A 72,089-nucleotide genomic window follows, 5' to 3' on the forward strand; every position below is an offset into this window, starting at 1 on the left:
AGGTGGAAGGAGTAAATTCCAGCAGTAGCAGCAGTAACAAACTCAGCAAAATACCAGTATTCCCACAGATTTGAGCAATAATAAGACCCGAAGAAAACAGATGCACAGTACAGTTATTTTTAAAAAAACACTTCAGATGTTAACTGAATCAGTGGAACCAAATAAAGTTGAACAGATTCAACAAAAGAACAATATTTCAGATTTCAGTTTCTTTTCGGTTTCAAATTCCCATTTTTTCTGATTTCTGTTTCTGCTGTTGTATTTGTGTGTGTGTGTGACTGTTCTCTTTTGTTTCTTTTCTGTTTCTTTTTCCTCTCTAAAAAAAACTCTCACTGAAAACTGATATTCAGTCCTAACATCTCTATCTGAAAATTGATTTCTCTTTCTCTCCAAATTCTTTCTTCAAAATCTGATCTTAAAATCTGTTTTTCTTTAGATTTTTTTTTAAAATCTCTTCCAGTCCCCTTAAGCTCTATCTCTCTGTCTGAAAACTGTATCCTTTCAGATTTTTTCTTCCTCTCTAAATCTCTTAAAGTCTGTCTAAAATTCTCTTCTTTGTCTCTCCCATTAAGCTGTTCAGCTCCTGTATTTATACAGGGCTGGTCCTATGCTTTTTAAGTGCTTCTTGGACCCCTTTCTTCTTTTAAAACAGAAAGTTCCATTACAAACTACTTTTTAATACATTAAATGATCCTATCCTGATTTTAAGCAGCCCATTACCCTTTGTTCCCCATTATTACTCATTAACTAATAGCCATTATCACTCCACTATCAGCTCACTTTTATATCATATTACCCTCACTATTCTGTCCAAAAATGTCCCAGATTTTCTACTGTAATTAATGTTATTACTGTCTTAAATTCAGCATCTTAACAATACAGATTTTAAAATCTGTATAAGCCTGATTATTAATCTGATTTACAACAGCTACAAACCAATCCTAAAGTTTGGACTGAATCCTGACTAAGAATGTAACCCCCTAACACAATTATATCCAATCAACATTTGTAAACTTGAATTCAAACTTGACATTACAACACTGAGTTTAGCATAATAATTCAAACTGAACTTCAAATTGAACTAAGATCAAACATACACAGGAGCATTGTCAATATACTGACAATGCCCTGTTCAGAAAACAGCATATACAGCATACATTTGAATTCACCGATTCACAAACAAACATGATTTAATTGACGAGTATTAATCAGTTGACTATTTACAACATTTGTCAATAATTATTCTAAAACAATAGAAGCAGACTGTTTTAGTCAGCACTTTCAGAAATGAAAATTCGTAATATAACTAATCGACGAACTTAATCGAGTCGATTACAGACATTGTAAACAATCACAATTAACAGAAACAATTCACATTTGGAATCAAGTATACGGGTAGGGGACAAAAATGACAGAATTAATCAAAACAAAATATGAAAAATTAACAAGTTATTAAACAAACGAAAATACATACAGAATACACAAACAGAAATAGAAAAGTACCTCTGAATTTTAATCAGACTCAAACTCAACTAGGCTTCGGATTTGTTTGAAATCAAACAGACCTTAGTCGAAGTATTTTCCACTGAAAATACTTCAACTAAGGTCGATTAAACCTCAATCTTTATTCAATCTGGACAGAATCCAAAAGTCTGGTATTTTTAGGGTTCTTGAAAGTTCGATTTGGGATTTACTCATTTCTGGTTAGATTCGAGGGAAACCAAAGATGTTCTAGGCACGAGGGAGGTCAGGGGGTAACTGGTGTGAGTTTGAAGTAGGTTGGGATAAGGTCAGGTTGTACTCGAATCTTCAAATGAAGATTCGAGTAGTTCCAGTATGATTCGAACCATGCAACTAACAGATCCGTGATGAGGGTATCTAGGGGAAGTTGTGGTGTTATTTTGGAAGCCATCGGAGAAGATCAGGTTTTCAGGCCAACCTTCGATTTAAGATTCGAAGAGTTGGGGCCTGATTCGAAGGAAACTAAGGTCAGATTCGTGTAGAGGATGTTCAGGGGGTTCTAGGGTGTTATTTTGGTGACCGGCGGCGTTGATGCCGCCGGGTTTCAGGCGGTGGGATCCTAGGGCGGCTAGGGTTAGGAGTGGGGGTTTGGGGGACGATGATGAACAGTGTAGGAGGGGGGTGCTTAGTTTGGGGCCGGGGTAGGGCTTGGGACTTATATAGGGGTGGGGTGGATTGATATTGTCCGTCCGATCAAGTAAGATGAAGGGCCAGGATCAATCCACTTATCAAAACGACATCGTTTGATTTAAGTTGGGGAAAGGGTCAACCCGGGGTTGAAATGGATCGGGTTTGAGTGAGTTTTTTAAGACCGTGGGATCAAAATGGATGAACGGTTCAGATCTAGTTGCCCTAAACGTCGTCGTTTTATTTATGCAAGGGCTGAACTGGACCGTTTGATTGCAATGAATCAACGGCTCAGATTTGAGGTACCTCATGCGACGTCGTTTAGGCTTGTTCGAATTGGACCGGACAGGGGGATGTTGGATTGGGCTGTGGGATTCATTTCGTTTGGGCCTGGATTTTAATCCAGGTCCGATTTTCATATTCTAACTTATATTTTTATTTTATTATTAATTAATAAAATCCTAATCAAAAATTATAAAAACAAAATTATCATTACAATAATACTAATTATCTTTTAATAACCATTAACACGTAGATAAAACATTGACACATTTAAAAATAGAACGAATGCATATTTTTTGTGATTTTATTTAAATTATCTTTCAAATGCATAATTAAATCCTATATGCATGCAACATGTATTTTATTTTAATTTTTTCATTTTATTATGACAATGTAAATACTTACGGACATAACACAAGTATTTAACACCACGCAAATTCAAAAATTACAAAGTAAAAGAAATTTATTTTATTTTTTGATTTATTTTGGAGTAGTTTTTTTTGTAAGGCAAAAATCACGTGCTCACAGCTGCCCTCTTTGTGCGGAAACTCGAAGAGTTTTCGTGCAAAGATAAAGTGAGCGGATACGAGCGATTTTTGCTCGTTCGAATACTCCGTGGGAAGCATTTTTAGAAAGATTTGACCGAACCTCTGCTTCAAAGGTTTCCTACATATCCTTGGCTATAAAGGAATCAGGTCAATGTAGTTCGGGAATTTTTGGGTAGCTGGGACTACCATGGGACTGTGATGTTACTGCTGCTTTGTGCTATTTTTACTGCTTGCTGACCTCCTTATTACACCTTACTTCAAAGGTAATACAAAAAACTAAACTAGATTATGGTACAGGAATTATAAAAATCTTATCTAGATCATGCCCTTGCGTTTTTTGTTGTCTTGATATCTTGGTAACTCTTGGGCATTTGGCTTATTCCGTATTCCTTTTCATTGCGTCCCGTATTTTCTTTTGGAACTCTTGTTGTTTCTTGCTGGGGATTCTGTTGGACTCCTCTGCTTTATTGATTCTAAGTGTGCTCCTTTTTCATATGAGCGGGCTTTTGATTTCAACACTTCAATTTCATTCCCTCGTTCTTCAGGTGGGTGCCTTGACTGCTTCTTTTCTTTCTTCATCCTCATTCTCCAGGTGGACGCATGAATTCCTTTTTTCTTCATCCTCATTCTCCAGGTGGACGCCTGACTTCTTTTTAACTTCTTCATCCTCATTCTCCAGGTGGACGCCTGGCTTCTTTTTAACTTCTTCATCCTCATTCTCCAGGTGGACGCCTGACTTCTTCAATTTCTTCATCCTCATTCTCCAGGTGGACGCCTGACTTCTTCAATTTTTCTTATCCTCATTCTCCAGGTGGACGCCTGACTTCTTCTTTTCTCATCCTCATTCTCCAGGTGGACGCCTGACTTCTTCTTTTCTCATCCTTATTCTCCAGGTGGACGCCTGACTTCTTTAATTCTCATCCTCATTCTCCAGGTGGACGCCTGACTTCTTCAATTCTCATCCTCATTCTCCAGGTGGACGCCTGACTTCTTTAATTCTCATCCTCATTCTCCAGGTGGACGCCTGACTTCTTCAATTTTCATCCTCATTCTCCAGGTGGACGCCTGACTTCTTCAATTCTCATCCTCATTCTTCAGGTGGACGCCTGACTTCTTCAATTCTTCATCCTCATTCTCCAGGTGGACGCCTGACTTCTTTAATTCTCATCCTCATTCTCCAGGTGGACGCCTGACTTCTTTAATTCTCATCCTCATTCTCCAGGTGGACGCCTGACTTCTTTAATTCTCATCCTCATTCTCCAGGTGGACGCCTGACTTCTTTAATTCTCATCCTCATTCTCCAGGTGGACGCCTGACTTCTTTAATTCTCATCCTCATTCTCCAGGTGGACGCCTGACTTCTTCAATTCTCATCCTCATTCTCCAGGTGGACGCCTGACTTCTTTAATTCTCATCCTCATTCTCCAGGTGGACGCCTGACTTCTTCAATTTTCATCCTCATTCTCCAGGTGGACGCCTGACTTCTTCAATTCTCATCCTCATTCTCCAGGTGGACGCCTGACTTCTTCAATTCTTCATACTCATTCTCTAGGTGGACGCCTGACTTCTTTAATTCTCATCCTCATTCTCCAGGTGGACGCCTGACTTCTTTAATTCTTCATCCTCATTCTCCAGGTGGACGCCTGATTTCTTCTTTTCTCATCCTCATTCTCCAGGTGGACGCCTGACTTCTTCAATTTTCATCCTCATTCTCCAGGTGGACGCCTGACTTCTTCAATTCTCTACCAGGTATTTCCTGACACAAATATTGTATTTGTCCCTGTTTTAAATCAAAGAAAACTTCGTCAGTTTAAAGCAGGGTGGTTAACTGGGGCATTCTTGCCGATGGTGAGGCTTCTCCTCATTTCTCTTTGTTGCCTTGGAATGGTTGAAAAGACTGTTTTGTCCTTGTAATTGATCCTTGACTATAGGATTCCCCTCTGTATGTTTTCCTTCAAACCCTTTTAACTGTAATCATATGTTCCTTCTGACTTTGCTGATCCACTTTTGATTTCACCTTTTTTTTACACCCATATCCTTTATCTCCCACCTTTCGTGGCTGTATTTTGTAACCTTGAATCTTGGTAGTATACCTTGACATTCCTTCTTATTTGTTTGGAAATAAACTTATCTCAAAGCTTTTAGAAAAGTAAGATTATTAATGACGAAATACACTGATTTCGACAATTATAGAATGAAAAGAAAAATCCAAGTTTGGATGATTGTTGGAGAAAGAATAAAAACTTATCTGATTGGAGTTACTGACACCAATGATCAGGGTATGCATTTCGGATTAATCAACCCAATCTTTTAATCAATCTCCTTTCAATTGTCTCATTTTTGTTTTTTGCCAAAATTTCCATAATTCAACTTCATTTTTCATTTCACAGACCTGTTGGACTTGCAACGTCTCAAAGAGTTTTCACCGATAAACTTTCCTCATTTGTTCATTTCTCACTTCCTTTTTGCCTTACGGTGCCTATGAAGGTTTTCACCAATAAGACTCTCTCATTTTACTTTTCTCTCAACTTCCGTCGCCTCATGGTGCCCGTGTGGGTTTTCACCTATAAGACTCTCTCATTTTTACTTTCTTTTCTTGTTTGTACCTGAGTGTTATGAACCATCTTCATTTGCTTGACTCAGCATTTTTCTAAGATTGGTCGAAAGGTCTTTCTGGTATGGGGTTAAAAATGGAAACGGTATAAAAAGCTAAACAGTTCTGGTATGGGTTTAAAATTACAACTCTTGGAATCTTTTTCTTACTTCCAATACAATTTCTGCCCCAGTTTCTGATTGGGGTCGCTTGACATAACTTTTTGTGCACATTATGTATATCGTGCACCCTATGACCGAGCCGTGAGGCGCCTACGTATCCTTCTTTGAGGAATCAAGTCAAACATAGTTCACTACATAATAGTGATGATATTTTTTTTTATTTGATTTTCATTGATTCCAAGAGAGGGTAAGAAAGAAACAAGTATGGCTCAAAGGGGAAGCAAATGGTATAGTGTTTGGATAGCAGAATAAATTGCTTTTGTCATTTCAATCTTCGAAATAATGCTAAATACAAACATTCAAAAATTTTATGCATAATATCTCTTTACCGCGTCAGAATTGATCGCCATATCTATGCATTTGCCTTCAATATCTTTTAAACATAATGCACCATTTGATAATACTCTGGTCACAATGAATGGTCCTTGCCAATTCGGGGCAAATTTGCCTTTTGCTTCAACCTGATGTGGAAAATACGTTTCAGCACATGCTGACCTACTTCAAACTTCCGGGGACGCACCTTTTTGTTGTATGCTCTTTCTATTCTTCTTTGATATAATTGACCATGGCATACTGCGGTCAATCGTTTTTCATCAATCAAGTTTAACTGTTCCAGACGGGTTTTGACCCATTCATCATCATCAATCTTTGCTTCGGCGATGATCCGAAGGGAAGGAATCTCAACTTCTACAGGAATTACTGCTTCAGTGCCATATACCAACAAATAAGGAGTTGCTCCTACTGAAGTGCAGACAGTAGTGCGGTATCCCAATAATGCAAATGGTAATTTTTCATGCCATTGTTTTGAACCTTCTATCATTTTCCGAAGTATTTTCTTTATGTTTTTGTTGGCTGCTTCTACTGCTCCATTCGCCTTGGGCCGATATGGGGTAGAGTTACGATGTGTAATCTTAAACTGTTGACATACTTCCTTCATTAAGTTGCTGTTAAGATTAGCACCGTTATCTGTGATGATCACCTTCGGGATTCCGAATCGACATATGATATTTGAGTGGACAAAATCGACCACAGCTTTCTTGGTCACTGATTTGAATGTCTTGGCCTCAACCCATTTGGTAAAATAATCGATAGCTACCAGAATGAACCTGTGCCCATTGGATGCTGCCGGCTCAATTGGTCCAATCACATCCATGCCCCAGGCAACGAAGGGCCATGGTGCCGACATTGTGTGCAACTCGGATGGTGGAGAATGAATCAAATCTCCGTGTATTTGGCATAGATGACACTTGCGCACAAAACTGATACAATCTCGCTCCATGGTAAGCCAATAGTAACCGGCTCGGAGGATTTTCTTTGCCAACACATATCTACTCATGTGGGGTCCGCAAACTCCTGAATGTACTTTAGACATGGCAGCTGCAGCTTGTCTGGCATCTATGCATCTCAATAATCCAAGATCTGGTGTTCTTTTATACAAAACTCCTCCGCCTAAGAAGAATCCATTTGCCAATCGCCTAATGGTCCTCTTTTGATCTCCTGTGGCTTGTGCGGGATATATCCCCATCCTGATATATTCCTTGATATCGTGGAACCATGGTTCACCATCAAATTCTTCTTCAACCATATTGCAATAAGCGTGCTGATCGTGGATTTGAATATGTATTGGATCTACATAAGCTTTGTCCGGATGGTGCAACATTGATGCTAGGGTAGCCAATGCATCGGCAACCTCATTATGGATTCTTGGAATATGTTGGAATTCCACTGATTGAAACCGCTGACAAAGATCATGTAGACATTGCCGGTATGGGATGAGCTTCAAGTCTCGGGTTTCCCATTCTCCTTGAATTTGATGTACCAAAAGATCCGAATCTCCCATGACTAAGATTTCTCGGATACCCATGTCTGCAGATAGCCTTAACCCCAAAATGCAAGCTTCATATTCAGCCATATTATTGGTGCAATAAAATCGCAATTGAGCCGTAACAGGATAGTGATGCGCTGTTTCAGAAATGATTACAGCGCCTATCCCGACTCCTTTCATGTTAGCGGCTCCATCAAAGAAAAGTTTCCAGCCAGGCTTTTCAATTCGCTCCGCCTCATCGATATGCATTGTTTCTTCATTAGGAAAATAAGTCTTCAATGTCTCATATTCCTCATCGACCGGGTTTTCGGCTAAATGATCGGCCAGTGCTTGGGCCTTCATTGCAGTTCGAGTCACATAGATGATGTCAAATTCTGTGAGCAATATCTGCCATTTTGCAAGTCTTCCCGTTGGCATAGGCTTTTGAAAAATGTATTTCAATGGATCCAACCGAGAAATGAGGTAAGTAGCGTAGGATGACAAATAGTGTTTCAATTTTTGAGCTACCCATGTTAGGGCGCAACATGTCTTTTCCAGATGAGTATACTTAACCTCATAAGCTGTGAACTTTTTGCTAAGGTAGTAGATGGCCTGTTCTTTTATGCCAGTGAGGTCATGTTGCCCCAATACGCAACCAAATGAATTTTCCAAAACCGTTAAGTAAAGAATCAAAGGTCTTCCTGGCTCTGGCGGGACCAACACGGGTGGGTTCGACAAGTACCCTTTTATTTTATCGAACGCTTCTTGACACTCATCGGTCCATTTGATCGCAGCATCCTTTTTTAACAATTTGAAAATTGGCTCACAGGTTGTTGTGAGCTGAGCAATAAACCTGCTGATGTAATTTAACCTTCCCAACAAACTCATTACTTCGGTTTTGTTCCTGGGAGGTGGTAATTCTTGGATGGCTTTAATTTTTGATGGGTCTAGCTCGATGCCTCGTCGACTGACTATGAATCCCAGCAACTTTTCGGATGGAACTCCAAAGGCGCATTTGGCAGGGTTAAGCTTGAGGTTGTACCTGCGAAGTCTTAAGAAGAACTTCCTCAAATCCCCAACGTGGTCGGCCTGATGCTTTGATTTTATGATCACATCGTCCACGTATACCTCAATTTCCTTGTGTATCATATCATGAAACACTGTGGTCATTGCTCTCATATAGGTTGCTCCGGCGTTCTTTAAACCGAATGGCATTACCCGGTAGCAATAAGTTCCCTATGGTGTGATGAATGCCGTCTTTTCTGCATCTTCTTCATCCATTAGAATTTGATGATACCCGGCATAACAATCCACGAAAGACCCTATATCATGCTTGGCACAATTGTCGATCAAAATATGGATATTGGGTAATGGGAAATTATCCTTTGGACTTGCTTTGTTGAGATTGCGATAGTCGACGCATACTCTAATTTTGCCGTCTTTCTTTGGTACAGGAATGATATTAGCCAACCAAACAGGATATCGAGTGACTCGAATGACCTTTGCTTCCAATTGTTTGGTGATTTCTTCCTTAATTCTCACACTCATGTCAGGCTTGAATTTTCTCAGCCTCTGCTTGACAGGAGGCACCGTTGGATCGGTGGGCAATTTGTGAACCACTAAATCAGTGCTCAGGACCGGCATGTCGTCATACGACCATGCAAACACATCTTTGAATTCTATGAGTGCTTTAATTAACTCCTCTCGGATCTTTGGTTCCAGATGGACACTTATTTTAGTTTCTCGGATATTACTCGTGTCCCCTATATTGATGTCCTCGGTATCACTCAAGTTAGGTTTGATTTTTTCCTCAAAGTGAATTAACTCTTTACTAATCTCTTCAAAAACCTCATCTTCATCATATTCTGATTCATAATCACAATATATTTCTTGAATTAATATTTCGGAACCAGATTGATTTTTAAGACTGGGCTGAGGATTCCTCATGCATGCCATATCACTAGAGCCAGCGTAAAATGAAATGTATAAGAAAGAAGAAAAAGAAAAGAAAACTATCAGGAATGATAATAAAAAGGAAACTGCTTTTTATTGGATGATGAAAGATAACAAGGTTTTGCACACTTCAAACCAACTGTAAGATAAACTTTGGGATTACAACCTTGAAATAACCCAAACAAACTGAAAGAAAATCAAAATAAACTACCAAGACTCCTTTCGAATTGGGAGAGGAGTGGCTTTCCAATTATTGAGCTTTGTTTCTGGCCCAACGAATTGAACTTCTGCGTTGCTACACCCTTCTCCGCTTTCCAACATATTCACATCACTAAACAATTTCTCGATCCTTTCAATTAATTCCTTCTCAGGATTGACCCGGGATTTAGGAATTGTTGTTATCGGGCGATTTTTAGCACCGGTCTTGACAAAAGACTTTGACAGATGTGGGACTAGTTTTGGAAGAACCCATGCTTGGTGTTTCAGCTTCCTAGCCCTTATCACATCATTGGCAGTGGGTGTGAACCCCAAACCGAATGTTCCCCAGTTCTCGGGGAGAGATACTGGTTGTATAATTCCTTGCAAAGATAAACCCAGACCTTTGCCGGGTATAAAGCCATTTTTTAACATTTCATAAGCTACCATGACTGATGCAGAGGATATCTTTGGATTTGAAAGGTATTTCCCCTCTGGAATTTTCTCTATCGACGCTGTGTCGGTCACTTGGTATACCCATGGTCCCTGGTCATTTTCTGTTCCCTCGACCGGTACAATGGTACTGCTGTGAGCATTTAAACTTTCTTCTCCATACACGACTACTTCTTGATGATCCTATTCAAACTTGACAGCCTGATGTAGTGTTGACGGGACTGCTTTAGCAGCATGGATCCATGGTCGACCCAACAACAAGTTGTAAGAAACAGTTATGTCCAACACTTGGAATTCCATTGTGAATTCAACTGGCCCTATTGTTAGTTCCAACACTATGTCGCCAAATGAATCTCTGCTTCCACCGTCAAACCCCCGTACGCAGATACTATTCTTCTGGATCCTCTCCTCTTTAATTTTTAATTTGTTTAAAGTGGAGAGAGGTCATATGTTTGCACTTGACCCATTGTCAACCAATACCCGGGTTACTACGGAGTTTTCACATTTCACGGTGAGGTAAAGAGCTCTGTTGTGCTCGGTACCTTCCACAGGCAATTCATCATCAGCAAATGTAATTCTGTTTGTCTCAAAGATTCTGTTGGCTATTTTTCCCAAATGATTTACAGAGATCTTTTCAGGAACATAAGCTTCATTCAGGATTTTCATCAACGCCAGACGGTGTTCCTCTGAATGGATCAGTAATGACAACAATGAAATTTGAGCGGGGGTCTTCTTTAATTGATCCACAACAGAATAATCATGGAGTTTCATTTTTCTTAAAAACTCCTCCGCCTCTTCTTCCGTCACAACTCTCTTTGTTGGCATTGGATTGTTTTTAGTTTTTCTCAGCTCTTCGGGAGTAAAACATCTTCCCGAACGAGTCAAGCCTTGCACCTCACACACTTCTTCCTTGATTTCTTTTCCCTTGTACATTACAATCACTCGTTCGTAGTTCCATGGGATGGCTTTGTTGTTGATGACCGGCAGCTGGATTACAGGTGCAATAATAACCCGATCTGTACGGGCTCCTTCCACGAATACAATGGGTTTGTTAGCAACCCCTGGTACTATCACTTTTGGCCTTTCTTGTTTTGCGGCAACTTTGCTTGACGATCCCTCATCGACTATCATAGATGGTTCATCACCATTTTTGTTCTGCTTAGACACTGGCTTCTCCTCCATTAACTGCTTATCTGGCTTGGTTTCATGAGACTTGATCATCATGACAGTTTGTGACGACTTCTTTGTCTCCCCATCAGCTTGTATGATTTCTATCATATTAGCCTCTTGATGGGCTGGCATTGGATTTCTATTGATATTTGGGGCTTCGGGGGTTTGAACCTCGATTTTATTAGTATCAATCAGCTCTTGTATTGCATTTTTCAAATGCCAGCACTTCTCCGTATCATGGCCTGGTGCACCGGAGCAATATTCACAGCTAATGGTGTAATCCAAATTCTTTGGAGGAGGATTGGGTAGCTTGGATTGTATTGGTCTCAGCATGTCTAGCTGTCTCAGCCTGTGGAACAGACTAGTGTAAGACTCTCCCAATGGAGTGTAAGTTTTCTTTTTCTGTTCCCTTTCTCCCCTGAATGCTGGCCTAGGCCTGAAACCTGGTCCGGGATAGGCTCGTGGGTAAGTATTTGGTGTGACAGGAGCACGCCAATTGGTGTGAACAGGTGGCTGATTGTATGCTTGAGCATGGTTAATGGAAAAATGAGGCTCTGAAGGGTGATAGTAGTGTTGGGATGAATCATGGTGGTAAGCTGATTGGCGAGGTCGTTGTTGATTATAGTAAAGCGGTGAACCTCTGGGTCTCGGCCAAATTCCTGAATCAACTACGGCTGCTTCCTCCCTCTTCTTTCTTCCGATTCCTCCTACCCCGCCTTGAATAGCTTGAGTAGTTGCCTTAATTGCTGAATAGCTCATGATTTTATTTGTCTTGAGGCCTTCTTCCACCATACCTCCCATCTTCACTACTTCGTTGAATGATTTCCCAACCGCTGAAACCAAGTGGGCATAGTAAGTCGGTTCCAAGGCTTGGAGGAAGTAGTCTACCATTTCGCTCTCCTTCATAGGAGGATCCACTCTTGCTGCCTGTTCTCTCCACCGAAAACCATACTCTCTGAAACTTTCATTGTGTTTCTTCTCAAATTTGGTCAAAGATAATCGATCTGGGATGATTTCCAGATTGTATTGGAAATGGTATGCGAATGCCTGTGCCAGGTCATCCCAGGTGTACCATCTTCCATGGTCCTGGCGTGTATACCACTCCAAAGCTGATCCGCTTAGACTTTGGCTGAAGTAAGCCATCAATAATTCATCCTTTCCCCCAGCTCCTCGCATCTTGCTACAGAAACCCCTTAAGTGGGCTACTGGGTCGCCGTGCCCGCTGTATAGGTCAAATTTGGGCATCTTGAAACCGCTTGGCAATTGTACATTGGGGAATAAGCATAAGTCTTTGTATGCTACACTGACTTGCCCGCCTAATCCCCGCATGTCTCGGAACGATTGTTCTAGACTTTTGACCTTCCTGAACATCTCTTCTTGTTCAGCATTTTTGGCTGGCTTGTCAATTTCGGTTGGGAGATCAAACCGAGGAGCAGTTGAATTGATTTCGGAGGCTTTGAAGGTGGGCTCCGGGGGGTAATATTGGTTGTCCTGGGCCTGGAATGTAGGCTCACTAGGAGATTTGTGAAATGTAGCAGGGGGAGGTGCTACGAAAACATGAGTCATAGGTGGAGGAAAGTACGGAACTTGTTTTGGAGGTAGAGACTGTGGTGTCTGAGAGGTGGTGCCTCGGTAGTGCTGGTAAATGGGGAAATTTGGGGATAATTCAGTGGTGATATTATCCTGAGTTTGGGTCATTGATGGAGCAGGGTTATTTGGGTGAGATGGGGGTAACTGTCCTGTAGACCAGGCTTGGTACATCTCAGCCATTGGTTGCTTGAGCTTAAACATCTCTTCTTTCATTTTCCCGACATCCATCTCCTCTATCTCCATACCTGTGTCAACATCTGGGATAGACATACTTTCGGGTATTGGTCCTTTTGATCTTGTGTGATAGTGATAATATGCCAGTATACTCTTTAGAGAAACTAACTGCTTGAATTCTGAAAATGAACAAACTTGTTAGTTTTGAGAGTTTAACACATATATAATCACACGTTGAGATGCAATGCTCCTAGACAAATAATCCCTTTCTATTATGCATTTGCTCGGCTGCTTGTGTCGTCCCAGCTTTCTTGAAATTTTTATTGTTATTCATTTTTTTTACTATATATATCTTTTATCGTGGTGGTCTAATCTTAGAGATTGCCTACGTATCATGCCTCACATGAATCAGACCTTGCGTAGTTCGGACCAAAGGCAATCACTTTTATTCATTACACAAAGATGGAATTACATTTGAAAACTTTAAGAAAATGGCTTGAAAATACACACACTTAAATCAAAATAAAAGATACAATTCTTAACATCTCACAACGTGCCCCACTTTCCACTTTTGTTGTCAAATATTGGATTATCTGCTCAATGTGGGGCTTGACCCGGATGGCCTCCCAGCGTTTGATACATCCTTTCCAACTCCATTGCTAGATGACGAGCAAAAGTGGGCGCATGCTCTGTAAACCTTTCATAATCCATTCCTTGGCAGTTTACATAACTTTGAGATGTGAAGACTGCCAGGTCGTGGATTTGTGCCCTGAAACCTTGGAGACGTTGGTCTTGGTCTTGCAATTGCTATTGACGAGTGGTGGCTATATCTCTAACACGGTTCTCACGATCTAGAGCTGATTCTAACAGAACTCGGAGTCTGGCCTGCTCTAATCTTGCTTGCGCTCTTTCCTTGTCGAGGTCTGCTTGTTGGTGTTTTCTGTTGCATCTTCTTGCCTCTTCTAGTTGTGCACGAAGCTGGTCTTCTGATTGCATCCAATAGTCCTTTTCCTTCTTGAATTGTGCCTTGTCTTTTTCGGATTGACTATCCCGGCGTTCCTTGTTAGATCTGGCTTCTTCGTTTAATTGTTGGATCCTTTCTTTTGCCTTGCTCAATTCCCTTTCGTTTTCCGCAAGAATGGAATCATAATCTTGCATTCTTTCAAAGAGATTGGCGATGGCTTTTTGATCTTTCCAGCTCCTCTTTGGCGTTTCAGAAACTCTTTTCATTTTTTGGAATCGAGCATGAAGATTTTCATTCTCACAAGCTAGACTCTTCTTTTCGCCTTCGGCTTCTTGTGCTTGTAAATCTTTTTCCAAACTGAGGCTTCTCAGATTTTCTTTTAGGGCATGGATAGTTGCTTTGTACCCTTTTTCTTTTTCTCCCCAGATCAACCGCTCTTGGATTTTATCATTGAAGTTTTGAACATGGGGTCTTTTTGTTGGCCTTTTTAGCTCAGGTTCTGGTACATCATCCACGCGAGACCGTTTTTCGAACCACCTTGCATATCCAGGATTTATCTCACCCTTTGTAGCGTCTGGGACTTGAGTATCACTTTTCAAGTATCGACACCCATTCCACATCTGCTGAAGTAGAGCCTCGGGAATAATGGCTTCTGGGTGTAATTCGATTACTTGCACACTCAAATCTTCATCATCAGGAACTATTTGATATCTCCCTAATTGCCTTAGGACTCTCAGTGGTGCATACGGCTGAATGCTTCTCAATCCCAATAGTAGTAGATAACTATTTGAGGCTGACATGTGTATTACTTCCCTCATCGGGAGCCATCCCAGAGTCCATTCAATTTGATTTGCCGTTAAAGCCTTTAGATGAGATACCCATGCTTCTATCCCTTCTGGAGCCTGATAATTTTTTGTTCTTTCCTCATAGCTTTCGATGCAATTATCATTGTTTTACCCATACTGTATGATCTTAGGCTGTTGTTGGAGATGTTCAATCACCCATATTTGCAACAAAATTTTGCATCCTTCGAAGACTTTTGCTCCTGATTTGCATAAAGTCAGAGCCCGATAAATATCTGATAGAATGATGGGGACAAGGGTGTGATTTTCTTTAGTGGTGAGGATTTGCACAACTTTTGCGGTGCGAATATCAATTGTTCGCTCTTTATTTGGGAAGACCATGACTCCTAGAAAAGCCACCATGAAAGCAAATCGACGGTGCATCTGCCAAGTGTCTTTGTTTTGCTTATTAGTAAGGCCTTTCTCATGAATTTCGAACCCATCTGACTTTCCGAACCTTGAATACAAAAAGTTGAAGGAACAACATCCATTGATGACATTGCTTTTCCTGATTTGACTGCTGATGTTCAGAAGACCGAAGAATCGATGTACTGAAGGAGCCTTTGTGAATATCAAGCTTTGATTTCTTAAACTTCCGTCAAAACCAGCATATCCAGCTATCTCCTCTAATGTAGGAGTAAGCTCGAAGTCAGAGAAACGAAAAACATTGTGAGCAGGGTCCCAAAAAGTTACTAACGCCGCAATCAGATCATCACGGGGTTTAACTTTCATAATGTCCGTGAGATTTCCCAAATGCTTGACGACCCATTTTTGACCGTCTTCGCCTAAATCATACCACCACATTTGAAGCTGACATAGAAATTCTTCCGTACTTGTGGATGAGGGGCTTTGTGTGGTGCTCATTTTGTATCTGAAATTTAATTTTGATAAAGTCAAAATTCATTTTTGAAAATTTATACTAAAAAAAAAAAATCATTTTCGAAATTTTTTTTATTTATTAAATACCTTTATTTCAAAATTTAAAACTATTTTTTTTTCGATTTTTTTTTTTTAAAACAACCCATTTTATTCCCTTCTTCTCACCATGATTTTATTTAAACTGGTCAACAAGCATGTTCGAGGCAAATGAATGCACAAGTAACAAGTAGGATGCATTATGATGGTCTTTTTATCTTGGGTTCACCTGTCCTAGACAGACCCAACCCCTGTGTTGAGTCTCCAAGGCCAAATGCATATGATGCAAATATTCGTTCCTACTAGGGATCCGGTACATGGTTGAGTTATTCTAAGTGTAAAACCTTAGGTTGATTGTTCTAAACCTGGCTTACCTAAACGGACAGTTTGAGCCGAAGTGGGGGCAATGTACCGGGAGCACGAAAGTCTGCCCGGCCTAGTTACTTGTCCCAACTCCGTCTTATTTGGTATGACTTTAACAGAAAGGTGGGTCTCGCACACGTGTACACCATAAATTCAGAAGACTCAGAAAGAAGGGGGTTTCGTAGCAGTTGTATATATTCATAATTCAAATAATATCAAAGCGGTAAAAAGCAACATTTAGCATATTAGCATATATAAACAGTTGAAAATCATATAATAAATAAAGCCAATTATTGCAGTTATCTTAAGCTCGAATTCTTTAAACCCTGAACTAGTGGTTCTGGGTTGCAACACTTATGTCCCCAGCAGAGTCGCCAGAGCTGTCGCACCTCCTTTTTACCGCACCCGCGGGGCGCGTGGGGAGTTTTCTCCAATTAAAGGACAGTCGAAACGGGATTTGTTTATTTGTTTCAGAGTCGCCACCTGGGAATTTTAAGGCGTCCCAAGTCACCAATTTTAATCCCTGAATCGAGGAGAATATGACTCTGTTTATTATTCTGCGAACCAGAAATCCTGAGTAAGGAATTCTGTTAATCCGGAAGAAGGTGTTAGGCATTTCCGAATTCCGTGGTTCTAGCCCGGCCGCTTAACTGTTTTTATTATTGGCTTAATTATCTTGATTTTTACTAAATACGTTTTTATTGCATGATTTTACTACCACTTTTTACTTATTGTTTACAATTATATGGACGAATTACGCGTACGTATATTCGTATTATATATTTTTTATAAGCATCAGGGATTGGGCCACGCGTACGTGTACACAATAAAATTGTCCATGTTATATATATAAAAAAAATATATATTCGAAAATTAAAAATAAAATCCGGAACATCATCATCCTTTTATTTGGACAATGAACTACACATCTCGGGTTATATGAAATTATTTTGACATCCGCGGAGAAATACTTTAAAACATTCGCTCGAAATTGCGCGTACGCATAATCCGAATTTGCTTTTAAATATAATCAGGGTACGCGAACGCATCCCTAATTACGCAAAATACTGTAATGGTATTATGGAATTTCCACAAAATGTTTATTATATCACGAGAAATCTCCATTTAAGATACCTTTTAATTCTTGAAAAAGAATCCACAATTTATTAAATGTTGCCCGTCAATTAGAATTTCCGCGTATAATTTATGTTCATCCAAGACTATTCAAATTCAAAACAAAGAATAAGAACATGATTAATATTATTCTTCACAAATACAACATATATACATATACCAAAGAATGAGGGACATATGAAACTCACAAGATGATTTATGAAGGGAAGAAGTATTTTTGAACAATTTTTATTTATTTCTTATTTAGTGCAAATTCTATTTCTACTTACCATTGATATAAGTATTGTAATTTATGCTTGTACACCTCATTTTATTCTCATATACTTGCTTTTGATCTAATTGGCCTAATTGTTTGGTTAATTTATTTATGAGGGTGAATAGGCGTCAAGTTGATAAGAAAAGAATTATTATTCAAATTGATTGACAACATTGCCTTACAGGCGACGTATTTGTATGTCTTGAAACATTCATAGCATTTTAACATCATAATGAGCCATAACAACTCAACTCACCATCCACTAATGGTTCTATAGATACCTGTTATCATACCACATAAGAACGTACAACTTATATCATTCCATCCATAAATAAATCAAGTATCAAAATAAACTAGCAATATGGTTTTGACATTTTCACTCTATTCTAACAACGCCACAAGGCCTAGTTAATGGCCAATCTTTATGCCATGTTTCCTACCTTGACAGTTCAAATATGACTAAACTAATGAGATGAATGACTAATATTATTACAAAGCTTTATACGATCTTTCAAAGTAAGACAATTAACTCATAGCTATCAAATTGAATTCACTACTAATTAACTATCATGAAACAAAAATGAAATTTAAATTGATGAACTTGGACAAATGGAAAACAGAATTGCAATGCAAGCTTCATTGATTAGTCATGTTGAATCTCTTTCCAACATGAAATTTAAAAGACATGTACCTGAAAATGAAGGTGGAAGGAGTAAATCCCAGCAGTAGCAGCAGTAACAAACTCAGCAAAATACCAGTATTCCCACAGATTTGAGCAATAATAAGACCCGAAGAAAACAGATGCACAGTACAGTTATTTTTTTAAAAAAAACACTTCAGATGTTAACTGAATCAGTGGAACCAAATAAAGTTGAACAGATTCAACAAAAGAACAATATTTCAGATTTCAGTTTCTTTTCGGTTTCAAATTCCCATTTTTTCTGATTTCTGTTTCTGCTGTTGTATCTGTGTGTGCGTGTGACTGTTCTCTTTTGTTTCTTTTCTGTTTCTTTTTCCTCTCTAAAAAAAACTCTCACTGAAAACTGATATTCAGTCCTAACATCTCTATCTGAAAATTGATTTCTCTTTCTCTCCAAATTCTTTCTTCAAAATCTGATCTTAAAATCTGTTTTTCTTTAGATTTTTTTTTTTAAAATCTCTTCCAGTCCCCTTAAGCTCTATCTCTCTGTCTGAAAACTGTATCCTTTCAGATTTTTTCTTCCTCTCTAAATCTCTTAAAGTCTGTCTAAAATTCTCTTCTCTGTCTCTCCCATTAAGCTGTCCAGCTCCTGTATTTATACAGGGCTGGTCCTATGCTTTTAAGTGCTTCTTGGACCCCTTTCTTCTTTTAAAACAGAAAGTTCCATTACAAACTACTTTTTAATACATTAAATGATCCTATCCTGATTTTAAGCAGCCCATTACCCTTTGTTCCCCATTATTACTCATTAACTAATAGCCATTATCACTCCACTATCAGCTCACTTTTATATCATATTACCCTCACTATTCTGTCCAAAAATGTCCCAGATTTTCTACTGTAATTAATGTTATTACTGTCTTAAATTCAGCATCTCAACAATACAGATTTTAAAATCTGTATAAGCCTGATTATTAATCTGATTTACAACAACTACAAACCAATCCTAAAGTTTGGACTGAATCCTGACTAAGAATGTAACCCCCTAACACAATTATATCCAATCAACATTTGTAAACTTGAATTCAAACTTGACATTACAACACTGAGTTTAGCATAATAATTCAAACTGAACTTCAAATTGAACTAAGATCAAACATACACAGGAGCATTGTCAATATACTGACAATGCCCTGTTCAGAAAACAGCATATACAGCATACATTTGAATTCACCGATTCACAAACAAACATGATTTAATTGACGAGTATTAATCAGTTGACTATTTACAACATTTGTCAATAATTATTCTAAAACAATAGAAGCAGACTGTTTCAGTCAGCACTTTCAGAAATGAAAATTCGTAATATAACTAATCGACGAACTTAATCGAGTCGATTACAGACATTGTAAACAATCACAATTAACAGAAACAATTCACATTTGGAATCAAGTATACGGGTAGGGGACAAAAATGACAGAATTAATCAAAACAAAATATGAAAAATTAACAAGTTATTAAACAAACGAAAATACATACAGAATACACAAACAGAAATAGAAAAGTACCTCTGAATTTTAATCAGACTCAAACTCAACTAGGCTTCGGATTTGTTTGAAATCAAACAGACCTTAGTCGAAGTATTTTCCACTGAAAATACTTCGACTAAGGTCGATTAAACCTCAATCTTTATTCAATCTGGACAGAATCCAAAAGTCTGGTATTTTTAGGGTTCTTGAAAGTTCGATTTGGGATTTACTCATTTCTGGTTAGATTCGAGGGAAACCAAAGATGTTCTAGGCACGAGGGAGGTCAGGGGGTAACTGGTGTGAGTTTGAAGTAGGTTGGGATAAGGTCAGGTTGTACTCGAATCTTCAAATGAAGATTCGAGTAGTTCCAGTATGATTCGAACCATGCAACTAACAGATCCGTGATGAGGGTATCTAGGGGAAGTTGTGGTGTTATTTTGGAAGCCATCGGAGAAGATCAGGTTTTCAGGCCAACCTTCGATTTAAGATTCGAAGAGTTGGGGCCTGATTCGAAGGAAACTAAGGTCAGATTCGTGTAGAGGATGTTCAGGGGGTTCTAGGGTGTTATTTTGGTGACCGGCGGCGTTGATGCCGCCGGGTTTCAGGCGGTGGGATCCTAGGGCGGCTAGGGTTAGGAGTGGGGGTTTGGGGGACGATGATGAACAGTGTAGGAGGGGGGGGGTGCTTAGTTTGGGGCCGGGGTAGGGCTTGGGACTTATATAGGGGTGGGGTGGATTGATATTGTCCGTCCGATCAAGTAAGATGAAGGGCCAGGATCAATCCACTTATCAAAACGACATCGTTTGATTTAAGTTGGGGAAAGGGTCAACCCGGGGTTGAAATGGATCGGGTTTGAGTGAGTTTTTTAAGACCGTGGGATCAAAATGGATGAACGGTTCAGATCTAGTTGCCCTAAACGTCGTCGTTTTATTTATGCAAGGGCTGAACTGGACCGTTTGATTGCAATGAATCAACGGCTCAGATTTGAGGTACCTCATGCGACGTCGTTTAGGCTTGTTCGAATTGGACCGGACAGGGGGATGTTGGATTGGGCTGTGGGATTCATTTCGTTTGGGCCTGGATTTTAATCCAGGTCCGATTTTCATATTCTAACTTATATTTTTATTTTATTATTAATTAATAAAATCCTAATCAAAAATTATAAAAACAAAATTATCATTACAATAATACTAATTATCTTTTAATAACCATTAACACGTAGATAAAACATTGACACATTTAAAAATAGAACGAATGCATATTTTTTGTGATTTTATTTAAATTATCTTTCAAATGCATAATTAAATCCTATATGCATGCAACATGTATTTTATTTTAATTTTTTCATTTTATTATGACAATGTAAATACTTACGGACATAACACAAGTATTTAACACCACGCAAATTCAAAAATTACAAAGTAAAAGAAATTTATTTTATTTTTTGATTTATTTTGGAGTAGTTTTTTTTGTAAGGCAAAAATCACGTGCTCACACTAATAATAAAAGGGAATCTGGATTACAACCCTGGAATAATCCAGAAAATAAAAAGGAAAATCAGAGCCAACTACCAGGACTCCCTCCAAGTAGGAAGAGGAGTAGCAGTCCAATTGTTGACATTGGCCCTAGGCCCAACAAACTGTATGTCTGCCTTACTGGAACCTTCTCCAGCCTCTATCATGTTGACATCTCCGAACATTCTCTCAAAGCCCTCATTCAAATCTCCATCCGGCCCGATCAAGGGTCCAAGAACTTCCGGGACTGGTAACTTTCTACACCCTACTTTGACAAATGATCTGGACAGTCGTGGGATTGGCTTAGGAAGGACCCAAACTCTTTTCTTCATCTTGCGGGCCCGCTTTACATCCACTGCGATAGGCTTGAATCCCAACCCAAAAGTATCCAGGTTCTTGGGCAAAGAAACTGGCTGGACCATTCCCTGCAGATCAATCCCCAAACCTTTTCCTGGTACAAACCCGCTGTTCAACATCTCTGAGGCTATCATGAAGGCTGCAACTGTGATCCTGGGAAGTGGAAGGCCAATACCCTCAGGAATCTTGTCTACTGAGACTGCGTCAAAAACCTGATAAACCCATGGGCCCTTGTCATCGTCGGTTTCTATGAAGGGCACAATAGCATCACTGTCGGCATGTGTACCGTCATCCCTGTGTACCACAATCTCTCGTCTATCCCATTAAAATTTGACCATTTGATGCAGTGTAGAAGGCACTGCTTTAGCTGCGTGGATCCAGGGTCGTCCCAACAAAATATTGTACGACACCGCCACATCTATCACTTGAAATTACATGGTGAACTTGACTGGACCAATGATTAGTTCCAGTATGTTATCACCCACTGTGTTGGTACCGCTCCCATCAAAACCTCGGACGCAGACACTGTTCTTATGGATCCTATCATCAGCAACCTTTAGTTTGTTCAGAGTGCCAAAGGACAGATATTTGCACTTGATCCATTATCAATTAGTACTCGAGTGACCACCGAGTCTTCGCATATTACCGTCAAGTAAAGTGCCCTGTTGTGTTCCGTACCCTCTATCGGTAACTCATCATCAGAGAATATTACTCAGTTTACTTCGAAGATCTTGTTCACTATTTTCTCCAAATGGTTCACTGAGAGCTTTTCCGAGACATAGGCTTCGTTCAGAATCTTCATTAAGGCCTGACAATGATCGCTTGAATGGATCAACAAGGATAACAATGAAATCTGGGCTGGGGTTTTTCTCAACTGCTCTATAATTGAGTAGTCCTAGGCCTTCATCTTTTTCAAAAACTCTTCTGCTTCTTCCTCCGTTACTGGCTTCTTTACTGTTACAGGATTGGTCCTTCTCAATTCTGCGGGAACAAAACACCTTCCCAAATGAGTTAACCCTTGAGCCTTGCATACCTCTTCCTCAACCTCCTTTCCTTTATGCATTACTGTCACTTGACTGTAGCTCCATGGCACAGCTTTCTCATTTGTTATCGGCAACTGCATTACTGGCCTGATAACAACTGGTTCTACGCGGACTCCCTTCACCACCAACACTGGTGTGCTTGATGCTCCCTGCAGCACTGCCTTGACTGACTCTGGTTTCTTCGCAGCAACAGACGAACCTTTCCCCACTACCACAAATGGCTTGTAATCTATCTTTCCCAACTTTACCACCGCCTTTCCACGGGTCGAGTTTTCGTTTGGACTGGCACAAATCATTATTTCCATTTCTGAGGGTGTTTTAAGTTTCCCTCTTTCGTGCACTAGTTCGATCATGTGGGCCTCATGGTGCATTGGTAGCGGGTTTTCATTGATGTTAGGTGCTTCTGGTGCTTGAACCTCGATCCTATTTGTGTCAATAAGATCTTGTACAACAGTCTTCAACTTCCAACACTTCTCAGTATCGTGCCCAGGAGCCCCCGAACAATATTCACAGCTTACTGAATGGTCCAGATTTTTGGGAAGGGGATTTGGAAATTTGGGTTCAACAGGGATTAATAGTCCTATATGCCTCAACTTATGGAACAGAGTAGTATAGGTTTCTCCCAACAGAGTGAATGTTCTTGGCTTCTGCATCCTTTCATTCCTGAAAGCCTGATTTCTGTGGAAGCTTGGCCCTGAAGGATTCCTGTAGGCCCTTGGTGGTGGATATGTGTTTTGTGGAGGGGGATATGTGTGTTGGGGAGCCGGCGCACACCATTGCGGGCGAGCCGGAGGCTGGGTGTGATGGACGGAAAAATGTGGCTCTTGTGGTGGATAATAGGGTTGTGGAGGATTATATGGAGTGTGCGGATAGCTTGGGTAATGGGGTCTGGGTTGGTAGCGAGGGTAGGGACCCCTCGATCTGGACCAAGCACCTGCTTCGACTGTTGCGACCTCTTCTCTCTTCTTTTTCCCAAGCGCACCCCCCGTGACGCTTTGGATAGCCTGAGTTGGGGCCTTGATTGCTGAATAACTCATTATCTTGTTGGACCTAAGTCCTTCTTCAACCATGCCACCCATTTTTACTAGTTCATTAAAAGATTTACCAACTGACGTCACCAGGTGACCAAAGTAGGTTGTCTCCAAAGTTTGTAAGAAGTAGTTCACCATTTCACCTTCCCTCATTGGCGGATCGACTCTTGCTGCTTGTTCCCTCCAACGGAATCCGAATTCCCTGAAGCTCTCCCCAGTATTTTTCTCAAGTTTTAACAGTGTGAGACGGTCCGGGATGATTTCAAGGTTATACTGTAAATGACCTGCAAATGCTTGTGCTAGATCGTCCCAGGTATACCACCTGCTAGGATCCTGCCTCGTGTACCATTCGAGTGCGGACCCGCTTAAACTTTGACCGAAATAAGCTATCAAGAGCTCATCCTTTCCACCTGCTCCTCTCATCTTACTACAGAAACCTCGTAGATGTGCCATGGGATCACCATGTCCCTCGTATAGATCAAATTTGGGCATCTTAAAACCTGCCGGCAGCTGAACATCAGGGAAAGGACACAGATCTTTGTAGGCCACACTAACTTGGCTGCCCAATCCATGCATACTCCTGAAGGATTGCTCCATGCTTTTCATTTTACGAAGCACTTCATCCTGCTCCGGATTCTTAGTCGGCCTCTCAGTTTCTGCCGGGAGTTGGAGGTGAGGGGTATAAGTGTATGGATCAGGTGATTTAAAGGTTGGTTCAGGGGGATAATACTGGTTATCGTGAGCCTGAAACAACGGCTCGCTGGAGGACCTTTGCAGTGTGGCGGGTGGAGGTGCCCCAAAAACAGGGACAGTTGGCGGAGAAGGGTTTTGTTTGGGTGGTGGAGCTTGGGAATTATAGGAAGTCTCCCCTTGATAGTATTGGGCAATGGGGAAGCCCGTTGATGGACCAGTGGGAGGGTGTTCCGGAGTCCGAGCCGGTAAGAGGGTAGGAGTAGGGTGAAGGGTTGGTGACGTTTGTCCCCTAGCCCAGGCTAAGTGCATCCCCGCTATCTCTTGTCTCAACCTGTCTACCTCCTCTTTCATCATTTGCATCTCTGTTTTTCCTCCTCAACACTTTTGTCCGAACCAGACATACTTCTCAGAACGGGCCCTTTAGATCTTGTGTGGTAATAGTACCCTGCCAGAACGTTCTAACGAGCTAACTGTTTCGAAACTTCTTTCTCTGATATAAACATCAAACTTGTTAGCGTTAGAGTTTAACACATAGTGCAATTTCACATTGGAGAATGCAATGTTCCTAGGCAGTTTCACCATTTCTAACATGTTTTTGCTTTGACTGCATGCGTCATTCTGGCTTATGTCCTTTCTTTATTCACTTTGCCTCTCTTTTTCTTTTTAGTGGTGGTCGAATCTTACGTGGATTGCCTACGTATCATGTCCCCGCATGAATCAAACCGGGCGTAGTTCTGGCACAAGTAAAATAAAGACAAAAAATTTTCTTCGTTTTTTTTTCTTTCTTTCATTTCATTACCAAAATATGCTTATTACAAGCTACTCATTTGAAAAAAAGATAAATAGAATACAGACTCCACACTATTAACATTGTTTGATATGAAAATAGAATAGAGGGGTAGACAACAGACTCTTAAAAACAACAAGTGCAGACTTGAATTAGGGATACATTAAAGCCTTGAATTTTGGCGCCTGCGAGGCATCGTTCGGCCTTTCCGCGGGCTTTGGGGCCAGACCTCTTTGCAAACTTTTTAATTCTTCCATAATCCGGTGGACATAACCCATGACTGAGGTGAAAAGGATGTTGCGGGGCATTTCCTCACATGCTAAGCACTTCGTGATGATGTAGGCCCAATCTCATCGATCCTACCCCTCATTCTGTCCCTTTCCATACACAGCTGTTCTATTCGTTAATTCTTCAGTCCCAATACTTGAGTGTTGTTAACGAGCTGATCTTGGAACCTCTCCATTTGTTCTTCCATTCGGGCTATTGAATCATAGCAGCGCTCCCTGTCTGTTCTAGCATCTCGGGCTTGTTTAAAGACCCGATCTCTGAGAGTGGAATTTGTTTCTCTCAATATTGAAATGCTCCCTTCATAATCCCTTCTCACCTGCCATAGGTGCTTTTTCCGCGCTGCTGCACCTTTTGCCCATCTGGCCCGCATTCTTGCTATGCTAGCCTCGAATCTTTCCAAGTCTTTTCGACTTTCAATGACCTGATTCCTTAACCCTGCTATCAACCTTTTATCGGACCGGCTTCTCCGTTGGTTGTTGGCATCCATTTTCATCTTCCGGATATGAACTTTGAGGATCTCGCTTTCTCTGGCTAATTTGTTCTTTTCTCCTTCATCGGTAGCAACCTGCACCTTGTTCTCAAATTTTAGCTCCTTAATCTGTTGTTTCAGCTTGCCTATTTCTGCCCTGTAGAACTCTTCTTTACCCAACCAATCCCACTGTTCTTGTGACGCCTGGACGAACTCTTGGAGATGGGGTCTTTTGGCCGGTCTCCCGAACTCGATTTCTTTCCTAATCCAAGCAAGGTATCCCGATGAAACTTCACCCTTGGACCGATCATGTACACATGTACTGGTCGTTAGGTATTGACATTCGCTCCAAATTTGTCGGACGGCTGCTTCAGGAAACTGTCCGCCGGGCCCGATCTTGACTATTTGGCCACTAAGATCTTCATCTTTCGGAACTATTTGGCATCTTCCCAGCTGTCTCAAAACTCGATACGGGGCGTAAGGTTGAATACTACGAAGTCCCATCAAAAGGAAATGGGGTCCCGTGGCGGGCATATATATGATTTCATTCGTTGGCAACCATCCGAATGTCCATTCTATTCGGCCCGCAGTAATAGAACGGAGGCAGGTTATCCATTCTGTGACCCCTTCTGGTAAGTTGATTCCATCAATCCTTGTGGAAAATTCCTCTATGCATGTTTTCTTTGTCGATCCATAACTCATAAATTGGGGACGACGACATAGGTGTTCGATCATCCACATCTGCAACAACACATTGCACCCCTCAAAGAAATTTCCCCCGGCTTTGCAAGTTGTGAGAGCACGGAAGATTTCAGCTACTACCATGGGTACGAGGGTGCTATTGGCCTGAGTGAGTAAAGTGCTGACAACCCCGGACACTCGTATGTCAATGTTCCCGTCTTTTTTAGGAAACACCAGGAGTCCCAGAAAGGCTATCATGAACGCGACACACCTATGTTCTTCCCACTTAAGGCGGTTTCCTTTGCTACAGATTTTGCTTTCCAGCTTGTTGAACCCCCCTATGTGGCCATACCTGTTGTATATAAACCGCAAAGTACAAAACCCAGCTACCAAGTCTGGATTGTGTACCCCCTTGCTTATTTTCAGAGAGTCTAGGAACCTGTATTATTGGTGTCTCAAAGGAATCTTGGGGCTCCCGATGTACCCGGCTATTTCTTCCAATGTTGGGGTAAGTTCAAAATGCGAGAAGCGAAATACGTTGTGAGCCGGATCCTAGAATGCGACCAAGGCCTTTATGATGTCCCCTCTAGGATTAATCTTCAGCAACCCAGGGAGGCCTCCCAGGTATAGATTGATTGTGTCGCGTCCTGACTCGCCCAAGTCATCCCACCACATGTGCAACTCCAAAGGGATCTTGTTCACAATTGTTACGCGCGAAGTCTGACTTGTGCTCATTTTGTACATTTATTAGGGTGATTAAGCAAAAATAAAATTTATCTGACTCAACCAGTTGGCTATATATATATATTATTAATTTGTATTTTTCTTCGAGATTTAAAGGAAGATCCGGTTCCGAACACGGCCTTTCAGCCCTTCGGAAATGAAGATTTTAAGGCTGTGAGTGTCAACCGACCACAACGCTTAAGGATGGTCAAAAGTGGCCGTTTATGCAAAGTTAGCCTTTCGGCGTCCCTTTCGAGAACATTCAGCTATTTTTGACAAAACGGAGTGACCCAACTTATTTATGACTCTTTTTTTTAAAATTAGAATAAAAGAACCGGTATTGCAAACACGGCCTTTCAGCGCCTCTGGGGACGAAGATTTTTAAGGCTGTGTGGGTCAACTGGACCAAATCTAAAAAATGACCCAAAGGTGGTTGTTTATGCAAAGTCAGCCTTCCGGCGTCCCTTTTAGGAATATTCGGCTATGTTTTGACAAAACAACGCCAATTTTTCAAATCAACTAAACTTGTAGACAAGACTCATTTCTTTTGTTTTTCAAATCAACTAAAAAAGACAATTTTTTCATTTTTTCAAAATTTCGGCAGAGTTTTGACACTACTTGGGCATTTGTTTTATTTTTCTAAAAATAAGTAGTTATCTCCCTACACTGCTATTTTTCTTTTTCTTTTTTTTTTCACAATTTTTCAAAAATTTCGGATTTCAGAAGCCGGTCAGCATGCAGATCTGAAGCAAATAAATGTGCAAAACAAACAGGATGCAGCAGGATGGTCTTTTTTCATTTCAGGTTGTTTGTCCTAGACGGACCCAACCCCTGTGTTGAGTCCCCTAAGCCAAATGCAACATGATGCAAATAAACGTTCCTACTAGGGATTCAGCATGAAGTCAAGTTATTCTAGGTTCAACCTGGGTATATGTTCTAGACTGTGTACCCGAGCGGGCAACTCGAGTCGAGGAGGGGGCTACGTACCGGGAACCATAAGGCCATCCGGCTTAGTAACTTGTCCGGCCTCTTTCTTATTTCGGGTATTGACACTAACAGAATAGGGAGTCTCGACCAGCAAGAACATCCCCAAAGGTAAGAAGAGAAAGGTTTCGGCACAGTTTTATATACAGTTCAGATAATATCAAAGCGGTAAAAGCAGCATTTAGCATATTGGGCCCAAACATGTAACAAAATCAGATAAAAACCAAATATAACAATTCATCTAAGCTCGAATTTCTAACCTTGAACCAGTGGTTCTGGGAGTTGTCCCCAGCAGAGTCGCCAGAGCTATCACACCTCTTTTTTCACCCGCGCCGCCGCAAAGGGGCGCGGAAGGGAGTTTTTCCAATTAAAGGACAATCGAAATGGGATTTATTTATTTATTTCAGAGTCGCCACTTGGGAGATTTATGGTGTCCCAAGTCACCGGATGAATCTCTAATCGAGGAAAAGAATGACTCTATTTAACAGTCTGCGCACCAGAAATCCGAATAAGGAATTCTGTTAACCCGGGAGAAGGTGTTAGGCATTCCCGAGTTCCGTGGTTCTAGCACGGTCACTCAACTGCCATATTCGGCTTGATTATCTGATTTTATACAATTATGAACCTACGTGAAAATTTTAACTGTTTACCGCTTTTTTATTATTTATTCAAAGAATTGCAATGTCGTGAGAATGCATCTCGAATTGTGCCACATAAAGGTACCCGCGATTTTTGATACGTTCCAACTTCGTTGAGATTTGGATTTGGGTCACATAAATGTGCACCCGAGTTTAGGAAAATAACATTATTAAATACGCGCCTAAAGACTAATGCGTTGTTATTTTTAGAAAAGCCGTAAAGTTCGCTATGCGACCTGTCTCGAAATCTCAGCATTCGAAATAACTATCCGTTGAGGGCCTCGTAATTTGTGTATTCTTGTTTGTCGAGTCTCGTCTCATTCATTATTTTTTAAAGGAATTTGCAACGTCATGGACATGCATCTCGAACCACGTCAAAGTCAATGCACCCGTGATTAGCGACACATTTCGACTCCGTTAAGATTTGGATTTGGGTCACATAAATATGCACCCGAATTTAAGAAGATAACATTATTAAATGCGCGCCTAAAGCGACTAGCGTATCATTATTTTGGGTAGGGTCGTGAAATTTGCTAAACGGCCCGTCCCGAAATCTATGTATTTAATACATACATTTAACGAGGGCCCCGCCATTTATGTGTTTATCCAGCGAGGCTCATCTCGTCCTTATTATTAAAAGGGCAATCCTAAAAGTGACTATGGTTTTCTATTAAATTTGTCTTTAAACATGACAGAAGACAAATTCCTAATTAGTTTACATGCTTGAAAAGTACGGGCCTTTTAATAATTTTTGCATACTTGATTAGTTCCGAAATGACGGACAGGAATCCTGGCATGATTCGAGCCACAAGAAATCGTTAACTCACCCAATCACGCCTGCCTATCCTTACTTGTTATTTTAACTAACAACCTTAGACTTACCACTGCGCTTCTTTTTCCTTAAAATGTTGCAGTACTTTTTAAGTAACAATTGATGGTAAGCTTAATGCTAAGATCTAGTTGATCAAGAACTCAAACAATCATGCTATGATCCAAGATTAGTTAACAATCTACTAGCTATTTTAGGGATCAAACCACAAGTGCTACTTTACAAATTATCGGAAGTTATATCCAACATCCATTAAATGGTCGAGTTCTGATTGAATACAAGCTAAACTACGTTATTCCAATAACACGATTTAATGCAAAGCAGTTTTCTGCATCCCATTACAAATAACTAGAATGACGAAACTATATTTTTTACAAATTACAGATTCAGTAATGCTTTAAGGAACTAAATAAAACAGTAACAACAAATTTTAAACAAACAGATTGCTTTTCTGGTTTTCATTTCAACTTCAACTTTTCACATGAATTCATGCTTCACATTTTTCAGCTTACAACAGCCATGATAAAGTCGTGTACATGGTAGAGGAACAGAAACAGAGTAGAAAAGAAATCAACAGTAGTAGCAGTAGCACAACAACAGATTCAGCAACACAGCAACAACCAGTGAAGCCAATAATAACCAGTAAAAGACACCCCGTGACAGATTTAAGGAAAACCAAGCAGCAAACCAAGCAGTAAACCAATAGAACAGTGCTCAACCAATAGAAAACTAGGAAATACCAAGCTGAAATCCAGCAGTACCAAAAGAACACAGGCAGATGCAAAAAACAACAGTTTCTGATTTGTTAAACACCCAAAAGAAAAGGACAAGATGAAGCTCTCTTTGTAAAGCTTAGCCTATATTCCCTTTATTTCTCTAGAGTTTTAGGTTAACTCTTCAGCTTCAACACTCTTGTTTTTCTCTGGCTTCTTAGGATCAGAAAAAACTAGCCCCTATTTTGTTCTAAATGAGCCTATTTATAGGCAGAGTAAGCAAGCACCAGACTGCCTTGATACCTTCAGCCTTTAATTCTGCCCATACCCCTTAAACATACTAAAACTAATCAGGAAATGCCCATGACATTCCTGACAGCCCCCATACCGCATGCTTTTCTCCTTTTTTAATCAAAGTTATGGGTATTTTAACTTATTTTAATCAACCTCCCCATGCCATTAAGTCTTGTTCCCCACTATTCTTAAACAATGTATCAATTTAATGGTATTTTAATACCCTATTGACAACCCCCTTAAGTTAATTCTGATAAAACCCTATCAAATGCCAAAATCACCCTTAACCCTCTGAAGATTACTGTTATGCCCTAACTCTTAATAATCAGTATATAAACTCTTCTAAATTCAAACTAATCACTGATTACTAACTATCAGATTATACAGCTATGACCAATTCAATCCTATCCAAACACACAAAATGATTCCAGGCAGAAGGGATGAGGGAATGAGGTTCATTGTTACAACCCATATCCACATGTGTTAGTTCATGCCATATATTAGTTAACATAAATCCAAGAAGGAATTATCTTTGAGATGATAATAAGTCAATCCTATTGGTCTTAAGTGATACAAGAGTGTATAAGGGTGATTAACCAGTATTAGAAGTTAAACGAATCAAAGATGTTGTAACTCGTATTTTCAGGTAATCTAGCGGTGCTTAATACACTCAAGAGGTCATTTATTAAGTTATTTTAATCATATAATATCCGTATCATAAGTCTTGAAGTCAAACGAGTGATGAAACAAAAGTCGACAAAAGTTGTCGCAACTTAGGTTCATAATTTTACTTAAACATTAGGTCAAATGTTTCTAATCTTTTCTCATAATTTACAAGGAATTACGGGGTGATCTACCCACCAAATTAAAGATCTATTAGTCTAGTTTCCAATGCATTAAACCTTTAATCTATACGATCTCGTAGTAGAGAGATATTTGCGTTTTCGCGAGACTGCGCCAAGCACCTCTCTATGGGGCCCACTAAGTCGGTTTAAGATATTTGGACCTATATAGGATGACTACAACCCGTTTTAAGTCATTTATTTTCACTATTTTCAGACCTTAGAACCCTAGGAACATCCTCTCAAGGTTCTCTCAAGATTCAAGACCCAAAAAAAGGGCAAACAACACAAATCAAGTGTCGGGAATTCCGTGGCGCTAGTAAGTCTCTTGTTCTTCTTGTTGTTGCTCATTTTTGTGTCATTCCAGCCCGTGTGGGAGGTTGTTTTAAAGGGTTTATGTTCTGTAAATACTCCCTCATGTTCTTAATATCAATCCTAGGTGATTTCAAGCCTTCTAAAGTGATTCTAGTGCCGAAAAACACTAATTGATCGCTAGTTTCGTTTTTTTTGTTGTGTGGCAGCATTGGAGGGATATTTCATGGAAATTTAAGGTCAAATTGGAGTTGTTATTTCTGTATAAAGGTAAGTAACCTCTTACTCTATATGTATTTAAGATTATCCAAGTTGCGGCTAAGCCATTGAAGCTAGAACTTGTGAGATATATATCGAAAGGTTTGGTAGTAATGTTATTGTTTTGTGGACTGTTTTGCGTTGTTGTTGGGCTGCGTATTTTACTACTATCTTGTGGAGTTTTGGAGGAGGAAGGGTGTGGGGAAACACCATATATATGTAGGGTTATGGGCTGATAGTTATTCGTAACATTTCCAGATTGTTTGACACGACTACGGTGGTCGTCGTATGTATGGAGTGATTAGGCTGTGTGTGGACTATATTGGGAGGCTCAATATGTTTATTATTGATGTTGTTTGGGCTGTTTGGTGACTATTTTGAATGGTGTGAGGTCATATATATAGGGGAGGTGCTGTCCGTTTCATCGTAAAATAGGTTGTGGTCGATACATAATAGTTATGACGCTTAAATGATAACGATAGTATCGTTTCTCTTATTGTAGACTAAGGAGTTTTGACAATTGCATAGCTTGAGATTGGGGAAGTATATACAAGGTATGTGAGGCTATCCCTTTCCTTCTTTTGCACGACTCCGATTGCACATAATGTAATGAACGATTTTCCAAGATACTCTACTCTTAGAAGCTAGCAGTACTTATATTGTTTTCCCTCTTATGGAACGATTGGTGTTAATGTTGCTTCTCTTATTCTTATGTTATCAATGTTGTTCGTACTTCCTAAATCTTATAAGGTTCATAGTGAAGAGTTATTCCTAATAACGCGTACAGAGGATACCGACCTTACGTCACTCCGAAAGGTTTAGAATGTGATTCCATGAGTCGAGCATGCATTATATATATGTATCTATTTTACTCTACCGAGCCACGCTATAGTTGGCCGGGTGCGGCACCTATTGTGCAACCACTGATCAGTTGGGTTTTACCGAGCTCCACGTGGCCGGGTACGATTCTACCGAGCCTATTATGGCCGGGTACGATATGATGATGATGATGCCCACAGAGGCGAATGCTTTAAAGGTTTATGTATTTATACATATGTATCATGCATTTCATGTAAGTAGCCCTCAGAGGTACTAAGATGTTACAGGTGGTATATTCTTTATCCTTGCTTACATTACTGATCGTATTTATGGTTCCTTGCCTTACATACTCAGTACTTTATTCGTACTGACGTCCTTTTATTTGTGGACGCTGCATGTCGTGCTGCAGGTCCTGATAGATAGACAGGTGCAGCTCCCCCACCACAGTAGACTGTCCAGTTCAGCGGTGATTGGCGAGATCCCTTCTCCGGACTTGCCTTGGTCTTGGTATGCAATTTTTGTTATAGACATTATGGGTATGTCGGGGCCCTGTTTCGGCTATGTTGCAACACTTATGTTCTTTTAGAGGCTCATAGACAGGTGTCGGCTCATGTATAGTTTGGTATGCCTTGTCGGCTAGTTTTTGTTTTATAGTCTTTCATAGTAGCGTGGTAGCTCATACCTTACATGTAGTTTCTTGATTGTCTGGTCATCCCCTGCTATGTATATTCATGCCACCATATTTTATTGCTGGTTGTCCATGATCTAGGTCTACCATTTATATTGATCTCGTCATCCTTAAAAGATAATAATGAAGGTTAGATGAAATGTACGTTGGTGCTCGGCAAGTGTGGTCGGGTGCTAGTCATGGCCCTTCAGTTTGGGTCGTGACAAACATGGTATCAGAGCAAGTCTGTCCTAGGGGTTGTCTATGAGCCGTGTCTAGTAGAGTCTTGATTATGGATGTGTAGCGCGCCACATTTATAATCAGGAGGCTACATGACATCTAGGGTTGTTACCTTCTTCCTGAATCTAGATCGTGCGTAGAGTTGAGTCGTAAGTGTTCGTCTCTAATATTCACCTTTTTTTTCCAGTGATGCCTTCGACTAGGAAGCAAACGATTAGTAGACGGCTTGATACAGCAGCGGGAGAGGGTACCAGTCAGGTGCCCCAAGTCAGAGCAGGACAAAGTGAGGCTCAAAGTGAGATGCCCTCTCATACCTCATCTACTCCATCTCCTCCAGAGGATATTAGAAGGCACCCAGCGCCTCCAGTTCCTCCGTCTGACACTCCAGACCAGGATATGCGGAGTGCTTTGCAGTTATTGACTAGCTTGGTAGCTGCTCAGGCTCAGAGGCAGAATACAGGTGCTGCTGAGAAACCAGTTAGTACAAGAGTTCGTGATTTTATTAATTTAGACCCTCCAGTGTTTACCGGATCAGACCCCAAGGAGGACCCACAGACTTTTATTGACCAAGTTCATCGTACACTTCGGGTTATGCATGTTAGTGATACAGAGGCAGTAGAGTTGGTTTCTTATCGGTTATGGGATTTAGCGGTTCTCTGGTATGATAGTTGGGAGAGATCCAGGGGTCCGAACCCTCCTCCAGCTGTGTGGAAGGAATTTTCTGAGGCCTTTCTTCGTCACTACTTGCCAGTTGAGATACGACGAGCTAGAGCTGATAAGTTCTTGAACCTTAGACAAGGTAATATGAGTGTACGAGAGTACAGTATGCAGTTTGATTCTTTGGCAAGGTATGCTCCCCATATGGTGGCCGAGATGAGTGATAGGGTGCATATGTTCGTGAATGGATTGGGACCACATCTGATAAACGAGTGTACGACAGCCTCCTTGGTGGAGGGCATGGATATTTCCCGTATTCAAGCTTATGCCCAGACCCTAGAGGATCGTAAGCGCCAGCAGAGGGCAGTTAGGGAGCAGGATAGAGGCCAGCATAAGAGGGCGAGATTTGTAGGGTATTCTGATGACTTCAGAGGCCGCATCAGGCCACAGTTTTTGAGGAGTTCGGCGCCACCTGTAGCTAGTGCTCCTCCACAGTTTCAGAGGCCTCGATATGATCGATCCTATTCTGGTCCAGGTCAGAGTTCGCGGGCATCTGGCTCGCAACATCCCAGGGATACTAGTCAGATGAGACCCCCAACACCACATTGTGATCAGTGCGGCAAGGCCCATTTTGGACTGTGTCATCGAGGTTCTGATGCATGCTATTCGTGCGGGCAGCCTGGCCATATGATGCGGGATTGTCCTAATAGAGGAGGTGATGGTATGGCTCAGCCGACTGGATCTGTGTCTGGTTCTTCCTCATCAGTTCGACCTCCAGCACGGGGTTTTCAGCAGTCGACAGGTCGTGGTAGGGGTAGAGGTGCAGTGCCGAGTTCGAGTGGTGCTCAAAATCGAACCTATGCTCTAGTAGGTCGACAGGATCTCAAGTCATCTCCAGATGTTGTTACAGGTATTATATCTGTGTTTTCTTATGATGTATATGCGTTGATTGATCCGGGATCTACATTATCATATGTTACACCCTTTGTGGCTAATAAGTTTGGCATTGAACCTGAATTGATAAGTAAACCCCTCGCGGTATCTACTCCGATAGGAGATTCTGTGATTGCTAGAAGGGTATATAGAGGTTGCACTGTGATGATTTGTAGTCGTCAAACCTCGGCAAATTTATTTGAGTTAGAAATGGTTGATTTTGATGTGATAATGGGAATGGACTGGTTGGCCTCATGCTATGCAAATGTTGACTGTCGTACGAAGATGGTTAGGTTCCAATTTCCAGGTGAACCCGTCATTGAATGGAAAGGAAACATTGCTACACCGAAAGGTAGGTTTATTTCCTATCTTAAGGCAAGGAAAATGATCTCAAAAGGTTACATTTATCATCTCGTTCGCGTTAGGGATGTGGAGGCGAAACCGCCTACTTTACAATCAATCCCTGTGGTCAACGAATTCCCAGATGTTTTCCCAGATGAACTCCCAGGCCTTCCTCCTAAAAGGGAGATTGAGTTTAGCATTGATGTGTTACCTGACACTCAACCGATCTCTATTCCTCCATACAGAATGGCCCCGGAAGAGTTGCGAGAGTTGAAGGTGCAGTTGAAGGACTGGCTGGATAAGGGCTTTATTAGGCCTAGCACTTCACCTTGGGGTGCACCAGTCCTATTCGTGCGGAAGAAAGACGGGTCGTTACGGATGTGTATCGACTATCGACAGTTGAATAAGTCTACTATAAAGAACAAGTATCCACTTCTAAGAATTGATGACCTATTTGACCAACTCCAGGGTGCCAAGTATTTCTCTAAGATTGATTTACGTTCAGGGTATCATCAGGTGAGGGTTAGGGAGAAGGATATTCCAAAGACGGCCTTCCAGACAAGATATGGGCACTTTGAGTTCTTGGTGATGTCGTTCGGGCTAACAAATGCCCCAGCAGCTTTTATGGATCTCATGAATACTATATTCAGGCCCTATGTTGATGTGTTCGTGATTGTATTCATTGATGACATTCTAGTGTATTCTCGTTCGGAGGTGGAACATGCGGGCCACTTGCGGATAGTATTACAGACGCTTCAGGATCGTAAGTTATATGCTAAGCTCTCCAAATGTGAATTCTGGCTGAACTCAGTAGCATTCCTTGGCCATGTGATATCTGATGAGGGTATTAGTGTCGACACTCAGAAGATCGATGCAGTAAAGAATTGGCCGAGACCTACAACACCATCAGAAGTCCGCAGCTTCCTAGGGCTAGCAGGATATTATAGGCGGTTTGTAGAAGGATTTTCCTCTATATCATCACCATTGACTAAGTTAACACAAAAAGCTACCAAATTCCAGTGGTCTGACACTTGTGAACGTAGTTTTCAGGAGTTGAAGAATCGATTGACATCTGCACCAGTGCTCACTCTTCCTGAAGGAACAGAAGGTTATGTGGTATATTGTGATGCCTCAGGTATAGGTTTGGGGTGCGTATTGATGCAGCATGAGAATGTGATTGCTTATGCATCAAGACAATTGAAGAAGCATGAAAAGAATTATCCAACCCATGATTTGGAATTGGCTACAGTAATATATGCTTTGAAGATATGGCGGCACTACTTATACGGCGTCCATGTTGACATCTACACAGATCACAAGAGTTTACAATACATCTTCAAGCAGAAAGAGTTGAATTTGAGGCAGCGTAGGTGGCTTGAATTATTGAAAGACTACGACGTCGAGATATTGTATCATCCCGGTAAAGCCAATGTTGTGGCAGACACTCTCAGCCGTAAATCAATGGGAAGCTTAGTACATATTGAGGCAGGTAGATGGGGGTTGATTAAAGAGATTCATCAGCTAGCCAATATAAGAATCAGATTGTTAGACTCTGATGACGGAGGTGTTACTGTACAGAATACATCAGAATCATCTTTGGTAGCCGAGGTAAAAGCACGACAATATGAAGATCCTATCTTAGTACGATTAAGAGAAAGCATTCAACAGTGTAAAAGTATGGCTTTTAGGATCGGAAAAGATGGGGCACTGAGATACCAGAGCCGATTGTGTGTGCCTAATGTGGCAGGGTTGCGAGAGAAGATTATGAATGAGATTTATCAATCCCGATATTCCATCCATCCCGGCTCGACAAAGATGTATCATGATGTCAAGGAGCAGTATTGGTGGGATAATATGAAGAAGTCTATTGCAAAATTTGTAGCCCAGTGTCCCAATTGTCAACAAGTAAAGATAGAACATCAGAAACCCGGTGGATTGCTTCAAAATATAGAGATTCCGACCTGGAAGTGGGAGGTGATTAATATGGACTTCATTATTGGATTACCTCGCTCTTATCATAAGTTTGACTCCATCTGGGTGATAATTGATCGACTTACAAAATGTGCCCATTTTCTGCCAGTGAAGACAACTTACGCGGCTGAAGATTATGCAAAGTTGTATATCAAGGAGATTGTTAGGCTTCATGGTGTGCCCATATCTATTATATCAGACCGAGGAGCTCAATTTACGGCTAACTTTTGGAGGTCTTTCCAGAAGGGTTTAGGCACACAGGTAAATCTCAGCACTGTATTTCATCCGCAGACTGACGGACAGGCTGAACGTACCATTCAGACACTGGAAGATATGCTACGAGCATGTGTTCTAGATTTTAAGGGGAATTGGGATGATCATCTTCCACTCATAGAATTTGCCTATAACAATAGCTACCATTCCAGTATTAAAATGGCCCCATACGAGGCACTATACGGGAGGAGATGTAGATCACCAGTTGGATGGTTCGAAGTCGGTGAAACAGAATTATATGGGCCAGATTTGATTCACCAAGCTATTGAGAAGGTGAAAGTGATACAGGAGCGATTGAGGATGGCACAAAGCAGGCAAAAATCTTATTCTGATGTCCGACGTCGTGATCTAGAGTTTGAGGTTGGTGATTGGGTTTTCCTGAGGATCTCACCAATAAAGGGTATTATGCGTTTTGGGAAGAAAGGTAAGTTGAGTCCAAGGTATATCGGGCCGTATAAAATTCTTCGACGGATTGGACAAGTTGCTTATGAGTTAGAATTGCCATCCGAATTGGAATTTGTCCACCTGGTATTCCATGTATATATGTTGAGAAAATGTATTGGAGACCCTTCTCGAGTCGTCCCTATCAAAGATGTACAAGTTACAGAGGACCTATCATATGAAGAAGTGCCAGTGGCGATATTAGATCGGCAAGTCTGCAAGCTGAGAACAAAAGATGTAGCTTCCGTCAAAGTATTGTGGAGGAACAAAAATATGGAAGAAATGACATGGGAAGCAGAAGAGGAGATGAAGTCTAAATACCCTTACTTATTCCAGAATAAAGATAACAAGGATGCTGGTGGAAGACAGAATACATTGGAAGGTGAAACGGCTCTATGAGGTAAGCAATAATTTGAGAATACTCCTCCTTAATACAAAATGGTGATATGTAGATAATGTAAATACGCATAATGCTTTGTGTATCCTTGTGAAGCCATATGTTGGGATTAATTACTTGCAAGTTTTGCTAGTGACCATTTTATAGGGGAAAATTGATCGGAAATTTCCATTGGAATCCACGATGATTTAAACTCCCCATAAACCCTTACATTCGAGGACGAATGTTCCTAAGGGGGGGAGGGTGTTACAACCCATATCCACATGTGTTAGTTCATGCCATATATTAGTTAACATAAATCCAAGAAGGAATTATCTTTGAGATGATAATAAGTCAATCCTATTGGTCTTAAGTGATACAAGAGTGTATAAGGGTGATTAACCAGTATTAGAAGTTAAACGAATCAAGGATGTTGTAACTCGTATTTTCAGGTAATCTAGCGGTGCTTAATACACTCAAGAGGTCATTTATTAAGTTATTTTAATCATATAATATCCGTATCATAAGTCTTGAAGTCAAACGAGTGATGAAACAAAAGTCGACAAAAGTTGTCGCAACTTAGGTTCATAATTTTACTTAAACATTAGGTCAAATGTTTCTAATCTTTTCTCATAATTTACAAGGAATTACGGGGTGATCTACCCACCAAATTAAAGATCTATTAGTCTAGTTTCCAATGCATTAAACCTTTAATCTATACGATCTCGTAGTAGAGAGATATTTGCGTTTTCGCGAGACTGCGCCAAGCACCTCTCTATGGGGCCCACTAAGTCGGTTTAAGATATTTGGACCTATATAGGATGACTACAACCCGTTTTAAGTCATTTATTTTCACTATTTTCAGACCTTAGAACCCTAGGAACATCCTCTCAAGGTTCTCTCAAGATTCAAGACCCAAAAAAAGGGCAAACAACACAAATCAAGTGTCGGGAATTCCGTGGCGCTAGTAAGTCTCTTGTTCTTCTTGTTGTTGCTCATTTTTGTGTCATTCCAGCCCGTGTGGGAGGTTGTTTTAAAGGGTTTATGTTCTGTAAATACTCCCTCATGTTCTTAATATCAATCCTAGGTGATTTCAAGCCTTCTAAAGTGATTCTAGTGCCGAAAAACACTAATTGATCGCTAGTTTCGTTTTTTTTGTTGTGTGGCAGCATTGGAGGGATATTTCATGGAAATTTAAGGTCAAATTGGAGTTGTTCTTTCTGTATAAAGGTAAGTAACCTCTTACTCTATATGTATTTAAGATTATCCAAGTTGCGGCTAAGCCATTGAAGCTAGAACTTGTGAGATATATATCGAAAGGTTTGGTAGTAATGTTATTGTTTTGTGGACTGTTTTGCGTTGTTGTTGGGCTGCGTATTTTACTACTATCTTGTGGAGTTTTGGAGGAGGAAGGGTGTGGGGAAACACCATATATATGTAGGGTTATGGGCTGATAGTTATTCGTAACATTTCCAGATTGTTTGACACGACTACGGTGGTCGTCGTATGTATGGAGTGATTAGGCTGTGTGTGGACTATATTGGGAGGCTCAATATGTTTATTATTGATGTTGTTTGGGCTGTTTGGTGACTATTTTGAATGGTGTGAGGTCATATATATAGGGGAGGTGCTGTCCGTTTCATCGTAAAATAGGTTGTGGTCGATACATAATAGTTATGACGCTTAAATGATAACGATAGTATCGTTTCTCTTATTGTAGACTAAGGAGTTTTGACAATTGCATAGCTTGAGATTGGGGAAGTATATACAAGGTATGTGAGGCTATCCCTTTCCTTCTTTTGCACGACTCCGATTGCACATAATGTAATGAACGATCTTCCAAGATACTCTACTCTTAGAAGCTAGCAGTACTTATATTGGTTTCCCTCTTATGGAACGATTGATGTTAATGTTGCTTCTCTTATTCTTATGTTATCAATGTTGTTCGTACTTCCTAAATCTTATAAGGTTCATAGTGAAGAGTTAGTCCTAATAACGCGTACAGAGGATACCGACCTTACGTCACTCCGAAAGGTTTAGAATGTGATTCCATGAGTCGAGCATGCATTATATATATGTATCTATTTTACTCTACCGAGCCACGCTATAGTTGGCCGGGTACGACACCTATTGTGAAACCACTGATCAGTTGGGTTTTACCGAGCTCCACGTGGCTGGGTACGATTCTACCGAGCCTATTATGGCCGGGTACGATATGATGATGATGATGCCCACAGAGGCGAATGCTTTAAAGGTTTATGTATTTATACATATGTATCATGCATTTCATGTAAGTAGCCCTCAGAGGTACTAAGATGTTACAGGTGGTATATTCTTTATCCTTGCTTACATTACTGATCGTATTTATGGTTCCTTGCCTTACATACTCAGTACTTTATTCGTACTGACGTCCTTTTATTTGTGGACGCTGCATGTCGTGCTGCAGGTCCTGATAGATAGACAGGTGCAGCTCCCCCACCACAGTAGACTGTCCAGTTCAGCGGTGATTGGCGAGATCCCTTCTCCGGACTTGCCTTGGTCTTGGTATGCAATTTTTGTTATAGACATTATGGGTATGTCGGGGCCCTATTCCGGCTATGTTGCAACACTTATGTTCTTTTAGAGGCTCATAGACAGGTGTCGGCTCATGTATAGTTTGGTATGCCTTGTCGGCTAGTTTTTGTTGTATAGTCTTTCATAGTAGCGTGGTAGCTCATACCTTATATGTAGTTTCTTGATTGTCTGGTCATCCCCTGCTATGTATATTCATGCCATCATATTTTATTGCTGGTTGTCCATGATCTAGGTCTACCATTTATATTGATCTCGTCAGCCTTAAAAGATAATAATGAATGTTAGATGAAATGTACGTTGGTGCTCGGCAAGTGTGGTCGGGTGCTAGTCATGGCCCTTCAGTTTGGGTCGTGACATTCATGTGGTTTTAAAATAAGCGAGCCAGCTTGGTTCAAAGAAGCAATTGGATTCATTCAACAACTTCAACTCAATCACATAAGATCAGAAAAAACAGAAATGACAAACACTGGAATGAGTCAGCGAGATAAACTATTGTCATGCTTCCTCCTTCCTTTAATAAAACTAGACGACGATATTTAAACATTCGATTAAATGCTATAACAGATAACAAATAATCGATACACAAGTAGACTCAACATGGCACCTATATGAACCATTTGACGACATTAATCAGATTAAACATGTTGTCCATCACGATAGGTACAATTAACAGACAAACAAAAGAGTCGACCAGATAAAAGGTCTTATGAAGACGGATAGAACTAAAAAATAAAATGACAGAAAAATCAAATAAATTAAACTAACATGTAAACAAACACAAATAGCACACAAACAGAAGGAAAGAAAGGAGAAATTACCTCGGAAGCTTAAGAACAAAAATGACCCATGCTCGAACTGGACTCGACCTCTTTGAGGTCGAACAGACTTTAATTGAAGTGTCCTCAACTGAGAACACCTCGATTAAGGTCTATTAGACCCCAACTTTTCCTTTAAACTGGATAGACCCCCATGGTTTTGAGTTCTAGGGTTTATACGGTCCGATTTGGGGCTCGAAGGTTTCTACCTAGATTCGAACCAAACCAAGCTTGGTTTGGTTACGAGTGAGGCCAGGGGAGTGACTGGTGTGAATTTGGGGTCGGTTGGTGTAGATCAGGTTTTCGCTCGAACTTTCAAATGAAGATTCGAGACTTTCGGGGAAGATTCGAGGTAAGCTGAGTGTGGATTTGAAGAGAGAGGATCATGGTGGTTCAGGGGTGTTAATTTCATGGCCAACGGCGCCGTTGCCGCCGGCTTTCAGGCGAAGGGGTAGGGTGGCGGCTAGGGTTTTCACGGGAACCTATCTCCGAGTTTGAGAGAGACGAAGGAGTGAGAGAGGGGGGTTTGGTTATGGGGGGGCTGGGTAGGTTTTTTTAGGCTTATATAGTGGGTGGGGTTTTAATTCTGGCCGTTTGATCAAACGAGATTGATGGCCTGGATCATTTGCTTGAGTGGAAACGGTTTTGTTTGGTTAAGTGGGGATCGGTTCGAACCGGGCAACGGGTCAGGTATAGGGAACGGGTATGGAAAATGTGATCTTGGTCGTTGATCCATTTGAGATCAACGACCCCGCTCAACTGCAACAGAAACGGTGTCGTTCGGGCATCTCTGAGGAGACGGACCGGTTTAATACATTGGGCCAGCTCGTTTGGGCCTACTTTTCATTTTTCTTTTTGGCCCAAACCGAGTATTCTTTATTATTTTCAACCCTTTTTCTTTTTCTACATTTAATCAACAATCAATAAAATTCTAAAATAATTTTGTAAAACCAAAATTAGCCTACAAAAAATGTTAAACCTTAACAACAATTAACACACAAGGTCAAATATTTAATTAAAAAATAAAATTACACAACGGCACACATAAATGACAAAACACAACAAAATGCATATATTTTGTGATTTTCTTTCTTTTAAAATAAAACATGGTTTAATTAATTCCAAAATGTACAATTAAATCTTGAATGTGCATGCAACATGTACTTTTTGTATTTTTTAATTAATCACAATAAGGGTAAACATTTACGGACAAAATAATTACCAAAATGTCACGCAAATTCTCAAAATTGTACACAGATGACATTTGTTTTATTTTTTGATTTCTTTTGGAGTAGTTTTTGTGAAGCAAAAATCACGTGCTCACAACCACATATTGAATAACTAAGGAGTCATTGTGGCCAACTATCACATTTTTGGAGGATAGGTTTTATAAATTTTTATCTACTTATTAATTAATCGGGTACTATCCCGTTACCCGGTAATTAACCAATTACCCGCATATTTAAAAATTGCCACAAATTACTTAAAATTCTAATTATTTTTAATATACTTCGTATATACTTTATACATTATACTACCGTGGTCATATGGTACTTTGCGTGGTACTAGTCCATAATTATCGGGTATTATCGCTCGACCCGTATTTATCCCAATTTGGCCACTTTTAACGAAACTTATTTTCTTTAATTCGTGTACTATTTATCCTTCATAACACTTCTTTATCTCTTGTTATAAATAGCGTAAATACGTTAACGTCAAGATGATCTCATCCCCGAGTCTACGTCAATTAACTGAAGACGAAACTTTTAACGTACGAAAACGCGAGATGTAACACCTGGCTTCTCCTTTGTGTTTCCTATTTTAAGCTTTTCCAGAATTCTGAGAAGATGTCCATAATGTTCTTGAAGTAGGTGCTGCATAATCCTTCCCTGTTCATGAGGACCTCCTTCGATTTCTGGAACACTAGGCCCTCTATTTGGTGTCCTAAATACATTTGATACAACTCTCTTCCTTTTATTATTGTTGTCGTAACTAGGATACTTTGAATTCTGTGGATACCCATGGAGTTTGAAGTACTTGTATTTTGCAATACTCACAAAATAGACGAGATTTGTTTGATGACATCCTCCCCTATTTGCATTGTTCCCGGTATTATATCCACTTGTACTATAATTGGTCTTGAAATTGTTATTTCCAGCACTTGCATTAGGAGATGCATATTCCATCACAAATTGATTGTGTGGCTTAACTTACCTTTATTTTTCCTCTTGAACGAGTATAGAAAATGTTTGTGCAGTGCAAGGTAGCGGGTTCATGATTAAAATACTACCTCTTACCACAATGTATACCTCATTCAGCCCCATTAAGAACTGAATTAATCTTCTATCATATTCTGCCTTGTGCGTGTTTGCCTTGGCTCCATAGGTGCAGGTGCAATTGCATTGAGCCTCTGCATTTAGGGTACTAAGTTCTTCCCAAAGTTTCTTCATTTTGGTAAAGTAGCCAGTGATATCGAGAGTTCCCTGGCTTAAGTCACTGATTTCCTTCTAAAGCTGATATAGCTTAGTACCGTTAGTTTGGTCATATATATCTTCCAATTCCCGCCACAATTACTTCATATCCCTAACATATTGCAGACTATCAGCCAAATCCTTCGACAGTGAGTTGAGAATCAACAAAGTAATCATATTATCACATCGTTCCCATAGTGTGACTCGCATCTGGTTTTTTAACCTTTCCGGTGATAAATCCAACCTTGTTCTTCACTGAAAATGCCCTAATTACTCCTCTCCTTCGGGATCTATAACCTGTGCCATTGAAGCCACCGGTACCAACATCGTTCAGGCGTTCTATGACGGATGCATGTATAGAGGGCTAGTCGAATCCAAAGTTTCTTTGTCTCCTGCCATGAATCGAAATGTAGAAATCTAATCGCAATCGAATAGAGATCAAAATTAGTGGAAATGATTTTTCCTCATACGATCCCTGCCCTAATTGAACTAAATCAGTAATTTGTGAAGAGAAAAAAAAGAGAGGATTAATTGAAGCAAATATCGAGGATCGGAGCCTATGCTCTGATACCATGACAAAATACTGGGGATTGACAGTGTAATTGAGCTCAAATTGAGCTCCAATGGAGGAAAGGGGAGAGTAATCCAACTCTGGGAAGCTTCGAGAAGAAGACTCAAGCAAAAATGAAACATACTTACTTTCCAAAATATTTGTACAATGTATTTATACACGTGCACAACTGTCACCAGCTCTAACCTCCACTACTCTAACTACCTTATTACATTATAGACTAAATATTTACAGAAATGGCCTATGTAAAATGAATACAAGATAACTAACTATTAAATAATCTCAACGAAATGATTAAAACTATTTATATTTCTAAATTTATTATATTTCTTGTCTAACATCTTTTACAATTCCTGGAGAGATGGTTCATTAATAGATCGAGGGATAAGTCATTCGACTTATTCACATTCGGATCGTAAATATTTGGAATCCATATCATGCAAGGAGACATTAAACACCTCAAACCTACCATCTTTCAAGGGGACAATAGATTTCTAGATGAGGGGAGGAAGAATTATTTGTTAAGCAAAGAAAGTTGCAAGTCTTTAAGAAGGAACGCGGAAGTGATATGTACAAGAATTTCTTCCGGCATATAGGAGCTGTCTATTGAGAATAAATGTAGGTATGAGAAATTAACTTGACCCTGAAATTTCACTTTGCAAGTAGAAAAAGGGCAGTCCGGTACACCAGCGCGAGATCCGAGAAAGGGCTGAAGCACAAGGGTCTATTGTACGCAACATTACCCTGCATTTCTGCAACATGTTATTTTCACGGCTCGAACCCATGACCTCCTGGTCACATGGAAGCTACGGATTTACTAGTTTTACTTTGCAAGCAAAAAAGATAGGAAATACAACTTACCTTCATCTACAAAGTGACATCAACGAGATCCAATTTTAATGCATATCCGAACTCATCTTCGTACATTTCTTCTAAGTTGATAAAGGAATATATGTGGATACAAGATGCAAATAAGCAAAACAAGGTAAACAATGAAAAAACTTTCCATTTGCATCCTAGAATCAAGGGCATTAATGTCTTCAACCATTAAGGAGGAGAATTTGTTAGGAATATGAATGTACTCATTTTCCTTTAATGTAGGAACTGGGCCCAAATTTATGCCCGTCGGCGAGAGGTTGTCAGAGGAGTAAATAGTTATTAGGTCTTGAGAAGATGAAACATTAGAGGTATCAATTATTCTTAGGTCTTAGAGGAAACATTAAATGGGTCATGTTTTTTAGCTTTATAAAATAATTTTTGAGTGTTGATATACTTACATGATGCCGCAATTCTACGCAAAGTCTCGCGTATCGACCCCTTAGTGTGGCACTGGTACATACATTATTTTTAAGAAGTTTCACAATAGAGTTACTAATTTTTCGTAGGATTATGCCATCGTAGAACTCAGTAGGTAATTGCGGAAGGTGTACCCAAATAGTCGTATGCACTTGTTTTGCTTTTCCGACTATAAAATTTGGTTCCTATTGTTTAATGGATAGCAAGTAACCATTAATGAACCATGGTCCATTTTGAAGGGCTTCTGTGATATTCCTTCTTTGGTGAATTTGATAACAAAATAGTCGTGATCCAGATCGATTAAAGGGAAGGGTTATGTGGGTTTTCAAAGTTGGGTAATTTTTTCTTTTAGATATTGGTGTAAGATACGTTTGCCAATAAGCTTGATTATAGGGAATATTTCCATGGGGAGTACATATGATTTCGATCTTCCTTCATTAATTAAATTTCTTTGATACCTTTGGTATTACTGGTTGTGTTGGTACCATGGATCACTTCTTTGGTGAATTTGTTAACAAACACAATAACAGAGGGAGTGTAGAGTCAAATAGAAAATAGCTTAATTTTCTAATCATTCATCGCAACAAAAATGATTAATAACAGTGAAAAGTGTTGCTTAATAAAAATTAGCAAAAATCAGAGTTTACAATTTCATAAATACTCATACGAAGTAACAAAGGAAAAAATTTCCTAGTAAATCTGCAAATTTGTAGTCATCATTTATCTTTTAATAGGATCCAAATTAATTAACCAACTTCACTGTGCATTTATTCTAGTAGGAATTGAAAATGCTTAGGTGGTGATTAAGAAATTCATTTCAATTTTCACATTTTATAGCCATCATTTACTCTTTAATAGGATCCTAAATTAATTAAGCAACTTTATCGTGCATAAACAGATAGACTACACTAAATTCTCGGTAGATAGATACATAGAACTTCATGCCATTTCCAATTGGAATTGTGCATTCTTAGCCTCCGTTACTGCTAACTTCGCCTCCTTCCTAGCCTTCTTATACCCTGCTCTATTCTCCCTCCTCTCCTCCTCGTCGGTTCTCTCTACTAATTTCAAGTACGCCGCTTTCTTTGTTTCTACTTTTCCTTGGACCCCTTCATTCCACCATCAGTCTCATCTGTGCCCGTCAGAGTAACCCTTTGAGACCCTTAACACCTCTCTCGCAACCTTCCTAGCTAATATAGTTCGTCGTCATTGATCACATAACACTTGTGTCCCCCCTACTCATCCAAGACCCCATAGCCATCAACTTCCTCTCAAACTCCTGCGCTTTATCCTTAGACAAGGCTCCCCACCTGATCTTCGGGCGGCCCTTAGCGACCCGCTTCTTACTTTTTATCATGATGCCGACGTCCAGCACCAAGGGCCTATGATGTGTTGCGAGGGACTCATTCAGGATAACCTTGCAATTCTTGCACAGATCTTTATCACATCTCTTGAGGAGGAGATAATCAATCTGCACCATGTAGGAAATTCTAGTAATAAATAAACTCACAACCCGCTTCTTCCTTTATATATATAACACAATAGGAATTACTCAAAATATTGATAATTTTTTTATAAAAAATAAAAGGTTTATCTCTTATACTTTTGATGAATTTAAAATTATAATATAGTAAGAAAATTATATCATTAATTAATTTTGTAGTAAAATACAAAATGAGAAAACTAATCAAATATTACAATAGAGAAGACCGTACAAAGAGAGGGGGATAAATATAATTTTATGATATTTATAATGTAAGTTAATTAAAAAATAAAAATAAGTAAATAACACTCAACTTTTTTTAGTTGATAAATTTAGACAATTAAATAATTTTGATCAGTATAACATAAGTTTTAAAAAAAATATTTTCAGAGTAATAAAATATATATCTATGTTATATTAAAAGAGAAGTAGTATCAAAATATTAAGTCAATATAATTGACAAGTTAATAAAAAGTCACATTAGTAAGTGTATCGTATTAAGTACTTGCTAATTTAATAAAGAATAAATAAGGAACATACAATCTATTTGATCAACTTTTGTATGGATTTTGTTATATATATGCACACTACATTAAAAAATAATATAACAACTAATGTTTATTAAAATACTATGATATATTGGATCATAATTTTATAAAATTAATATTCTGTCAAATTAACACTAGTTTCTACATTAATACTTAACTCTATAATTAAGGAAGTAAAACTACTACTTCTCTTATTATCAGATATATACAAAGGTTTACATCTTAATAGCTATATGTGTTGCTTTGGTTGGGAAAAAAGGGTTTCTTTTATTTTTTCAATATTAAAAAAGGATTTTCACATCAAAACTTTCTATATGTGTTGCTTTGGTTGGAAGACATTCTTCAGAAAGCTGTATAAATTTTTTTCAGAAAGTTGTATAAATTTTTTAAGTCCTTTCCTTCCTTTAAGTTGGTTTTTCATCAAATTTATGTACTTATTAATGCAGAAGCATTACACCAAGGTATGAGGGCTAAGCGTTATAGAGAAAATCGCAATACCAATGAACAGTTTTGAACAATCATTTGGGAAATTATTTTTAGTTCAGAATGGAAAATTTTCCTATTATTAATATCTGCATGCAGCACTTGTATTCTCGAGTTGTTGTTTCTTTTTCTTTTTCGTTTTCCTTTGTATCATAAATATTTTGCTGCTTCTGTTTTTGCTTCCTATATATAGTGTTGTCTGTGTTAAAATAGGTGCTTAATTTTCTCTTGATGTTCTGCTTTGGTCTTTTCTTTGTTTAAAGAATATTCTTCTTCACTATTTTGTGTTGTTGTGTATAGCTTATTTTGTGTTCTAGTAGATGAAGGGTTGAGCATTTAGTAATGTATAAGATTGTATTTGTTTTAGTTTTTTAATAAAAGGCCAACTCAGAGAAACTCAGAGATCACATAATAGCAGGAGAGTTTAGAACTGCACTGACTTTTCGTCAGTATGATCCTTAACATAAAGACCAGAACCAATGATTACAATGTTAGTCAATCATCTGTTAATTATGACAACAGAATGATTAGTGTCAATTGCCATTGTCACCTGTGTTAATAGAGCAACTAATAATAGAAGAAAATTACAAGTTGGATAGCTATAACCAAATGTTTTTCATTCTTTAAAAAAAAAAATGAAACTAATTGAGTATGAAACTGGATATGGAACATGACAACCACCCTCTCTCCAAGTCCCTCGCAAAGAAAGGGAAAGGTGTTTGTTGTGTGTGTGTTTGGGGGGGAGGGTGAGTTGATGCATCTGCAGTTCTTTTTAGTACTAATAGACTCCTGCATGAAAAGCTCTCAGGTCAAAGGAAACGGTTACGTCACATTCTTCAAGAGAATATCCTATTGACAGTTTATGGTAATTCTAACCATTAGGAATTATCCAATGAGTCGGTTCAATGATCATATCTCTATATGCATCATCTATCTATATAATTTAGTTAATTAGATCAACTAATCTTTATCCCATAAAGACGATCACATAAATATTGATCTAATCGGATTACTAATGTCCAAATTAATAATCCTACGATCAAGAACAAATTTAGATTAAATTATAAGAAACTTCACTCTCATTATCATGATCTCCATCACAATGTCAAGTCTCAAAATTTAATCAAGGACCTTATCAAATTAATCAAGCAATTAATAACAATGATAAAAGAATATCAAATGCCATATATATTTTATAAAAATATGTTCAAAACATCAAATGTGATATTGGATCTAGGGCATATCTACTATATCCCTAACAATCTCCCACTTGCACTAGAGCCAATCGCTCTTGTACTTCATTCCCAATTTCCACTTGTGCTTGTCAAACTCCTTTGCGCCAAGAGCTTTAGTGAATGGGTCTGCAGCATTTTCTTTTCCATCAACCTTTTGAATCTCGACGTCTCCACGTTCAATGATCTCTCTTATCAAGTGATACCTTCGCAGAACGTGTTTGGACTTTTGGTGTGATCTTGGTTCTTTTGCTTGAGCAATGGCTCCAGTATTGTCACACAACAGTGGAACCGCACCTTCTATTGAAGGAACCACACCAAGTTTAGTTAAGAACTTTTTCATCCATACAGCTTCCTTAGCAGTTTCACTAGCTGCTATATATTCTGCTTCAGTCACTGAATCAGCTACTGTAGCTTGTTTGGAACTTTTCCAACTCACTGCACCACCATTTAAGGTGAATACATAACCAGAAATAGATTTGCTATCATCTCTATCTGAAGAGAAACTTGCATCAGTATAACCTTCAAGTTTCAACTCAGAATCTCCATAGATGAGGAATTGGTATTTAGTCCTTCTTAAGTACTTAAGAATGGTCTTCACCACCTTCCAATGTTTCTCACCAGGATCTGCCTGATAGCGGCTAGTCACTCCAAGTTCATAAGCCACATCAGGACGTGTACATGTCATGGTATACATGATAGCTCCCACTGCACTAACGTATGGGATCCTACTCATGCGTTCTCTGTCTTTAGGTGTTTTAGGACAATCCTCCCTACTGAGAGTAATTCCAGTGCCTATCGGTAGATAGCCTCTTTTGGAATTATCCATATTATACCTCTTTAAGATGGTATCAATGTACAAAGACTGGGAAAGTCCAAGCAGCTTCCTAGATCTATCTCTATAGATCTTTATTCCTAATATATAAGCTGCTTCTCCCAAGTCTTTCATGGAGAACTGTTCAGATAGCCAAATTTTGGTACTTTGCAATGCCGGTATATCATTTCCTATGAGCAATATATCATCAACATACAACACTAAGAATATAATTGTGCTCCCACTAAACTTTTTGTACACACAAGGTTCTTCTACGCATCTAACAAAATTGAACTTTTCAATTGTCTTGTTAAATCGAATATTCCAACTTCGAGAAGCTTGCTTTAATCCATAAATGGATCTTTGTAGCTTACAAATTTTAATATGATCAGACGGAGATGTGAAACCTTCAGGTTGTGTCATGTACACATCCTCTTCTAGCTCACCATTAAGGAAAGCTGTTTTCACATCCATTTGCCATATTTCATAATCATAGTATGCTGCTATAGCAAGCAAAATCCGAATTGATTTGAGCGTTGCCACGGGAGAGAAAGTCTCGTCATAGTCGACTCCTTCTTTCTGATGATATCCCTTGGCAACAAGACGGGCTTTATAGGTCTCCACCTTTCCGTCTGCTCCAATCTTTTTCTTAAAAACCCATTTACAACCTATAGGTTTTATATCCTTTGAAGGTTCAACTAAAGTCCATACTTTATTTTCGTTCATAGATTCCATTTCGGATTCCATGGCCTTTTGCCACTTTTCATAATCAGAACTTTGTATAGCCTCTTCATAGGTCTTAGGGTCATCATCATTATGATCAACCTCATTTGATACATCATCTTGTATCAATAAATTTAATCTAGTTGGTACATGACGTTCTCGTGTAGACCTTCTAAGAGGTACTTGTACAACCTCTTCACCTTGTGTTGGATTTGGTTGTTGTTCAATTTGGTTTAGAACTGGTTCATTAACCTGTTCTTGAACTTTAGTTAGTTCTTGAACTTCAACCATTGAAGATGGCAACTTCCTTGGCAACTTTAAAACATCCAATAAAGGTTCTTCAACTTGGGTCTCATGATCTTTATATTGTGTTGATTCATTAGTTTCTTGAACTTCATCAAGTTCTATTTCTCCATTATAATTTCCTTCTAAAAGAAATTCCCTTTCCAAAAAGGTTGCTCCTCTGGCAACAAACACTTTATGGTCAGAAGGGTGATAGAAATAATATCCCATTGTTTCCTTGGGATACCCAATGAACCTACACTTATCTGATCTTGAGTCAAGTTTATCAGACTGTAGTCTCTTAACATAAGCTGGACAACCCCAAACTTTAATATGTTTAAGGTTAGGCTTACATCTTTTCCATATCTCATATGGTGTTGTAGAGACTGACTTAGTGGGAACTTTATTAAGTAAGTATGTTGCTGCTTCCAAAGCATATCCCCATAAATTTATTGGAAGATCAGTGAACCCCATCATAGATCTCACCATATCTAATAAGGTTCGATTTCTCCTTTCAGACACACCATTGTGTTGTGGTGTACCTGGAGGTGTCCACTGTGAGAGAATCCCATTCTCTCTGAGATATCTGGTAAAATCTTCACTAAGATATTCTCCACCTCTATCAGACCTTAGTACTTTGATACTTGTACCAGTCTGCTTCTCAACTTCACTACGGAACTTTTTGAACATTTCAAAAGATTCAAACTTGTGTTTCATAAGATACACAAATCCATATCTTGACATATCATCAGTGAAGGTGATGAAGTAAGAATATCCACCTCTAGCTTGAATTTTCATGGGTCCACAAACATCTGTATATATTAGTCCCAATAATTCAGAAGCTCTTTCTCCACTTCCAATAAATGGAGATTTGGTCATTTTTCCTTTGAGACAAGATTCACAAGTTGGATATGATTCAAAATCATATTTGTCAAGGTACCCTTCCTTGTACAACTTGTTAATTATTTTCTCTCCAATATGACCAAGCCTACAATGCCAAAGGTATGCATGATTTACTTGATCATCTCTTTTCCTCTTAAGACTTGAAACATGCATAATCGAATTAGCATTCACATTAGGTAAGACATAAACGTCATGTTGGAGATAGCCATTCACATATAAATTATCACTATAATAAATAGAGCAAATACCATTGCCTATATTAATGCAAAAACCACGTTTGTCTAACATAGAAGCTGAAATTATGTTCGAAACAAATTTAGGAACGTAATAACAATCATCCAACATAAGTACTTTGCCCGTAGGCATTATTAAAGAAATCGATCCTACAGCTACGGCCGCAACTTTTGCACCATTTCCAACTTGTAGATTAACTTCTCCTTTCTTTAGCCTCCTACTTATCTTAAACCCTTGATTCATATTACAGATGTTATAACCACTGCCAGTATCTAATACCCACAGTGAAGAATTAGTAGTAGCTAAAGAGATCTTGAAAATATTTTTCATTAATATCTCACCTTGTTTCTTGTCTTTTAGAGTTGCAAGATACTCCTTGCAATTTCTCTTCCAATGCCTTTTCTTCTTATAGTGAAAACATTCAGCATCATATACTGACTGCAAGATCAAATCTTCAGAAAGCTCTTTACCAAGCTTGTACCCCAACTTCTCATGTTCTTCTATAAGAACAATCATATAATTGACAAGGGGTATAACTGGAGAGTTTTCAATGTCCAATTGTGTATCAACCATCTTCTTAAGATATTCAATTATTGCAATTGGATCCATATTCTGATGTTTCCTCTGGAGTTCAGAACTCATAGAAGCGAGAATGATGTGTTTAATAGCAAGGCATTCTTCCAAGTATTTCTGATAAACCTTGGTGCCTTGAACATCATTCTCTAGTGGGATTATCTTTGCAGGCTTATCGATCACATCAATGAGCTTTTCATGCATGAGAACAATTCTCAAATTTCTATACCAGTCATCAAAGTTTGGTCCTACCAACTTGTTGGTCTCAAGTATTTCGCGCAGTGATATAACAGACATATTGAGAAATCTAAAATATAGAAAAGAAAAGGCAATAATATAAGAACATATTTGCATATATCATAAAGACATGGACTTTTATCTAAATGATATTTCCACTAATTATTTTAAACTATTTACCCTCATTATAGTTTACGAAATCTTTATTTCTATTAGTGGAGTAAAGGAATCCTTTAACAATATGTATGAGCCCCTTGGAAGTCAAGTCGTTTCTCACATATATTTTAAAGGTAGGTACTCTTACCAATTGTATCCCCATACAATTTCCTTAAATAGCTCTATGTCAAATAGCCCCCTGGTAGTCAGGTCGATCCTATTGGCATAGTTGAGTTCAACCATCATGATAGCAAAGAACTTATTAAATTTTATACTCCCCCGGGTGGTCCAGGCGTTTAGTGTAAAATTGAATAATTCTTTCAATCCATACATCTAATGCAACAAATAATTTTAACATATTCTCAAACTATAAGTCTCCTGGTAGTCAGGACGCTCCTTATAAACAAGAAATAAGTAAAATTATTTACCTTGATGGATAGCTCCAGAATAAAATATCTTATATTTTATTATTTAAGAACTCAAATTTTAGTAAGAGGGAATTGTTACTAAAATAATTTTTAATAACATGAAGATTAAATCTTTTATAGCGTGTGAATTTAGTTCAAGTTGTCTACACGCTTAGTCCTTAATTAATCTACATCACATGTAATAAATAATTCAAAATTATGTAATGAACAAGCACATGACATAAAAACGAAATTCAACATCCTCAAACATGTTTATCTTATATATCACATAAAAGAATGCATGCCAGAATATTATTATTAATTAACATCTCATGAATTAATAACAATTAAAATAACAATAGAATCATGTAACCGATTATAGATTCCCATCGTATCTAATACATAATTTCAAATTCAAGTTATGAACTATCTCAATAGTTATATAAATACATATTTTATCTACAATAAAATAATATTAACATTCAAACGATTTGACTATCGCACAAGACACATGTATTATGGTTTGAACTTTTCAAATATGATATTAAAATATTTCGTAAATAAATTTTAGACACAATAAACCACTGCTCTGATACCACTGAAGGATTGCGTATAGGTGTTCGTAACACGCAGCGGAAGACAATAACAATCCTAGGCAGATCTTTTCATGTTTAAAATTTATTTACATATCAATAGATCGGATCTAAGACGTACCTGGTGAAGAAAGTCTTGTTTCAAATTCTTCGATAGTGCGAGACTCTATGTGTATCCACACTGAGACTAATCCTTGCTATCAACTCTTTGATCAACGAAACCCACGAACAAATTGAACGGAAAACTTGTGCTGAAAGTTTTCTCAAAAATCTCAACTCAAAGATAGAAGAACAAGAAACACTTTTCTTGTAATTGTATTTTCTCTCTTGGCTTTGTATTGCACTCTCACTTTCACAAAGTGTTTTTCTTCTCAAGAATAATAATATGCCGGCAAATTTTCTCCATCACCCTTTATGTAGCATCACCTATAAACCCTTTTCCTATTTGGGTGAGGTAATGATTTACTTAGGGTAAATTTATTCCAAAAATAAACTTTGTATAATTTTCCACAGAAATTCGAATCCCATTCAAATGGGTTTTGCCGAACAGTCACGTGATTGTTCCAACTCAAAATTGGAATCAGTTGTTTTCATATTTACAAAATATTAATCCCATTCCAAATGGGATTAATTGCACGTGAAATAATCCAATTCCAAATTGGAATTACTTACCAAGCCATTTATTAATATTATATTTTATATACATCTTATACAAAATAATACTGGGTCGTTGTTGTTGTTGTTGTTGTTACATCTTATACAAAATAAATATTAATTATATATATATATATATATATATATAATTATATATATATATATTTCAACCAAGAGATATAATTCAATTTCTATTCCAAATAGAAAATTTCAATTTGTTCACAATATTAATTATATCTTCTGTGCTAGCAAAGATTATAATAATATTTTATTTGGACTAATAATTTATTTGACTAATTAAATTCTATAATTTAATCATCAAATAACAAAATAATAAATCCTTTAGCAAAGATCAGAACACTCGTTAGTGTGCGACCCCATAGGTTCAATACTAAACCGGTAGTAAATTGATCACATCAATATACTAATCAAGGGTGGCGTCTAGCAACACTCCTTAACGACCGGATAGAATGAAGTATATAATTTGCTCTCAAGAACCAGTAGAAGAATAATGTAGTAATTCCTTCTGTCCTTATAACTCTGGATCACCCTAGGATTTGGTTCAACTGTCAAATCCTAATAGGCGACCAACTATGTGTCCATGTCAAATATATTCGACCATTGAATGATCTAAGAAACTCTTTTCTTCTTTCATTCAATTGCCCTGGCCAAGGTCTTAGTTTGGTCGTTTATAATTCAAGACAACATGGAGCTTAAACTCATTACCAAGAGCTGACAGATTTCATCTTGATCAATCACTAATTCTACAAGCATTTAATCATACCCAATATCATTTCAACTATCGTCCTAGGGCCATAGGTGTCTAGTATCAAAGCACAATAAATAACTTGTCAATATGATGATCTCATGTCAAAGGAAACGGTTACGTCACATTCTTCAAGAGAATATGCTATTGACAGTTTATGGTAATTCTAACCATTAGGAATTATCCAATGAGTCGGTTCAATGATCATATCTCGATATGCATCATCTATCTATGTAATTTAGTTAATGAGATCAACTAATCTTTATCCCATAAAGACGATCACATAAATATTGATCTAATCGGATTACTAATGTCCAAATTAATAATCCTACGATCAAGAACAAATTTAGATTAAATTATAAGAAACTTCACTCTCATTATCATGATCTCCATCACAATGTCAAGTCTCAAAATTTAATCAAGGACCTTATCAAATTAATCAAGCAATTAATAACAATGATAAAAGAATATCAAATGCCATATATATTTTATAAAAATATGTTCAAAACATCAAATGTAATATTGGATCTAGGGCATATCTACTATATCCATAACAATGTACCTCTTTGGAAAACACATCAAAAGGCCTCTGTCCATCAGATATCATCGTAGCACATATCAATACTGCTTTGGCAATTTTCTGTGGGTAAAGCTCCAAAGCATAGGAAACACAAGCACCTCCAACACTATGACCTTACCATGATGTGTCAGCACATGATCCAATCCAACGCTTGAAGCGTCACAATAAATAATATAACCATCGGTCCCTTCTAGGAGCAGTAGAACCCGTGCTGAAGTTAATCTGTCCTTCAATGCCCGAAAACTTCGTTCGCAAGGATTGGTCCATTGAAACTTAGTTCCCTTCTGAGTTAACTTACATGGGTATCCTAGTCTTTTACAATTAATGAAATTCCCCTCTTCGAAGGCCCAAATTTTATCCTTTATCCATCACAATTACGCCCTTATCCCACTATTAGGGCAGCATTTCATGTATTCTAAACGTTACTAGTCTTAGACTCATTTGAGTTCATTTGGGCTATACTAAACTTTCTATAAATTAAATAAACCACCATCTCTCTTATGAACTTATTCCCAAGGACTTATCCATTCTCGTCACCTTTTCACTCATCTTTTCTTATCCTTCCTCCTGTCTTCCTAAAACCTTGCCGCTTTACCCTACTTTAGCTTGCGAACTACACATATCTATTTATACTTATTTGCAACATTTATTCAACTTACTTGCATCATAGATTTCCTTATGTTATTCCGGAACATTAAGCGAGACACCACATACCACTTTGGTCGAAAGTGCTTAGAAGAGAAGAAAATTTCGTTACAAGTTTCCTGTAATAACCTGCCAAACGGAGAAGCTACGAACCTCCGTCGGTGTTGTGGGCCTAGGCCAAGTCTTCAATGCCTCACTCTTTTGTGTATCCACCCGGATGCCTTCACCCGAAATGATATGCCCAAGGAAAGCTACAGAGTTCAACCAGAATTTATATTTAGAGAATTTTGCATACAACTTCCCTTTTTGTAGAACTCTGAGCACGGTATGCAAGTGATCTGCATGCTCACCCCCTGAACGAGCATATACCGATATATATCATCGATAAATACGATTATGAACAGATCTTAAAAAGGGCCTGAACACACGGTTCATCGAATCCATGAATACTATTGGGGCATTGGTCAAACCAAACAACATAACATGAAACTCAAAATGCCCGTATCTGGTCTTGAATGTTGTCTTCGGAATATCTTCCTCCTTAACACTTACCTGATGGTAATCGGACCTCAAGTCTATCTTTAAAAAACACTTGGCACCTTGTAACTGATAAAATAAATCATCAATCCTTGGGAGCGGGTACTTATTCTTGATCGTCACCTTATTCAACTGCCTATAATCAATACACATTCGTAAGGAACCATCCTTCTTTCTCACAAACAACACAGATGCTCCCCACGGTGACGTATTAGGTCTGATAAAACCTTTTTCAAGCAAGCCCCTTAGTTGTTCCTTTAATTCTTTCAGCTCTGCGAGGTCCATTCTATATGGAGGAATAGATATAGGATGCGTATCTTGTAGTAGGTCAATAACAACTCAATTTCTTGCTCTGGCGGAATACCCTAATGTTCATCGGGAAAAACATCGGGAAGACTCATTAACTACAGGGAAGGAATGAATGGTTGGTAACTCTACTTTTACATCTCAAACCCAAACTCAGTGATAAATATAGTCCTTTCTGATCATCTTTCTTGCCTTGAGGTAGGAGATAAATTTACCTCTAGGCGATTACCGTATTACCTTTCCATTCTAAAACAGGTTCTCCTGGGAACTGAAATCAAACCATTCTTTGATCTACACTTGATGTTAGCATAATAAAAGGCCAACCAATCCATACCCATTATAATATCAAGTTCTACCCAACTGAACATCATGTACCTTATACTTGTTTATTATCAAATCTATCACGGGCCATTTTGGGCCACATCCATATATATAGATACCAATATTAAAACATAACTTGCACAACTAACTTACAAAAAGGTTTATATACATGAGGGTCGACTAGGTCGTAGACATGTCATACCCAAAACTATACACAAGGTAATATTTGTAAAACCTTTAAGTATGCATAACCATAATATACGGGGCTCCCTACGTCCTGATAAAACAACCTAACACATTTAGAATCCTGAATTGGTAATATTCCAAGAAGAGGTGAAACTCACCAACCAAAAGCTGACACCTGGAGGAAGTCTACAGTAGAGGGTCATTGCCTCGTCCTATATAAGAACCTCGATCAGACACACTTCGAAGCAGAACCTTCATATCCTTATCGGTTACTTTCCTCCTCTTGGCCCGACTACTATCCTCTTCCTTTGCATATCCCATAACATACACTGGCGAACCTTGATTAATGGACTCCCAAGATTGTGGACTATCTAGAATCTCAGAAGAGCTGGTGTCCGCAAATGGTTTGACATAGTTTTGAGCCTGAGGGAAACCCGGTTGTGCCAATCCATGCACTACTCCCCTCATACCCTGATCAACGGCCTGTGATAATGAAACTATGGCCCTTGGCGAGGTAGGAATTCCTCTCACCCCATCTGTCACACCTCCTTTTTACATACCCGAGAGGGTACAAGGGAGTTTTTTTCAGTTAAAGGACAATCGAAACGGGATTTATTTATTTATTTCAGAGTCGCCACTTGGGAGATTTAGGGTGTCCCAAGTCACCAATTTTAATCTCGAATCGAGGAAAAGAATGACTCCATATTACAGTCTGCGTACCAGAAATCCGGATAAGGAATTCTGTTAACCCGGGAGAAGGTGTTAGGCATTCCCGAGTTCCGTGGTTCTAGCACGGTTGCTCAACTGTTATATTTGGCTTGATTATCTGATTATATACAAATATGAACTTATGTGCAAATTTGAACTTTTACCGCTTTTATTATATTTTAAAAGTAATGTGAACATTGTTTAAAAACATGTCTTTGGATTGCGTCACATGAAATACACCCGCGATCCGGAACGTATTTTTATTCAATGTTTTAGGATTTGGATTTGGGTCGCATGAAATGCACACCCGAGTTTAAGAAGGTAAGATTATTAAAATACGCGCCTAAAGCGATTAGCGTATTATGATTTCTGGGTGAGGCCGTGGAACTTTGCTAAACGGCCGATCCCGAGTAGCTGTATTGATGTTTAGACTACAAAACTCTATATGCCCTTATTCAGCTCCAAACTCATCATTACATCAGTGAATTTAGAATGTGTACCTGGATATTAGGACAATAAGAAGAGGAAGAGAAAGAGTAGCAGCAGCAGGCAACTAACAACAACAACAACTTAGTCACAACACAGCAACAACAATGCAGCCCACAGATGATCGAGCATCAAACAGTCAAATCCCAGAAACAGAGTAGAAAAACAACAGCGGGAAGCCCAGAATATTGAATGTAACAGCACCAACAGTTTAACAATCACACACAGTTCGGCAAATAACCAACAGCAATTGGCCAAGACAGCTTGGCCAGCTTAAATTCTTATGTTGTTTTCAGACAGTCTTTGTTACAATGTTCTGAGATTTCTTTTTTGTTTCTTTCTTTCAGCTTTTTAAGAAAACCTCCTCTCCAGGCTCCAAAATCCTCTTCTTTTCTAATGGAAGGTCTGCCTCTTTTATAGCCTAAACTCAATACTTTACAGTCTGTTTGACAACTCAGAATTTCCCCCTCCCTGCTGTTTTTCCCACTCAGCTATTTAAACTAAACAAAAACTCCCACGAGATTCCCTGACAGCTCCTCTCTATTTGGTTATTAAAGTGGCCTAATCTCTTATTCATTTAGTAAAGCATGGGCAGCAGGAATATAATCTGACAGCACATGCTGTCCAATTATTTAAATTCCTTAATCAGCTGACCAAGCACATGCTGCCCAAAATCTGAACCAAGTAAACATGCCATCCATTTAAGACCAAAGTCTGAACTGCCATTATAACTTACCCCCTAAATGTTTTTTGATTCAAATTGAACAAAATTAATAGGCAACACACTTCAATTCCTAATGGAATACAAATACGATCACAGCAGAAACAAACAGCATGAATCAAATTGTTACCATTTAATGGCTGAAACTAATTGACGACATACATCAACTCGACTATATTAATCGTGATATATGACAATTAATCAACCCAACAAAACAACACAAAACAAAGTGTACCAACTCTCTTGGCAATTTGCAATGATACAGGAAAACAGACGGACATTATCGGTTTGACGAATACCAACTGAATTGAAATAAACACACTACCACATGAACTTAACATAACAGAATAAACTAAACGAAAGGTCTTGTATAGATGGGGAGACAAACTGCTAACAGAAATCCCAGAACTAGACAAACAACTAAACATGCTAACAAATTAATCCGAATAACAAAATGGACGATAAAAGGGACACATGAACAAACCTGAAAAACTTTAAACATAGCTGAACCCAGGCCCGAGCTTGATTTGTTCGTTTAAAGTCGAACAAATCCTAACCAAGGTGTTCTCGACCAAGAACACTTCGATTAGGGTTTACTAGACTACAAACTTGTCTAAATTCAAACAGACCCCACAAAATCTTTATGTTATAAGATTTGACTTTTCCAGATTTGGTTTTTTGGATTTATGGGTGGATTCGAACCAAACCAAACATGGTTTGGTCACGAGGGATGTTAGGGGAGTATCTAGTGTGAATCTGGGGTAGATTGGTGTAGATCGAGTTTTGTCTCGAATCTTCCAATGAAGATTCGAGAAGGTGGAGGAGGATTTGAGGCTAGGGGATAACAGATTTGGGTTCGGGGTGGTGAGATGCATCAAGGGTGTTAAGGTGGTGGTCACCGGCATCCTTGCCCCGGGTTCTGGTGAAAGGGAAGCCATGGCGGCTGCTAGGGTTTCGGGGGTTTGGGATCCCTTCTGAGAGAGACGAAGGAACGGGGGTGGGTGTTTGGATAGGGGCGGGGTAGAAGGGTTAGGTTTATATATGCCTTGGAGGTTTAGATCCTGGCCGTTGGATCAAATAAGATCTAAGGCCAGGATCTATTCACTTAGGAAAGACGGTGTCATTTGGGTGTGATGGTGGGTGAGATCGGGTAAGGCTGGATCGGGTCAAAATTTGACGGGTTTAGGGGAAAGCCTGGGTCCGTTGGATCAAAGGGGCTGGACGGCTCATATCAACTTGCCTGAAATGGCGTCGTTGAGGTGAAGTGAGCAACCTGATCAGGACCGTTCGTTTGAGTCAGATCAACGGCTCCAATAGGGACGCTGATACGGCGTCGTTTGAGTCAGTGCTTGGGCAGGCCTGACTTGGACTGGACCTGTGTGCCGGTTTTGGGCCTCATTTTGGGGCCCAATCTGATTTTCCACAACCATTTTTCTTTAAGGACCAAATTTAAACAAAATTCTTAAGTAAATTGTAAAACTTAGAAAAATTAACAAATAAAATTACACACATATTGGTTAACCCCTATAACAATTATCACAAGATTTAACATTAAGTACGACTCACTAAATGACAAGACATATATTTTTTGATTTTCTTTTCTTTTGGAGTAATTCCCGTGAAGCAAAAATCACGTGCTTACAGCTGCCCCTCTTTGCTCAAAGACACGAAGGGTTTTCGCGCAAAGATAAAGCGGGCAATTTTTGCTCGTCCGAGTACTCCGTGTGAAGCATTTTTCGAAAAAGATTTGACCGAACCTTTGCTTCAGAGGTTTCCTACATATCCTGGGCTGAACAGGAATCAGGTCAATGTAGTTCGGGAAATTTTGGTAGCTGGGACTACCGTATGACTGTAGTGTTCGCTGCTGTTGTGCGCTGTTGCATGCCGCTGTAGGATGCTACCACTCACCGATCTCCTTGTTACATCGTTCTAAAAGGAAAAACAAGAAGCTAGGCTAGACTGTGGATCATAAGATCTCATCCATCTTCAACTTGTTCTTGCCGCCTTGCTTTCTTGTCGGCTAGCGCTTTCCTCCGATGCCTTTATTTTATGAACTTGGGGGATGATACTGGTCTTTCGCCTTTTTTCTGAATGCCAGTTTTCATCACTTCGCCTGGTCTCCTGACATGGCACTCTTCCTTAAGCCTTTCAATGGTTTCTTCAGTGGTATGGCTTTCTTCATCAAAATTTTTATGCTGGGCATGCTATAGCGTTCCCAAGCTGCTTCTTTCAAGATGCGTCCCTTCTTCCTTTTGAATCGCGCGCTTGCCTTTGCAGCCTTCTGCTTCTTGGTGCTGGGGATTTTATTGTTTCCTGCTCTGGGATCTCTGTTGTAACCTTCCGCCTTCTGGTGGGGTTACTAATTCCAAAATCTGTAATATAAGACCAAAAGTTGTTTAAATGCAAAATTATGAAATGCATGCCCGCATTTTACTGGTGGGCGGCCTAGAACTGAAATGTATTCCCGCATTTTGCTGGTGGGCGACCTAGAATTGAAAAGTATTCCCGTATTTTACTGGTGGGCGACCTAGAATTGAAAAGTATTCCCGCATTTTACTGGTGGGCGACCTAGAACTGAAATGTATTCCCGCATTTTACTGGTGGGCGACCTAGAGCTGAAAAGTATTCCCGCATTTTACTGGTGGGCGACCTAGAACTGAAAAGTATTCCCGCATTTTACTGGTGGGCGACCTAGAACTGAAATGTATTCCCGCATTTTACTGGTGGGCGACCTAGAACTGAAATGTATTCCCGCATTTTACTGGTGGGCGACCTAGAGCTGAAAAGTATTCCCGCATTTTACTGGTGGGCGACCTAGAGCTGAAAAGTATTCCCGCATTTTACTGGTGGGCGACCTAGAACTGAAAAGTATTCCCGCATTTTACTGGTGGGCGACCTAGAGCTGAAAAGTATTCCCACATTTTACTGGTGGGCGACCTAGAGCTGAAAAGTATTCCCGCATTTTACTGGTGGGCGACCTAGAACTGAAAGTATTCCCGCATTTTACTGGTGGGCGACCTAGAACTGAAAGTATTCCCGCATTTTACTGGTGGGCGACCTAGAGCTGAAAGTATTCCCGCATTTTACTGGTGGGCGACCTAGAACTGAAATGTATTCCCACATTTTACTGGTGGACGACCTAGAACTGAAATGTATTCCCACATTTTACTGGTGGGCAACCTAGAACTGAAATGTATTCCCGCATTTTACTGGTGGGCGACCTAGAACTGAAAGTATTCCCACATTTTACTGGTGGGCGACCTAGAACTGAAAGTATTCCCGCATTTTACTGGTGGGCGACCTAGAACTAAAAGTATTCCCGCATTTTACTGGTGGGCGACCTAGAGCTGAAAGTATTAAAATTGTTTCCTCGTTCTTCTTGAGAAAATTTTTGACAATCGACAGAAAATTTTCTGCCCCGGTTTTGGTGATTTCCCTGGCATCGCGTCCTGCTGCCATCATCAATCCTTTGTTTTCTTGCAGCAGACAAAAAGGATTTAGTTAGTTTTAATCATGGTGGGAGGAGGTGCCTTTCCGGTGGATGATTTTTCCTCTCTTTCCCTTTTCTTGCTCTGTGCCCCCATAACTGGTTGGTGGACAAAGTTGCTTGCTGGGGGTTTCCGGCCTGCTGGGGATTGGTTTTCAATTTATCCCCTTTTCTGCTTTCTCTTTACAGTACATGCTGTGGGAGTCTGCTTTTACTCCCGAAACCTCTCCCTTTAAGAGTTTACTTCTTCCAAAACTGCAGGGCACAACATTGCATTGCCTGGGGCTAGCCTTTAGGACTGTTGGGGTTACCCTGCATCGGATGAATTCCTCTTCGGTCTCTGGTAGTAAGCTTTGAAAAATCCTTTTCAAGACAAATTTTTAGAAAGAGAAATAAAAAGATAGAAAAAGAGAAAATCTTTCTGAACCAATACTTGGTGGGAAAAGAAATTCAAAAGAACTTATCTGGATGACATGACTGGTCCCCGTGATTATGACGTGCACTATAGATTCCCGACCCAGTCTATTTGTATCAATCGACTTGCCCGATGGTCTGACTTGCTGGGGATAAATGAGTGTCCATTTCTTTGCGAATGTGGACGCTTTTGTTGATCTGTCTTGTCGCCTCATAGTGCCCTTCGAGGGGTTTTCACTAATGGGACTCTCTCTTTTCTCTCAGCTCCCGGCGTCTTATGGTGCCTGTGAAAGTTTTCACCGATAAGGCTCTCTCATTTCATATCTCTCATCTTTCGTCGTCTTGTGGTGCCTGCGAAGGTTTTCACCGCCAAGACTCTCTCATTTTATTTCTTCATCGAGGAATCGGGGTGTTGTCGATACGACCCTCTCTTCTGGAGATCCCTTTTGACCATCAATTTATTCTCAGTCTTATGATCCTCTTCTTTGCTGGGGATCAGTGTATTATTCTCGGTTTTATTTGCCTGACTTGGCATCTCTTGGATATTGATCGGGAGGTCTTTTGGACGTCGATGTTGGTTTTGGTATGGGGCTAAAAGAAAGGCTATCAAAAAAATGAAATAACTTTGATGGGGGATCCGCTACAACTTTTGGAATCAAACCTTGGTTGGAATTTTAAAACATAACCTCAGCCCCAATTTTCTTGCTTGGGGGATTCTATTTTTTTGCTCTATGTTGAGCTGTGTGCGTTACGCACACTGTGCCTATTACACACACTTATGGGCGTTATACCCCCCTATGACCGAGCCGTGAGGTGCCTACGTATCCTCTTTGAGGAATCAGGTCAAACGTAGTTCCCACGGTTTTGTATTTCTTATGATTTTTATCTTCTTTTTCTTTTCTTTCTCCTTTTTTTTTCATTTTCCTTTAAAGATTTTTTCTCTTTTTTTTTCTTTTTCTTTCATATCTTTTCTATTAGTGATTCCAAAAGAGGGGTATGAAAGAATAACTTAAGGCTCAAAAGGGGAAACAAGGGTTAAAAGTGTTTGGATAGAAGAAAGAACTGCCTCTGTCATTTCATTATCCAATAAGCACCAAGTACAAACAAACGAACCGATAATTGCCATAATTAAAGAAATTACGCATAATATCGCTTGACTGCATCAGAATTGATAGCCATGTCGACACATCTCCCCTCGACATCTGTCAAACACAAAGCAGCGTTGGACAACACTCTGGTCACAATATAAGGCCCTTGCCAATTTGGGGCGAACTTGCCTTTTGCCTCAACCTGATGCGGGAGGATTCTCTTTAACACCTGCTGCCCTACTTCGAACTTCCTGAGACGTACCTTCTTATTATATGTTCTCGCCATTCTCTTCTGATACAGCTGACCATGGCACACTGCTGCCAATCTTTTCTCGTCTATCAAGCTCAATTGTTCCAATGGAGCTTTGACCCATTCATTGTCATCAATCTCGGCTTCAGCGACAATCCGGAGGGATGGAATTTCGACCTCCGCTGGTATTACAACCTCAGTTCCGTACACCAACAAATAAGGCGTTGCACCTACGGAAGTCCGGACGGTAGTGCGGTAACCCAACAAAGCAAAGGGTAATCTCTCGTGCCATTGTCTATATCCTTCCACCATCTTTCGCAGTATCTTCTTGATGTTCTTATTGGCTGCTTCGACCGCTCCATTCGCCTTGGACGATATGGGGTGGAATTGCGGTGTGTAATCTTGAATTGTTGGCATATTTCTCTCATCAAGCTGCTGTTAAGATTCGCACCGTTATCCGTGATGATCACTTTTGGGATCCCAAATCTGCAGATGATATGGGAGTGCACAAAATCCACCACTGCCTTTTTAGTTACCGACTTGAAGGTTTTAGCCTCAACCCATTTGGTGAAGTAGTCAATGGTTACTAGAATGAAACTATGACTGTTGGATGCTGCTGGCTCGATAGGTCCAATGACATCCATGCCCCAGGCCACAAACGGCCAGGGTGCTGACATCGTGTGTAACTCTGTTGGCGGGGAATGAATCATATCTCCATGTATCTGACACTGATGGCACTTTCTTACGAAAGAGATACAGTCATGCTCCATGGTAAGACAATAATACCCTGCTCGAAGGATCTTCCTTGCCAATACATATCCGCTCATATGTGGCCCGCAAACTCCAGCGTGTACCTCTGCCATAACCGTCATGGCTTGATCGGCATCTATGCATTTCAACAATCCCAAATCCGGGGTTCTTCTGTACAAAACTCCTGCGCTGAGGAAGAAACCATTTGACAAACGCCGAAGGGCTCTTTTTTGGTCTCCGGTGGCATGTTCCGGATATATCCCCATTCTGAGGTATTCCTTGATATCATGAAACCAGGGCTCGCCATCTGGTTCCTCTTCTACGGCGTTGCAATAAGCGTGCTGATCACGGACCTGGATGTGCAGAGGATCAACATACATTTTGTCAGGGTGGTGCAGCATTGATGCTAAGGTAGCCAATGCATCCGCAACCTCGTTATGAACTTTTGGATATGTTTGAACTTCACCGATCGAAATCGCTTGCTCAGATCATGCAAGCATTGTCGATATGGTATGAGCTTTAGATCCCGCGTTTCCCATTCACCCTGAATCTGATGTACCAAGAGGTCCGAGTCTCCTAAGACCAAGACGTCTTGGACATCCATGTCCGCAGCCAATCGCAGACCCAAAATGCAAGCTTCATATTCGGCCATATTGTTGGTGCAATAGAAGCGTAGTTGAGCCGTAACAGGATAATGGTGTCTTGTTTCAGAAATGAGTACTGCTCCTATTCCAACCCCTTTCGCGTTTGCAGCTCCATCGAAGAAAAGCTTCCAACCCGGTTCCTCGGGTAACTCCAACTCATTTTTATGCATTACCTTTTCGTCGGGAAAATACGTTCTTAAGGGTTCGTATTTTTCATCAACGGGATTCTCTTCCAAATGGTCGGCCAGCGCCTGGGCTTTCATGGCTGTCCTCGTCACATAGACGATATCGAACTCTGTGAGCAGAATTTGCCATTTTGCCAACCTCCATGTGGGCATAGGTTTCTGAAAGATATACTTCAATGGGTCCAAACGGGATATGAGATAAGTAGTATACGAGGACAGGTAGTGTTTCAACTTCTGATCTACCCAAGTTAGGGCGTAGCATGTTTTCTCGAGTTGAGTGTATTTGACTTCATATACTGTGAATTTCTTGCTAAGATAGTACATGGCCTGCTCCTTCTTTCCTGTGTCATCATGTTGCCCCAGTACACAACCAAATGAATTTTCCAGGACCGTCAGATAAAGAATTAAGGGCTTCCCTGGCTTAGGCAGGACCAATACGAGTGGATTAGACAGATACCCTTTGATTTGGTCGAAAGCCTCTTGATACTCTGCCGTCCAACTTACCGCAACATCCTTTTTCAGTAGCCGAAATATGGGCTTACAAGTTGCTGTGAGTTGAGCGATGAACCTGCTGATGTAATTGAGTCTACCCAGCAAACTCATTACCTCTGTTTTGTTCTTTGGCGGTGGCAAATCTCGGATGGATTCAATTTTGGATAGGTCTAACTCAATCCCCCGTCGACTGACGATGAATCCTAGCAGCTTTCCTGATGGAACCCCGAATGCGCATTTGGCCGGGTTGAGCTTGATATCATACCTTCGGAGTCTTTGGAAAAATCTCCTTAGGTCTGCTACATGATCTTCCTGATGCCAAGACTTTATGATCACATCATCTACGTACACCTCAATTTCTTTGTGTATCATATCGTGAAACACAGCAGTCATTGCTCGCATGTACGTTGCCCCGGCGTTCTTCAATCCGAACGGCATTACCCGATAGCAGTAAGTTCCCCATGGCGTAATAAATGTTGTCTTTTCCGCATCTTCCTCGTCCATCAGGATCTGATGATAACCCACATAACAATCCACAAATGATCCGATCTCGCGCCCAGCGCAATTATCGATCAGGATATGGATGTTGGGTAACGGAAAATTGTCCTTGGGACTTGCTTTGTTGAGATTGCGGTAGTCGACGCACACCCTGATTTTTCCATCCTTCTTTGGGACTGGTACCACATTGGCCAACCACTCGGGATATCGAGTGACCCGAATGACCTTCGCCTGCAACTGCTTAATAACCTCTTCTTTGATCTTTACACTCATTTCTGTTTTAAATTTCCTTAGCTTTTGCTTGACCGGAGGGTATGCCGGGTCGGTGGACAATTTGTGAACCACTAAATTGGTGCTTAATCCCGGCATATCATCATATGACCATGCAAAAACATCTTTCAATTCCACGAGGGTTTTGATCAATTCTTCCCTGACATTCGGTTCAATATGGATGCTAATTTTGGTTTCTCGGATATTATCGGCGTCCCCTAGATTCACAGCCTCAGTGTCAGTTAGGTTAGGTTTGGGTTTTTCTTCGAATTGGCACAGTTCTCGGTTTATCTCTTCGAAGGCTTTATCCTCGTCATATTCGGATTCATCGTCACAAACAACCTTTTGTATCATTGAGTCAGATTCAGATTGATTTATTAGACTAGGTCGAAGATCCGTTGTGCATGCCATGTCATTAGAACCAGTAAAAAGAGAACTGTTCAGAAAGAAAAAAAACAAAACAAAATTAAAATGGGACCAAAGAAGAGAACTTTATTAAACTTGCGGGATAAAAGGGTTCACACTTTTTACAAAAAGTAAACTTTGGATTACACCCTGGAATAATCCGAACAAAACAAAACATAAATCAAAGCCTACTACCAAGACTCCCCTCGGACAGGAAGAGGAGTAACTGTCCAATTGTTGGTTTTGGCCTCAGGCCCCACAAACTATATCTCTGCTCTGCTGGAACCTTCTCCAGCTTCTACCATACTGACATCAGCGAATAGCTTCTCGAAACTCTGATTCAGGTCCCCATCCTTACCAATCAATGGTCCTAGAATCTTCGGGACTGGCGACCCCTTGGCACTTGCTCTGACAAAAGACCTTGAGAGACGTGGCACCGGTTTGGGTAGAAACCAAACCCTCTTCTTCATTTTTCGCGCTTGCTTCATATCTGCTACGGTTGGTTTGAACCCCAATCCGAAAGTTTCCAGATTTTTAGGCAAGGAGACAGGTTGGACAATCCCCTGAAGCTCGACTCCCAGGCCCTTTCCCGGCACGAATCCATTACCCAGCATTTCCGAGATCATCATGACTGTTGCGGCAGCGATCCTAGGGTGCGGGATGATTTCTCCTTCAGAAATTTTGTTTGCCGACACTGTATCAAAAATCTGGTAGACCCAAGGACCTTTGTCATCAGTGGTCTCTATGAAAGGTACAATGGCGCCACTCATGGTGCATGACGTATCCTCGCCGTGTAGCACGACCTCTTGTCTTTCCCACTCGAACTTTACCATCTGATGTAGGGTGGAGGGGACTGCTTTGGCTGCATGAATCCACGGTCGTCCTAACAGAAGGTTGTAAGAAACTATGGCATCTAACACCTGGAACTCCATGGTGAATAGGACTGGACCGATGGTCAATTCAAGTACAACATCCCCTACAGTGGCTGTTCCATTTCCGTCAAACCCTCGGACGCAGATGCTATTCTTGTGGATTCTTCCGTGGTCGATCTTTAACTGGTTCAGAGTGGATAATGGACAGATATTGGCACTTGAACCGTTATCTACCAATACCCGAGTAACTACCGAGTTTTCACATTTGACAGTTAGGTAGAGAGCTTTATTGTGCTCCGTACCTTCCATCGGCAGGTCATCATCTGAGAATGTTACCCTGTTCACCTCGAAAATCTTGTTGGCAACGGTTTCCAGGTGGTTTATAGAAATCTCGTTGGGCACATGAGCTTCGTTCAAGATCTTCATCAGGGCCCGACGATGCTCCTCAGAATGGATCAGTAATGATAGTAGCGAGATCTGGGCCGGTGTTTTCCTCAGCTGTTCGACCACGGAGTAGTCATGTACCTTCATCTTTCTCAGGAACTCCTCAGCCTCTTCTTCGGATACAGGTTTCTTGGTTGCAGTTGGGTTGGTTCTTCTTAACTCCACCGGAGCAAAACACCGACCTGATCGAGTCAGCCCTTGCGCTTCGCAACTAACTTTCTCCACCTGTTTTCCTTTGTACATCACCACTGCCTTCTCGTATTTCCAAGGCACAGCCTTGCTATCAATCATCGGTAGCTGGACTACAGGCTTTATAGTGACCAGTTCCCTGTACACCCCTTTCAACACAACTGCAGGCGTGGGTGGAGTCCCTGATATTACCAACTTGTTTGGCTCGGGTTTGCTTGTTATGGCGGACGGGCTCTTTCCCAATATCACCACTGGCTTGACGCCTTCTTTCTGCGATTTTACCCCGGTTCCTCCACTGGTTGAACCTTCTTTCGGGGCGGCCTGGATCATCATCACTGTTTGTGAGGGTTTTCTCAACTCTCCTCCTTCATACACCAACTCAATCATGTGAGCCTCGTGGTGCGCTGGCAGTGGGTTCTGGTTGATGTTAGGAGCCTCCGGTGTCTGGACCTCGATCTTATTGGTGTCAATAAGATCCTGTATGGCATGCCTCAATTTCCAACACTTTTCAGTATCATGCCCCAGCATCCCTGATCAGTATTCACAACTTATTGATCGATCCAAATTCTGGGGTAGGGGATTTGGTTCTCGAGTCTGGACAGGACTAACCAAACCCAGATGCCTCAATTTGTGGAACAAAGCGGTGTAGGTTTCTCCCAACTCCGTGAAAGTTCTGTGTTTCCGCAGCCTGTCATTCCAAGCATCTGGATTTCCCCGAAAGCCTGCCCCTGGCGGGTTTCTATACGCCTTCGGTGGAGGATAGGTGTTTGGTGGTGGTGCATACGTGTTCTGGGGAGCCGGCGCACGCCATTGCGGGCGAACCGGAGGCTGAGTGTATGTCTGGGCCTGGTGTACGGAACAATGTGGTTCTCGAGGTGGATAGCAAT

This window comes from Nicotiana tabacum, chromosome 6 (assembly GCF_000715075.1).
Source record: "Nicotiana tabacum cultivar K326 chromosome 6, ASM71507v2, whole genome shotgun sequence".
Classification (NCBI taxonomy): domain Eukaryota; kingdom Viridiplantae; phylum Streptophyta; class Magnoliopsida; order Solanales; family Solanaceae; genus Nicotiana; species Nicotiana tabacum.